The 72089-nt window shown below is 39.1% G+C and overlaps 1 protein-coding gene across 2 annotated transcripts; it reads left to right on the top strand.

Annotated features, from left to right (window-relative positions):
• The first annotated feature begins 31538 nt into the window (after window positions 1-31538).
• Window positions 31539-56780, top strand: LOC148025374 (diacylglycerol O-acyltransferase 2D-like). Of its 2 annotated transcripts, XM_087692450.1 has the most exons (11): window positions 31539-31685; window positions 31861-32202; window positions 32282-32356; window positions 33824-33909; window positions 51575-51679; window positions 55210-55316; window positions 55478-55633; window positions 55750-55836; window positions 55906-56003; window positions 56117-56204; window positions 56291-56780. In XM_087692450.1, exons 2-11 carry the CDS (start codon window positions 32036-32038, stop codon window positions 56390-56392), a joined length of 1071 nt encoding a protein of 356 aa, XP_087548576.1. In that variant the 5' UTR covers window positions 31539-31685; window positions 31861-32035; the 3' UTR covers window positions 56393-56780. The 2 variants fall into 2 exon arrangements, with proteins under 2 accessions (XP_087548576.1, XP_087548577.1); XM_087692451.1 differs by lacking the exons at window positions 31539-31685; window positions 51575-51679 and having other exon boundaries at window positions 31698-32202; window positions 56291-56777.
• The last annotated feature ends 15309 nt before the right edge of the window (window positions 56781-72089 follow it).

Raw genomic sequence — 72089 nt, forward strand, 5'->3', positions numbered from 1 at the left:
CAAATTTTCTGCTCTCAAATGCATTGACACCATGCTCCTGTACCAAAACTGCTCCCAAACCTCTACCACTGGCATCTGCATAAATGGTAAAAGTCTTGGAGAAGTCAGGGCAAACTAGTATGGGTGCTGAAACAAGCAATTGCTTCAGCTCATTAAAGCTCTTGTCAGCGATCTCATCCCAAAAGAAGGCTTCTTTTTTCAGCCGATCGGTAAGAGGAGCTGCAACATGAGCATAGTTCTTCATAAACCGTCGGTAAAAAGAAGACAAACCAAGGAAACCTCTTAATGAAGTGGCATTGGTTGGTATAGGCCATTCTTTAACGCACTGAACCTTCTTAGGATCCACTTTGATTCCATCTTCTCCCACTATATGACCCAAGTATTCAACTTCTTTTGTCATAAAAGAGCATTTAGTGGCCTTGGCAAACAATTTGTGTATCCTCAATATGTCAAAGACCTCTTTTACATGCTGCAAATGGTCTTCTTTATTCTTGCTATAGATTAAAATGTCATCAAAGAATACCAAAACTGTTTTAAAGAGCAATGGCTGAAGTATCTTATTCATGAGAGACTGGAATGTGGCTGGAGCATTTGATAACCCAAAAGGCATAACCATAAACTGATAAAGTCCCCTCTCCGTCCTGAAGGCTGTTTTGAATTCATCCCCTTCCTTCATGCGTATTTGATGATATCCCGATCTCAAGTCAATTTTTGAGAACACCTTGGCATCCTTCAATTCATCTAAGAGATCATCTATTCTAGGTATTGGATACCTATTCTTGATAGTGACCTTGTTGAGATCGCGGTAATCAATGCACATTCGAAAGGAGCCATCTTTCTTCTTCACAAGAAGGACTGGAGAAGCAAAAGGTGATTGGCTTGCCTTAATGAGACCCATTTCCAAAAGCTCTTTGACTTGGTGTTCTACCTCTTCTCTTTCCACTTTGGAGAGGCGATATGGTGGTTTGTTGATGGGCTTTGTATTGGGCAACAAGTCAATGGGATGATCCACTTCTCTTTTGGGAGGAAGAGAGGTAGGTGGCTGAAAAATATCATCATATTCTTTTAGCAATTTACAAAGACGTGGGTCCATATTTTTGGTAGGAGAAGAGGGCTAATCCTCTTCAATCTTGGGAAGAAGAATGGTGAACATACATGCCTTTGCATTTATCTCTTTCTTAACCTTCTTGGGATTGATCATCTCCATTCTTTTCTTTTCAGCTCCATGTAGTGTTACTTGTTGTCCACACCATTTAAACTCCATTTCCATGTTGTTGAGATCCATGGTAAATCTGCCCAAAGATTTCAGCCAGTTGCAGCCAAGTATTATATCAATGGGACCCATTTCTAATGCAATTAGGCTCACTGATGTAGTGCACAATCGGGAAAGGGTGATAGGTACATTTGGACAGCATTGCTTGCTCTTCTCAAAATTTCCATTTGCCACTTGGATTTTGAGTGATGTAGGCATTTCATGCGTTTTCAATTTCAGTCCATTGAGTGACTTAGCATTAATGAAACTATGTGTACTTCCCGTATCTATCAGTATATGAGCGGTCCTTCCCTTGATTTGACCTTTAAGGCGTAGGGTATTATCCCCTCTTGAACCACTCCATGCATCACTTGATATGGCACATAGCGATGGATGTAAATCAGTCCATGAATCATCCAAATAATGACCACCCAGGTCGAAAGGAAACCCATCCATCGGATCATAGAACTCATCATGGCCATTCTCTTCATTTTCATGCGCCTCTTCTTGAGTTGTTGTGACATCAAGCTGAGCCAAGCTTCCTTCAATAGATTCAACATCGGAATCATCCTCGATGATCATGCTAATCTTCATATTTTTGGCCTTGCATTTGGACTTATGATCGGGTGACCATTTCTCTCCACATTTGTAGCATAGACCTTTAGCATACATATCTTTGAGCTTGTCATTCGATACATGTTTGCCTTGAGTAGGGGCTGAAGTTTTGGCATTTATATCAGTCCTCTTTCCATCAAATCTATTTTCAGCATTAGGTCTGAAATTACTTCTTTGTTTTGACCCAAAAACAGTAGGAAAAGTGGGTATCTTGCTGTAGGTATTGCTGAAAGTATTTGATGGCTTCCCAATATGCTGAAAATCAGTTTTAGCATGCCCATAATGGCCTGATGTCCTTGGGAACTGCGTAGGCTGAAAAGAATGCCCTGTTTTTGTGGCTGAAAACCCTTGTATTTCTGTCCATAACTTTCAGCCAATTGAATGGCAGCTTGTAGGGATGTAGGATTCATGGCTCCAACTTCAGAAGAAAGAATAGGTTCCAAACCAAATATGTATTTATTCAACTTGGCACTATCGGAGACCCCATGAACATACATCGAGAGGTTCAAAGACTGATTTGAGTACTCTCTAACCGAGAGACCACGTTGCTCAAGTGCATACCATTTTTTCTCTAACCGCTCTTTTTCAATAGGGGAAACAAAGACTTCAATCATAGCATTTTTCAATGCATTCCAAGACAAGAAGTCATGTCCCATCCTCGCCATATATCTCCACCAAGTGTGAGCATAGCCTTCTAGATGAAGGGCTGCAAATTTTACTTTGGCATTCTCGGGCCTTGGGTAAAGGGAAAAATACATCTCTAACTTGTCAAACCACTCCTCCAACTCCGTGGGTGAAGGGTTCTCTCCCTTGAAGTTTGAGATAATTATTTTCTCCTTGTACTCTCTCTCATATTGAGGAGGTTGTCCATTAGGGTGCTGCTGCCCACTATGGTATTGTGGCCCAAAAGAATTGCCAAAAGGTCCTTGCCTAGGATATTCATTATTTCCATGCCCTTGCGCATAAGGAGTTTGCTATCCATAATGCATACCATGACTTTGTGGCTGGAAACAATGTCCTTGAGGCTGAAAGTATGTGTTGCTCACATTGGGAGGTTGTCCATGCATAGGTGAGTTGAAAGGTGGTTGCTGCCCATTATTTTGCTGATTCCAACCATGATTTAATATGGGACTTGGCCTATTGGGCTGCACTTGAGTAGAGAAATTATGTTGTGGCTGTCCAAAAGCATTTGGGGCTGAATTCACATGTCCATGTGGCTGCCCATAAGAGTTTGGGGCTGAATTAACATGCCCTTGCTCATAGCCACCAACATTTGCTTGGGGGTAAAATTGCTTGTAGAATGAGTTGCACCCTTGGATGTCTTCATCATGCTTTGAGTTTGTTTGCACTCTTTCTTGAAGATCCTGCCCATGTGGCTGAAAGTGACCCTTTTGTTGATGAAATTGTGGCTGAAGTGAAGTAGGTTGAACAAAATCCTTAGCTTTAGATGACTCTCCAACTTCAAATTGACCTACCACCTTAGGAGTAAGTGGTTTAGTTGGTTCTTCATCCCTATGAGGATGTGGGATATTAAGACCAGCTATAGGCAACATTTTCTCACCAAGAAGTGCTACAAGCTTGTCAATACCCAACCTCATACCCTCGAAACCTGATTTCATATCCTTTATGTCATTTGACAATTGTTGAAAACTGTTTGAATTCATTGAGATATGAGACGTCTCTATGGGTTGATTGGTAGGGGAGTGGGTGGAACTTGCATCGACCTCATCGTTCTCATAATGCATTCGGTAAATGGCATCTTGAGAAGTGTCATGTTCACCCCTTTCCTGTTGATGTTCATGAGTACCATACATTTGCCAATATCTCAAGAACTCACTGCCCATAACTCATGCTGTAGGCTGATTTCAAGTGCCTTTGAGATTTGTACCTGCACGTAAACTTGAAAATGCGTGGGATCCGAGACCCGAGGGGTTTGCAAAGTTCCCTCTCGGGCCGGGTTGCGCTCCCCTTCAGGGTCCTCGTCGGTAGGGGAGGGTCACCTCTCTTTTGTCCTACCGACTCGCCCGGCATCCACTTTTCCTCGTGGGCAAGTACATGGCAAGTGAATTCTAGCTCTAAAAATCAATATGATATGCATGGAATAGGAAGGAAATACAATTGCCTTTCATTTGCCCTTTTCATGATATGCAAGATTGGAATTGAAAAGGCTGAAATGTAAATGAGAAATGGAGAGGTATTTACCTCAGCAGTGACTCACTGCTTACAAAGCTTTTCTCACTTACCAATTGGGTAATGATTTTCTTATGATCAAGAGGCAAAATAGGTAATCAATTTCATGTCAGGGTTAGGCAAAAAAGATTGAGTAATGAAGCTTAAGAAATTACTGATTTCAGTGAATGAAAGTAGATGGGTAATGCTCATTCATTATGGAAGAGTTTGAGACATTTAGAGATGGCCATTTCAGTAAATTGAAGAGGTTTAGTAAAGACAATGACTGACATAACCTATAGGCTTCATGTAATGCATTAGGCTATGAATGAAAGCTTCATTAATCCTCTTATTTCTCTTCAGCAATTGGAAATGAGATCAGCAATTGGATGTAAAGAGAAATTAAGAGTGATTAGAGTACCTCATTTAATTGATTGGAGAAGAGCATTGTTGATGGAATGACCTTCAATCCATAATGCTTGACATAGGTGAGTTGAGCTTGATAATCCTTCTAAAATTAGTCCAAGAGATCTTCAATATTCAAGAATAATCCCTTCCTTGATAAACTTCAGCTTCATTAATTCCATGAAAGCTCCATGACTCCATGAATGCTCCAAATGAGGGTTGATGAAGACCGATTACCTTCTCTACTTGAAGTAGGTTGCAATAGGTAATAGAGAGGGCTTCAATGTGTCCAAGAGATCCCGAAATTTGAGAGGGAATGCCAAAATTTAATGGCATAAAAGCTTCATGCTGTCCATTGAACACCTAGACCACCATTGGCTTCAATCACTTCAATGTTGGTCCAATGTTGATGGATTCTTGAGGGGAAATGGTTGAGGGAGCTTCAGAGATGCTTTGCCCACAAAAGCCCCATGAATTGCTAAAAAAAATTTCAGGAATCTTTAATGCTGTCCCAAACTGTTATACATAGAGTTTGCAATCTCCATATCCAAGCTCCATCAAAGCTTCAAGCTTCAAGATCAATCAATGTTGGTACTAGGATGTATGTAGAAGCCTCAGGGAGTATAATAGAGCAAAAACCCTTTGATCTTGATGAAGAAATCTGAGAAATATGAGTGCTGTCCAAAACTGTCATAAAACTCCATACCTAGGTTTTGAGAAAGCTCCCATCTTCCAAAAGGAGTGAAAGATCAAGTAGAAGATGATGTAGACTCATAGTTGCACTCCATTTGATCCTCTCATGAAGAGTGCAAGCTCAGATTACCTCATGTTTGCTGATCACGAAGGGGGGGGGCTGTAAAAAACAGCGCAAACTGCTGTTGTACATCCTCTTGCATCACGTGATGAAAACGTGGTAGATATGAGGCATGTAGGTAATCCATAGGTAGCTTAAGACCCATACTACACTCTTGCATAAGCCATTTGAGGATTAGAGGTCATGGGAAGAAGATCTGAGAAGAAATGTCCATGGCAGTTTGTATGGCAGCTTGAAGGAATAAGGAAAGGGAAGAAGAAACCCTTCCTTCTCAAAAGTAACCACAGTTAAAGTGTCCTGTAACCATTAGTTTGTACACTTACCCCAATTTTTTGCTCAAATCTTGATCACGTCCTGCTATTTTGGCTGGAGCCCTCCATTTCTTCCATTATTAATGCCAAGAATCACCATCTTCATCCCTGTTTGTAGCAGTCTTTCACAAGTAACTCCGGTTTGAATCCTTCATGTCCTGTCAAGTCCTGTCACTCAAATTTCTAACTATGGTTTGCTCTCTCTAGCCTAGGAAATTGAATCTAGTACTTGAAAATGACTTCTGCAAGGATCTAACCTACATCTCTGATACCAATGTAATGAAAGCAATCAACCATGGAATGAAATCTAACTGAAATTGAAAATTAACTAAGCTACAACAAAGAATTAACAAATCTATTGCACCAAGACATCCTCATCATGTATTAATGGTTGGGGATTCAAGAATACATGACGGCCATGGCTGAGTGCTTCAAAGCTAAGAAGAAGCTAACTCCAAGAAAATGGTAAAGCCAAGATTATTGAATGATCAAAAGATGTCTTGCCTTTGGCCTCTAGTCCCTTTTATTCTAACCCTCTTCCAAACTTAAGGGCTGTTCACACATGTACACATAGGCTAAAGCTAAATTTACAAAGGCTGGAATTAATCCAAGGTGCAAATATTAATGTTGTATTTTTCCTTCATGACAGCCACACCTTTTACCTTTTTTGTGGAACATCAAGCCCTGCTCTATCTAGTAAACAAACCTTGCACCATAGGACTCATAGCTCGATGGCTCCTTCTACTCTTGGAATTCGACTTCTCCGTGGTTGTACGAAAAGGAAAGCAACACTACATGGTTGACCATATGTCACGCATCCCCACGGGAGAAGCCGCTGGACAAGGCATTGTTGACGAATTACCCGATGCCCATCTCTTTAACCTGTCCAGTGAGAGAGATTTATTCAAAGCTGATCTAACGCCATATTGGGCGGATGACATAGTCCAAGTGCTTAAACACGGACTGCCTGATCGATCGATGGAAAAAGCCCGACTTAGGCAATTAATCCTTAAGTTCGAGCCCTATCAGTTGATCGCAGGCCAACTCTATAGGCTGGGGCAAGACAGATTGCTGCGTAGATGCATATGCGAACGTGAGATACACGATGTGCTCTCAGAGGCACACAGCGGCATTGCTAAAGGGCACTTTAGCGGAGACATGACAGCACGAAAAGTGTTGCAATTATAACTGTGATGGCCCACGCTTTTCCGCAATGCAGCACGATTCGTCGAGCATTGTGACAAGTGCCACAATGGACAAAAGTCCCGATTCACAAGGATCAGATGGAGTTGACCCCAGTTATCGCATGACAACCCTTCGAAAAATGGGGAGTTGACTTCATATGACCCATCAATCCTACGGCCCAATATTCACAGGCCAAGTATATCATTGTGGCCACGAACTACCTCAAGAAATGGGCAGAGGCAAGAGCGACATGAAAAAATGATGCTAGGACGACTGCCAAGTTCTTATGGGAGCAGTTGATCTCGCGATTTGGTTGCCCCATCGAACTGGTCAGTGGACCAAGGCACGCACTTCATCAACGAAGTGATAGCGCATCTCCTGTCCACCTTTCTCATCATCCATCATAAATCCTCGCCATACTACCCTCAGGCAAACGGTCAGGCAGAATCCACGAATAAGATTCTTATCAATGTCCTGACTAAGGTGGTCTCAGCCTCACGCAGCGACTGGGACAACAAGCTAATGGCAGCTCTGTGGGCTTACCGCATAGCTTATAAAACGGCTGTCGTGATCAAACCCCCTTCAGGCTGACCTGTGGAATTGAAGTGGTTCTACCATTAGAATTCTTCGTTCCTAGCTTGAGAATAGCACTTCAAGAACGATGGGAAGGGAAGGAGGCATGGATGCAACGCTTGGTCAAACTCGAGCGTCTCTCAGAGACTCACCTTCTAGCCACCCATGCGCTTATATGTGAGAAGGCCCGATGCAAGAGTTGGTTTGACAAGCATGTCAAGCAGCACGACTTTGAACATGGCGACTTAGTGCTCCTCTACTCAGTTAAGGGGCATAAGCAGAAAATGAAATTTAGAGGTCTTGGACCTTTCGAAGTTTGTGCACGCACAGGCAATGTCGAGCTCAAGACCTTAGACGGTGAGGGCATAGGCTTCTTCAATGGCAGTCATATCAAGAAGTACTACCCTCCCACCCATCCTTTGCACGAGTCCCCTGATGTTAGAACAACCTGTAAGAGTACGATTTTTGAGAACTTTCTCTCTCTTTCCAATAATGCTTTCAAGTTCATATATGATCAGTCCTGCCTCATCCAATGGTGGTAACTCTTCCAATACTTGTACATCAGGCCCAACATACTTCTTCAGCTGTGAAATATGGAATACATCATGTATTCTAGTGGAAGATGGTAGCTGAAGTTTATAAGCAAGCTCTCCAATTTTGTCCAAAATCAAGTATGGCCCATAAAACCTATGAGCAAGCTTGTTGTTCCCACCCTTTAATGAAGCATAATGCGTCTTGGGCACTTTGAGAAATACCCAATCTCCAACCTTGAAGTCTAAATGTCTTCTTTTCTCATCAGCATAGACCTTCATTACGTATTGTGCTTTCCTTATGCTGTCCTTGCATTGCCTCATGAGCAACTCCATTCTTTCCAACTCTTCCTTTGCTTGTGGGTTGATGTCTTCATGGAATAAAACTGATGGAAGTTGGACTTTATACCCATAAAGAGCTTCAAACGGAGACATCCCAATGCTCATGTGATGCGTGTTATTATAGCAAAATTCAGCAAGGTGGATCCAACGATCCCATGAAGCTTGTGTGTCATGACAATAATGCCTAAGGTATACTTCCACCCAATGATTGACTCTCTCCGTTTGCCCATCAGTCTGAGGGTGATAGGCCGTGCTAGGAGTGAGGAAAGTACCCATAGAGGAGAATAGACTTTTCCAGAAGTTGCCCATAAACTTCGAATCACGGTCTGATACTATTCTCATAGGCATACCATGTAGTTTGAACACACCTTCCATAAATTGCTCGGCGACTTGCCTTGCTGAATATTGGACTTTAGTTGGGATAAAGAAGGCTGATTTGGTCAATCTATCAACTACCACATAGATACTGTTCCATCCATGACTGGTAGTAGGCAATCCCGTTATGAAATCCATGGAAATATCTGTCCATTTGCCCATAGGTATGGGTAAAGGCTGAAGTAAGCCAGCTGGTAATAGAGTGGAATCCTTATTTTGCTAACACTCCAAGCATTGAGATACATACTCTTTAATATCTTTCCATAGACCTTTCCAATAGAAGCTTTGATGAACTCTATCAAACGTCTTGAAAAGGCCCAAGTGACCAACCATTGGCGATGAATGCATCTCTTGAAGCACCTTCAGCTTGAATTTACTGCTTGGAATCAAGTACACTTTACCCTTAAACCATAAGAGGCCATTATGCACTTTAAAATTAGGAAATTCAGCATCACACCCTTGCTGTAATTTCTGAAAAATATGGGCATCATGCTCATCAGGCACATATTCCTCTTGAATGTCTTCAATCCAATCCTTATAGATGGTAGACACAGTAGATAGACTGCATGCCCACATTCTTGATAACGCATCAGCCACCACATTATCCTTGCCAGCCATGTATGATAAGCAAGTGTTGGTTCGCTTAACCCCCACCTTGGTGGAAAAGGCGCTGGGACTAGAACCAAAAATGGAAAAGAAGCAAAAGAGAGATGTGTACACCATGCTGGGGATGAGAAAGGAGGATATGCTGACAAACGATGGCATCAGCATCCAAGATATCCTCGATGCAGAAACCAGATTGCAGGCAAAACTAATACATGCGCTCTTTTCCAGCAGCGCTACAACGCATTGATGCACCGAATCAGTGTGTTGGTACTGAAGAATGTGACAGCTCATACCCTGCATGAAGTCGATTGGAACGGCTATGTGTGCAAAACCATCGACCAGGCAGCTAAAGCGTTGGCTTTAGGAAGCATGCCCGCAGGAGGAGGATCCCTAGCGTCTAAGGCCACAGAAAGAAAGGAAGGCCTCCTCCAAAGCCTCATTCATCACCTATGGAAGCATCTTAACAGCACTCATCCAGGAGGCCGTGAAAGAGACGCAGGATGCAGAAGAGGGGGAAGGGGAAACGCTTGACAAGTCACCCCCTCATAAGTACCATGAGAGATCAAGCGATAGGACTGAGACCGATAAGGAAGGACGGGGGCGAGAAGAGCAATCAAGCAAAAAGCAGGTCAAGGAAACCAAGAAGAAGGAAGCGCAGAAGAAAAAGAAACTGGATGAAGGCCGCACGAAGGAAAAGGAAGATTTGGAAAAAGCAAAAAGACAATCCCTCAGGGAGGCCGAGGAGAGAGAGAGGAAGAGGAAGCAGGAAGAAGAAGAAACAATAGAGCAAGTCAAGCGGGCTAAAAAGGCATCAAAGCAAGAGACTGAAAGGAGAAGAAGAGAAGAGCAGGAAGAAAAAGAGAAACTAGAGGAAGAATACAAAAAGACCGAAAAAGAAAGGCAAAGAAGAGCTACGGAGGAAGAAGAGGAGTTAAGAAGAAAGGAAGAGGAGGACTTGGCCGAGGCCACACGCCGATCCATTGAGCAACAATGTAGGGCGGATGATCCAGGAGCCTGGAACCAGTTGAGGGAAGAAGGGCCTAGCTCTAGCGCACTGGCACTAGAAGCCATGCCGCCTGCAGTCCTAGAAGGCAAAGGCAAAGCACCCCTCCATCCTATCCCCACCCTCATGGCACCCTCCTCTGAACCCATTATGCTCACCCCTTCCAATTTTGTGGCTTGGATGCGATACTTCATCAGTAAAGAAATGGCCCAAGGGAAGAGCACAGAAACCATGACCACGGGGCCAAAAAGGCCAGCCGCCGCGGATGCAGAATCGAGGCAGGACCAGAAGCGTCCGCGTGTGGAGGCCTCAACCACCCCCACCCATGCAACAATGATGCCACACCAGCGAGTTACAACGAATACATCGTCGAGCTGCTCTCCCAATTGGAGAGGGCGAAGGAGGAAAAGAGAGTGGCGGTGGCTGAGTTGGTGGTAGAGAAAGAGTCAGTGGCCGCCTTCCAAGTGGAGAAAACTTGCATCATAGCCATGCAACAGCGGCAAATATTTGACCTCAAGCAAGAATTGAAAGCAAAAGAAGACATGGAAGAAAGCTACAAACAATGGCTTGAGGACGAAAATCAAGAACTTGTGCAAATGCAACGAGAATACAAGCTCCTCCTGATGCAACATGGGGAACTGGAGGTAAAAACCACCGCCATTGAGCGAATGATGGAGAAACTAAGCGCCAAAGAAGAGGAGAGAAGACAAAAGAGGGAGCAACAACGAAAAGAGATCGAGTCCATGACCAATCAACTACACCTCGGAAGGAAAGAACACGAGAATATGAGCAAATAACTCAGAGCCCAGGAGCAGAAGCTCATAACCCTAGCACAAAAGCAGGGGGAGAGCATGGAAGGAATGAGTAAAAGGGCCGAGAAATGGGCCATGCAGAATGAGAAACGGGTGAAGGCACTGGTGCAATGCCTCGCCTTGGTGGAGAAAGAAAAAATCTTGGCAGAAAGCAAAGCGGACGCCGCCCAGATAGCCTTCACTGCCCAACAATAGGCCTTCATCAACACATTACTAGACACAACCCGGCCGAAGGAAAAGGAGTCGTTAGAGGTGGTGCATAAGAAACTGAGCATCGCACGCAGAGCTCTGCATGCGGGGCTACAGATGCCACCCCAACTTGCGGAGGTTAGGCTAGGCTTAGAAGAACAATGAAAGTACCTGCTATTGGCTGGCCTAACCCCTAGGAGGCAGATGCACTCGGCTTTGAGGAAGGGGCGCAGCTAGACGACCGGCAGGGGGAGGACACAGACATTGAATTTTTCATAAGAAGAACCAGCGAAGAAATAATCCCACAACCCCCTCACCGCACGATCAGGAACAACAACAACTCGACCCGTCCCTGGACAGACAAACCACGCTCAAGGAGCGACGAAGAAAATTAGTGGAAGAAGCCAAAAGGCAGTTGCAAGCCAAACCAGTCGTGCAGCCATCCGCATCCCTCCCACCATGCCCCGATGACCTCCCAATGCAATTTCACGCAGAGCTGGTAATCTGGGAACGGCAAGAAATCGAAAATGACCCTTTTACTTTTAGTTTCCTCATGCCTAACAACCTGAAAAGGGTCCTGCCAATTAAGGTAATGGAGGAGGTGATCGCGGCTGGCGGCCGACTGAGCCAAAAATGGCTGGAAGACAGGGCAAAGACCCCCACTCTATGGGGCACGGAGAAATCAGAGTTTTGGCAAGACAAGGTATTCGAGGTACCACACATACATAATCGGAGTGATAAGGGATAGATTGGTAGGTACCACACACTGTAAGGGGCTACAACTGCCAACCTCTCTAGAGAAGGCAAATATGCCATATTAACATGCTCACCTGGATAGCATTTTGCAACACCCTACCCTACGAGAGGAACGACCCCACATTCATGGCGTATCCTCGTAGGGTAGGCGTGGATTTTGTTTCCACCCTCCACGGGCAGCATGACTTCCCCATCATTTACAACTCCAATGCCAACTCCTTCGAGCGTGCCCTCCTTTTTTATTTAGGAAGCCTAAGTGACTCCATGACGAGCTTTCTCGCAGACTTCTCCTCCTATCCAAATCCCGCCTTTATAACTACATGTAATTACCTTAGGCTTCTTAAGCTATTACTCAAGCAAGATCCGACACCACAACAGAATGGCTTGCCCCCCCTCTTTTTTGATCCCAATGCTATTGATAGCTGCGTTATGGCATGCCTAATGATGAGAGCTAGCCTACTCCCCTTCTTTTGCCTAGCCCTCCTAGAGGACATGAATGATAGTCAGTTTACTAGGTGCAATCACCCCTTCCTCTCCACCACCTCTCTCCACGTCTGCATGAATCTGAAAGGATACATGCAAAGCCACCAATTTTTGCACAAATCCATACGGCGCCCTTCTCCTCCTCATTCAGATGAAGAGAATTAGGCCCTGGCTGTCATTCATTCCACTACTGTAACAAAAAAAAAACAGAGAAAAAAAAAACATCGGAGAAAAGAACAGCACGAAAAACACTGACTGGACAACATCGCCCACTTGCAGAAGCACTTACCACCACATAAAGCACGATCACTGTACCTAGGGGTTCTTAAGTTAGGCGTGTCTGGTGGCTTCAGTCGGTCGGCTCCACTCCCAATCCCCTAGCCCTTTTGCTCCCCCACTTCACACTTAGGGCACATCAAGGGCAGGACATACCTAGGGAGGTAACACTCGCCTATGGTTAGACCTGTCACCCTAAGCCACTTGCATCGCACCTCCCTTGGCACAAATGGGGTCCTCAAGTGTGGGACATCACCCACCCAAGCTCGCCTGCGGTTAGACCCACCTCCCCATTCCACTAGCACAAGCACAATGCACTAACACAATGAGGTAAGCACTCCCCTTAGGAACATCACCGCACCTTCTCCTTTCAAACATCACAGAAAGCAACAAACCACCGACTTCGGAGGCACCATCAACCACGCAATACCCATTTGGCTCCTCCGATAAAAATTTCACAGGTCCTACAAGCACCTAAGTCTCCAAGTGGCCCTCACCATTGCACCACTTGGCCAATTGCTTGCCAACCTACAACACAGAAGTGCCATGGGACTGGCACCCGTCTAGGAGGGAGGTAATGTTAACCCCAAGTTGAGATGGCTGAAAAAGGAAGGAAAAAGCAAAAAAAACATGGAAAAAGAGCAAAGACACGTAGGCAACCTCCAAAGCTAAGCTGGGGAAAAAAGCGCAATTTTAAATGAAGGGCGCCTCAAAAAACTCAAAAAACTCTTGTAAAAGAGCGCCAGGCTCCCTCCTGTGCCAATTGTAAAATTCTAAACAGTGTAGGCTAGAGGCATAAGGCTAGAAGAGGGAAATGGAAAAAAGGCCTTGCCACAAGGGCCGGTCATGTAAAAAAGGGATGGGTGCCCATGGGATTTTAGGGTTTGTATATATAAAGTTCAAAAAGTAAATGAGAGCTCATTCTTTTGGTGTGTGGCTAACAAGAGCTCTCTTCTTCTTCTCTTCTCCTCATCTTCTTGCTTGTGTGTGCTCTTGAGAGAGGGAGTGTGAGAGTATGAGTGAGTGAGTGTGTGAGAGTGAGGGATTAAGAGGGTGAAGCTCTTCACCATCTCCTCTTCTCTTCTTCTCTTCTCTTCTCTTTTCTTGCACGTGCGGCTATGGAGGATGGAGCTTGGAGATGGAGGAGGCTTGAGGATGCTTGAGCTCCCATCTAGGATCGTGGAGCTACCGAGGAGTGTGAGAGAGGAGGCAACTCGTATCGGCATCAAGGTAAGCTCACTACACTCATAGGATCGACGGCGCATCGGCTAGGTGAGAGATAGCCATTAGAGCTCGCTTGAAACGCTTGAAGCAATAAGCGGTCCGTGGATCTTGGCGGTTGAGCGAAGGCTCCCACACCGAGCCATGTACACTTGCAAATCGGATGGTCACACAATCATGGCCCTTATACACATACTTATATAAATATTTGACAACTGAAATTATAGAGGAAACCTCAACATTTATATGAGCACTATACTTGGAACTTAAGTAAGGATTGTATGGCACCACCCATTAACTATCCAATTTGTTACCATTTACATTGTGTGTTCTTTCATCGTGTCTACATCTATACAAAGGATAATCAATTTTATCAATGTAGTTGCATGTATAAACTTTTTTGAATAGCTCTTTATACATTGCCCATCCATCATACAAGAACTTCTTTGATTGAATACACCACATGGACCATGTACATTAGATTTAGTGACAATTTGACAAAGATCTAGAAATCTCTCCTTATCGAGTATAAAAATACACACCAGGTAATCATAATATTGTGGTTCCAATGGCTTAAAGCATGTGACATTAATATTAAGAGTGTGTGCGAATGAGGGAAGCCTCTCTTTTGGAACTCTACGATGATGGATACATATCCAACAACTTTACCAAACAGTTCTTTTTTTACTATCATATGCATCCTATCCTTGTTTTTAAAGTGAAAAACTCTAAAAGTCAAATCTGGCCAATCATATGCAAATTGCCCAAGCAACCAGTTAGGATTACATGTCATGGTCATAAATAAATCAGGTTTCCCTTTACTACACACAATTTCCATAGCATCCAGATATAATTGGTACATGAATCTTGGTATGCCTGTGAAGCTAGATGGTAACACTATTCTCCTTCCCACATCAATCCTAACAATGTTGTTATCTATTGCATCTGAACCATTGACCATATCAGCCAATCCCCTAAACATTTCAACTCACAAAGTCACTTAGTTATGATGATACCAAGCTAATATACATTACTTAATGCTACAATAAGCATCCATAATGTATTGTTGCAACAAGCAACCACCACGCAATAAACATGCTCTAGTATCATCATGAATTTGAAGTCTGAAGGCATAATATTGCATTTGAGAGACATAGTCCTTGTTTGCAAGATTGTTGGTAGTAATATGAGAATCCATATATGCATACAGAACTCTAGTATGCCATCCATCCTCTCCATTTGGAAAGAGAATAACATATAACAATGGGATATAAGCCTTGTGCAAGTTAGAAACAAAAATTCGTTGGCCTTGTTGAGTGCTCGAATATTACAATGATCAAGTGTGCCATCATCACCTTTTCCAAGCATGATTGCAGCAACCTCACTTACAATTGGAATCAAATATTGTCTAGATGTGGATTAATTTTGAAAAATTGACATTCTTATTTCCATTGATGGATTGAGTTGCAAGCTTACACCTATAAAGGCCTCTGCATAAACATTGTAATCATGCATCATTTGTTGAAGCTCCTCTAGTAAGTTTGGTAAAATCCCAGGAACAATCACCATGTGATTCAATAACTCGTGCTCAATATCATAAATGTAAAGTTGTGCAAATTTTGGTACTTTTTGTCCATCCTTAGGCGGTAATATGAGACCTATGCGATGATATATTGATCCATGGACTCGAATGGTATATTTGTTCCCATTTTGAGGGAAAAGCTCATCAAACTTTGCACCCATCGAAACAAAAGCCAACATGCTATTGGAAGCACATATTTTTATTTATTTTTAACTCTCTACTATGTGGATGCAAGCCATCCAACAAATTACATAGAGATGTGGTGGTTGCTATAGAAGTGGTAAAATTACATTTTCTTCTCTACAATGATGCTTTCCAACCAAAGTTGAATGCATTCTTTTAGTTTCAGGCTGCCACATCTTAGCCATGCAATGCTTGCAAACCTTAGAAAGTGTACCAACTATATGTAACTCAAGTTTTTAGAAGAGCAATATTGTTGTAGATGGATGAATATCCAAATCAGGTGGCATGTCATGGAGAATTGAACAAAATCCACCATTTTGAAGAAGAAATACAGGTGCTAAAATCCTACATTGGTGATTGAATATCTTTGAATGTACAACTACAATATGGAGAGTTGTGTTGCCTTTGTGAGCAAGGCCACGTGGTTGAACTTCAAAGGGCAAAAATGTTGTACCTAGCATTTGAGCACTTGCAACACTCAAAATTGGATCTTGAATGGCATATCCATATCTACTTGCTGTATTGTGATGTAAGGGTTGTAATTGTGTTCAAGCTCTTACTCTCTATCTACGTTCAACCCTAGTAGCGTCAAGTATTTGTCTATGCACATTCAATCCAACATTTGAAATTTAGGCTTTGATTGTACTGTCGAGTTGTGGTAGGTTTCTACACTCGAAAGGATATCAATTCATGAACACCAATGGTAGATGCAACATGATTATCCAACATTTGAATTTCTATATTGTGGATAATTGTCTTTCCTTGTTTATCAATAGCAATTTGTTGAAGTTCCAAAGGTAACAATGGTGCACCTAGTATGTGGACACTTGTATCACTTGCAATTGGATATTGAATGGCACCATATCTATTTCTAGTTGTTGTAATCCGATGTGATTGTCATAATCCCATTCTAACCCTTGCCATGTGCCTATGTTTTGCTCTATTAACATCAAGCATTTGCATACACATACTAAATCCCCCATTTGTAGTATTTACGCTTTGATTGCAATGTTGAGTTATAATAGGCATCTGCACTTGAAAGGATAGCAATATAGGAACAATAGCACAAGATGTAGCATTAAATTGATTATCTTGGCATAGCACATCTAACATTTGAATTTCAACATTGACTACATTAGTAACATATTGTTCATGCATATCTTTTGTATGGCTATGAGCATGTAATCCAATCCTAATTCTTGCGGCTTGCCTACATTTATCTCTAGTAATGTCTAGTGTTTACTTATGTACACATAATGCATGATCTTCATGCATAGAATGTGTTGGGAGCACCATTGTCGAGGACATTCGAAGATGAGAAGAAGCAAAAAAGAGTATTGTGATAATAATTTTCACAAATGCCAAGTTATCTAAACATTATTTAGATATTATTACACTTTTCAACACATAAATTTTAGTATTTTAATTTTTCCGAAGCAATAATGCAATCTCACATAGGCAATATTTCAAATTGAAAAAGCATATTATGTCATTGTCATCATGAGAAATACATAAGTCCAAATCTTTTGGAATTTCTCTAGTCCAACAATAGAATGAACATTTCCATTGGAAGTTTTGTGAAAAAATTCTTGAAAAAAGCACATATGCTGATTGAATTATGCATTTGATGATGAGGCTATGCAACGATTCATTTGGTTTAACATCGCAAAGAACCTATTGAGCCAAACTTTCAAAAATGTGACTTGAAGAACATCAAGGGCAATGTTGTTAGGTGCAAGCAAGTTGTCATTCTTCTAAGCCAATAACTCAAACACTCCATCCTCTATACGATTGCTACTTTTAGCAAGGTCTTACAGTCTATCTTCACAATTTTCCAAAGCCCATGTTTCCCAATATTTGTGAATAAACTCATATATTTCTTAGCTAACAATTGATCGCTCTAAGTGTTTTTACAAATTAACACATATATCAATGTTCACTCTTCATATAAGAGTACAAACAAGGATGCCATATCTATTTTGCTAATCCTATACTGTGTGCCTAACAATTTATATGTGCTTCAAACTTGACAATAATAAGATATGGTTCACTGTGTGTGAAAGGATGTGCATTGCCTGCTAGCTTTACGTTTTATAAGATGGAAATATTGTTTCATGATGACTACTAGTGTTAAGGTACATGATGTCACAGAAGCATAGTCCTTATGATATTGTGAGGCAATCAAAGAATCCATAATGGATCTTTCAAATTACCTAATTTCATTGCTTCAACTTTGGTGCAAGTAGGAGAGAGGTCAATGTTCTAACTTTTCTAATTAAAACCAACCAATGATTCTACAAATTGGCATTTTCAAGCTTGCAAGAATATTGTCTCACCAACCATGTGACAACAACTTGCATGTAGGCATCTCATGACTTGCTTAGGTGAGTGACCAAAGTGAAAAAGTAGCTTATTCATTTTAACTATGCTTTACACTATTACACATACAAAATGAATGAAATTGTCTTACATGGATGTGCGCATACATACATACATACATACATGAGTGCATGCACACACAAACACACACACATGCATATGGGCATGTTTGTTTAGGAAGCCATAGTGAATTCATATGGAGAATTACTATGTAAGTAATGATTTGGTAGCATCTACACTCCACTTTTTGATTTAAACAAGTTCAAAAATTAGGCTCATTAGTGGTACCAAGGAAGCTTAAAGTAGGTGGATGGGGGAATGTGCGTTCTAAGCATGTGAAGAAAATTAGATATAGTTTGGTGGTGTGATTATTGGTCTAGATGGTTATGTTGAAGAATGTCCTATCTTAAAAACAATGCCTACTATGGAAATGTGGGATAACACCAAAAGGGTACAAAACCTTTTGTTTGCACTATGAAATTGGCAAGCATGGTATTGTACACTAAAAGTAGAGGCTTTATGTTATTCAAGCTAGAAACTTAAATGGTGTCCTAAGTAGGTGATTCTATAGTCATATAAGTAGTCCACATTAGTGGATGGTTAGCAAAACATTAACCCCACGTATTTGTTTCTCCAAAAGAATTGACTTCTTGTGCTTGATAAGGGTTGCTCAATACCCTTAATTCAATAAATATTTTAATGTGTTTCACATTCATGGTATCTAGCTCCTTTAGAACATGTAGTTATTGAGTGTATGGGTGAAAAACGTTGTGTGGGTGCATTGATGGCTATGGATAGTGTACTTCATTAGTTTAACTTTTTGCTCATAATATCATTGCCTTGATATATTGAATATCATGGATGGTTCCATATTATTCCCTATACTTTCTTATGATCCTTTATTTTAGCATCATCTAAGTATTATGATAATTTATTTCGATATTTCATTGGTTTTATTAGGAACATTTTCACTATATTGTTACTCATCATTTTCAAGTTTTTGCATTGTCCATATCCCTTCTATTCCAACTCCTCCAAATTCCCTCAATGCACCATCCAATCTAGCACTACTCCACAAATCATGCTACTCCCAATTGTAACATGGGTCTAGTGGTCATTTAGAAAGTTCACTATGTGAAGGATAAGGTAGATATTATCATAGTCATCAATTTGATAAAGCTCATGCTTTGACTTGTCTAGGTCAAGTGGATGTGGTTGAGAAGGGGTGGCGTTTGAGTTTATGCTTCAAGGAGAGGTAGAGATACGGTTTGCAAAGTATCCCAAAATCCATTTCCTACTTATGATATAGTTAAAATATCCCTATTGCAAATTTGTTAAGAGAGGAAGAAAACAATACCACAAATGGTGGAGTGGATGCACACTATGGAGTAAGGTCACATGGATGTGGAGAGCTACGTGGCTTCTTTTTAGACTCGGTTGTAGTGGATCCCAAAGTTGAATGACATGTTGTGAAGTCATTTTTTGGCAGATTGAAACTACCTACACAAAACTTTGGCTATTCAAATTGGTAATTACTATCATGAAGAATCTTATGGCCCAACCCATAAGCATTATCACTCTTTAGATGGATCAAATAAGAAAAAGACCACAAATCTTCAAAGAAATTTGGGAAAAGCAAGCAATTAGAGAGAATTGATGATGAGGATTATACATTTTTAATGTAAAATTTTCCAAAAATGAAAGTGAGAACTTAGAGGCAACATGGTTCAAAAGACTAGGAAGTCCAAGAGGAAGGGGAAGGTTCATTATTTTGCGGCCCACTCACAACAAGTAGACAACAACTGTGTGGTGCATCAAGTGTAATAATCTTCGTCATCTAGCTCCTAATTGCATTCTAAGAAGAGTGGTGCAAGGTTTAACAAACCTCATCACAAAATACAAGTGTTTGCAACTATAATAGGCACACCAAAAAGCCATGAGTTTGCATGGTGGTGAGGCATTAGTTTTACTAAAGCCATAATATTATTTGCATAGGAGTCGTCGTCTTTGAGAGGTTTTGCTTACAAGTGCAATGTTTGTGAGGGCTAAGAGCAAGATAGAGTGGCTAAGATATGGCCTAGCCAAAAACTTACATGTTCTACTTCGATAAAGGCCATTGGCACTTGAAGGAGCCACTTAGCATGCCTAAAAGGACTAAAAATAGGCTAAGAAAGGAAAATCTTCCATGCCAACCATGAGTATGGTCCTATTGGTGAAAGTGGAGGAGCCATTGGGTTTCTCATTGCTCATTTTGGTGTTTTGGCTAATCAGCCTCAAGATAAGTAGAAGGGTCAATCTTTACAAATAGCATTATTGCTCCTATGGGTTGAGCAAAGTGGATTTTTCCAAACATGGTTTCTCTAAATAAGAACAACTAGCGTTCCGTGTGCACTTCGCGTGCATAGAACGCTAGGCCGCTTCACGGCAGCTTCGCTGCCTCGAAGTGACAAGTGAAGTTGCCATGCTATCGCACGACAACTTTGCTCAACAATCCATTTCTCATCTTTCTCTCTCTCTCTCTCCCCCCCAAATTCCCTATGTCTAATTCTCTCTTTCTATCTCTCTCTCTCTCTCTCTCTTTGCCTTCTATTTTTGTTTATTTTTTTCCTCTCATGGTTCTCTCTCTCTCCTTTTTTTCTCTCCTTGCTTTTCTTCTCTCACACACACTCTCTCTCTCCTTTTATTCTCCCCCCTCTCTCCTCTCTTTTCCTTCTCTCTCCCTCTCCTCTTTTTTCCTTTTTTTTCTTCTTCTCTCTCTCTCTCTTCATTCTCTTTTCTCTCTCTCTCCCCTCTCTTTTCCTTCTCTCTTTCTTCTCTATTTTTTATTCTCTCTCTCTTTTTAACTTTTATATGTTCTCTCTCTATAATTCTCTCTACATGTTCTCTCTCTCTCTCTCTCTCTCTCTCTCTCTCTCTCTCTCTCTCCCCTTCTTCTTTCACTTTCTTTCCCCCCTCAGTCTCTCTTAAAGTATGTAAATTTTATATTTTTATTATATATAATTCTCTCTTTATGTTTATATTCTCTCTCTTCTTCTCTCTCTCCATCCCCTTTTCTTCTTCTCCTCTTTCTCCTAATTTTCCTTTTTTTCTTCTCCCCCTCTCTCTCTTTCAAATTTTATCTTTTTCTTCTCTCCTTCTCTCTCCCTTCCTCTCTCTCTCTCAAAAAATTATTATTCTCTTTTCTCTTTTCTCTTTTCTCTTTTTCCCTTTTTCCCCATCTCTTTTCTCTTTTCTCTTTTTCCCCATCTCTCTTCCTCTTTTCCTCTCTCTTCTTCTTATTCTTCTTCTCTCTCTCTCCCACTCTTCTCTCCTTTCCTTCTCTCTCCTCTTTTTTCTTTTTTCTTCTCTCTTTAAATTTTTTTCTTTTCTCTTTCTTTTAAATGTTATCTTTTCTCTCTCTGTAATTCTCTATGTGTTCAAATTCTCTCTCTTCTTATTTTCTCTCCCTCATTTTCTTCTCTCTGTCTCTGTCCCCCCTCTCTCCTCTCTTTCCTCTCTCTCTCTCTCTCTCTCTCTCTCTCTCTCTCTCTCAAATTTTATATTTCCTCTCTCTATAATTTTCTTTCTCTCTGTTTCCTCCCTCTCCTCTTCTTTCTTTTTTGCTCTTTGTATATTTCTATCTCTCTCTCTCTCAAATTTCATATTTTCTCTCTCTATAATTCTCTTTCTTTCTTTTAAATTTTATCTTTCCTCTCTCTATAATTCTCTCATTGTGTTCAAATTCTTTCTCTTCTTATTTCCTCTCTCTCATTTTCTTCTATCAGTCTCTCTCTCCCCCTCTTTCCTCTCTTTTTCTTTTTTCTTTTCCTCTCTCTCTCTCTCTTAAAATTTATATTTCCTCTCTCTATAATTCTCCTTCTCTCTGTTCCCCCTCTCTCTCTCTCCCTCCCTCTCCTCTTCTTTCTTTTTTGCTCTCTCTCTCTCTCTCTCTCTCTCTCTCTCTCTCTCTCTCTCTCTCTCTCTCCTTATTTTAATTAAACAAAAAGTTTACATTAAAAAGTTTAATGAGAGAGAGAGAGAGAGAGAGACAAAAAGTTTACATTAAAAAGTTTAATTTGAGAGAGAGAGAGAGAGAGACCTAAGCCCTACACATGAGAGAGAGGGAGGGGAGGGGGAGAAATTTAATTAAAAAGGGGATGGGGAAAAGAATGAGAGAGATTATAAGTGAGAGAGAGGGGAGGGGGTTTTAATTTAAAAAAGGGAGGTGAGGGGGGAGGCTTTAATGAAAAAAGGAAAGGGGAAGCGAAAATGAGATATTACATGTGAGAAAGAGAGGAGGGGAGGGGGTTTTGATTAAAGAAATGAGGTTTGGAAAAGGGGGTAGGTTCGGGAAACCCTTTGGAGGTTCGGGGCTTTCCGAACCTATAGCTAAAATAATATAGTAGTAAGATAAGCTTTTGTGTAGTGTGTATGAATGCAAGTTAAATGAAGCTACTATACGAAAAGTAACTTCATTATTGTAGATGATATGGTAGGACACTAGATGTTCTCCTTTCTAAATGAATTTTGGGGCTATGATAAGTATAGATGAATCTATAAGAACAAAATAAAACCACCTTGATAATTACATGGGGAAACTTATTTGTACTATTGCATAGTTTAGTTTGAAGAATGCCATTCTTCCTTGATGTGACATGTAGGAGATTTTTGGCCTAAATTTTTGGTCGTTGCATTTCTTGATTATTTTAGTGTGTTTGGAAATAGTTTTTTTATTAGCAATAACTTATTTGTTCCTCATAGGCTAACCTAGTGAGAGTTTGCCCACTATTTAAGATTATATATTGTGTCATTATTTCTCAAGATGGGATTGCACTAATCTTAATAAGATTGTTGCTCTTATGCAAGCCTCTATTTCTAAGAACTCAATCTTATTATCGTAATTTTTAGGACAAATGCAATGGCTTGGTCATGATGTGCGCTTCCTTACTTGTGTGGTGATCCTATTGAATAAGATGGATTAGTAATATAATAATATTTTTAATGGTATGATGATTATAATGCGGCTTATCTCTAGTTCCAACTTCCACTTTCCCATGCACCAATCAAGATTCCTCTTCATTGGAACATGGAATTTTTTGTTCTATTTATAATTTTGACATGCCCATTATAATTATTGTAATGCAAGAGGCAATAACATGATGATATCAACCTATTTTTTATGCCTTTTAAATATTGTATTCCCCTAAAAGAATTTATTCGATCTCATAGACTATGAATATCTCAACACAATTTATTTTTGTAAGAAAAATCATGGTTATTTATCGGGAATGATTTTTTACCCATACAGATCATTCATCTCTTTTGTATATGGTTTAATAGAGAAGCATGTTTGGACAACTCTCCAAATGGATCTAATTACTCTAGGATCTTAATTTTAAGGCCATTGGCCTAGTACTTAATACATGCTTGCACTAATTTTTTGTATAGTTTGAATACTAGAGAACCTACATGAGGATGACCGTTAAGCCTACATGTCCATACGACGAGCATATCCTAACATCCCTTGGACTTGATGTAGTTCCTCGCCATGGGAGAATACAAATAGACCAAATACTTGCTCACTTGAGTTTTTATCTAGCAAAGTTGTTTAGCTCTTTTACATCACGAATTTTGATGATTCTAGGAAATTCATATTATAAAGATATTATACAAGTGTTGCAACATGTAGCTTTACCTCGTGGAATAGGGGGTCATGTTCATGGAAGCTTTCGAGGGTCTTGCCAATCGTCACTTTGTGGTTTTTCTAAAGCTAAACTGGGCTAGTTTTTCTAAAGCTTAACTTGGCTAACAATTGCCTATGTTCCATAAAATATGTGTAGCAGTAGTGTAGTGTTTTGGGTCTTAACACTTCTCACCATTTACTTTGATTTAGCCTTTGGAGTCTCCTTATAAATTGACTTCAAATAAAATTTGGAACAATCAAGCTAATGACTTCATGGATTACAAATCGACACTCCTAAAGGCTACATGTTGCATTAAGTGGATGGAAGGCTAGTAGTATTTTTGGGATAACACTAACAATAATAGTTTGCTTCTATAAGAATCAAGATTCCTATGAAAGGAAGTAATCGACAATTGCAACATGCAAACTAGGCACTAAAAATTCGAAAGGAGACATTGCCTCCAAACCAAATAAGTGAGACCATTGGCCACCTTCAAGGAAGTTTGATAGGCCCATAGAGTAGCTTCCAACTTATTTTCTTGATCTTTTAAATGAATGGCCACCAATTTAGCAATAGTCTTACATAGAGTAGTGTTATTATACCAATTTATTAGGTTGAAGGTATATAATGAACACTTTATGTACTAATGAGAAAAAAACCTAGTATGTCAAAGAATGAACCTTATTAGAAAAACAAATACCACGCATTGCTAATCTCCACTTGACAATCCTTGATTAGGAGTGGGTTTGTATTCTTTTCCATCTTTTCAAGATGAAGTTGTGGAAGAAGAAGCAAGCCCACTAGTTCTCAAAGCTTACATTTTTTAGCATAACCAATGATGCTAACATTTAGTGCGCGTATGGGCAAATAGGCGAGCAAGTTAAAGTTCTAAATTTCTAATGGAGTGGTCTATTCTAGGTTTTCTGCTATGACTCTAGTGCTTTCTATATAACCAACTTGTAGGGTTGCCTTCTTCCTCACATAGTAAATGGGTCTTACTTTGATTGCACCAATTAACAATTCTTCAATTCCCCTCTTTATTTGACACTGTTAGTTAAGATGTATGTTTCAATAATTAGAAAAATAATGGTAGTAAAACAATATTCTGTTTCTATGCCTTACTTGTGGACTTCCTTATTGAAAATTGTGTTGATTAAGTGCATACAATTTACATGTTTGCAACATAGTGAAAAAACAAGAATAAGTGAGAAGTTTGAACAAGTGTAGAGCCTTGCTATGGAAAGCAAGGTGACATTTTTCTTGTTAGTTATGATAGAACCACATGTAGATATATATTTGGATGGACTTAATTCCTTTAGAGGTAGTGTTATACTTCCATATGATAGCACATGGTCTATAATGCATTTTCTTCCATACCCTTAACTTAAGCACATCAACATAGTACCATAGCTTGACTTCTTTTCTTTTAAGGTGTGGATACTCATTCCCCTTGCATGAACATGTTTCAAAAATTCTAACCAATAGATCTAGATATGATGTGTATTTGGTTGGATAATTTAGTGAATGGTTGGTTCCACATACTAGCCAATCTCATGTTTGGCCGGCCTTCAACTTGAAGATCTTAATAGCTGGACAACAACATGCCATCAAGGACAACAGGAATGGGATGGTCATGTATGAGAAGGTTGTGCCTAAGCTCACTGCCCTACTTTCCACATAAAGCCATTGCTCCTAGCTCTTGAACATGTTAATACACTACCTCACTTCTATTATCGTCCCCTCCAAATGCATAGAGTGCCAAAAGAATGAAGGGCTTAAAGAAAAACTATGAGCTAAGCACTCAAATTAATAATAGCACAATTCAACAATACTTAGATATGTGAGAAAACACATGTAAGAATTGATACTTCCACTCACAATGAAGAAAACTACTTATCGACTAGTATATCTCCTTTCTCTCAAATATTGCAAGTATTAGCCCCTTCATGTGCTCAAGTTCATTGTTTACTAGAGGCCTAAATAATTTTGACAATGCATAGAGAAGCCATTCAAACTAAGGAAAAGGCTACAATGATTATATCGAATCGAGTTAAACTTTGTAAAGCACAACAAGATGCTTAGGTAATTGATGCACAAATCCAAAAACAACAAGCAATCAATAAGAAAATAGTTGATGGACTAGAGTGTTTGGGCAATTAAGGGTAAAATCAAAATTATATGGTGCATGGCTTGGTTCAATAACTCTAAGAAGAGCTTAGCCAATGAGAAGTTAATCAATGAAAGTAGAAAGAAAAAGAATCTTGATGACATGATCAACAAACAAACAATATGTTTATTCACAAACATCCAACGCCATATATTTACTCCTAGTATACTTGAGAAGTTAGACCCAACATGTCCTTGGAAGTACCAACTCCCTCAAAAGGGTCTTACATATTCAAACATGGTAATAAAAATTCTAATAACAAGATCATGTGAGTTCATTGGGTCTTGTGCCTTGGAGTCACTAATAAAATCTTGAATCTCTTTTTCAGGAAAGCTAGTAAATTTTGCTTGTCTCAAATAGCTAACTCTATTTCATCCTAAAGATCTCTTAGCACGTAAGTATCTACATCCACTATATTATGTACCTATTAATCGTCCTAAAATATTCATCTACCATCATGCTTCTCACAATACCCCTCCATGTCCAAATAGTAAATTTTCCTAGTAACTCCTCTCTCCACTCCCAACACTTATCTCACTCTTAAAACCAATGTCTTCTTTTGCTGACTCTAATAATCATCCTAAAATATTCATCTACCATCATGCTTCTCACAATTCCTCTCCATGTCCAAATAGTAAATTTTCCTAGTAACTCCTCTCTCCACTCCCAACACTTATCTTACTCTTAAAACCAATGTCTTCTTTTGCTTACTCTTTTTATAATGCATCCACAAAAACAATTCTTTGTAGTCTAAAATTTGTCTCTCTAGTAAATCTAGTGCATGATTTTGACGAGGAATCTTCACTCTTTTGCCAAAAGAACTAGCTTTGCATGATGATGGCAATAAGAACGGTCACTGTGATGATGCCATTGATGATGTAATGGTAAGAGATGGTCAAAGTAATCCTCTAGATCTAACATGCGCATTTCATTATTAACCAATCCGCCAAGTCCTCTTAAAATAGGAGCCTCCATCTCTTAATGAACACAAGGTCAAACAATGGGTCTGACATATCTAACAACACCAAAGCAAACTACACTTGGGGATCTCTCAACCACACCTATTAGGGTTTTGCCATCACTATCATCTACATCTTCTCAAAGATGAAGGTAGTTTAATGATTTTGACACATCCATCAAAGAAAGTTGTCAATTCTAATACATCACAATTGCCTCACAACATTGATATACTTGCAATCACACATTTGATCATGATCTAACCTAGTGTGGCAAGTGCTAGTGAAGGAGGAGATGATATTTGATGTGAGCTGAAAATAAACTTTAAGCTTCTCAAACACACAAGACTTTATACATTCAAGAATAAAATATGGTGTCTTTTTTAAAGTTTTGCAGCTGTAAGTTCATATATTATGTTTACTATGGTGCACCCATACTACTCTTGCAATATTAGAAATTTTAAGGCTCTTTGTCACTATGTAAGAGTAGCCAACTTGATATATTGTAGGTAGTCCAAATCTTGTCATTGAAGTGGCCACCAACATTGCCTATATAGATATCTTTCACATTGAGAACTAATCCATTCTATGTGTCTTTATAAAGGCAAGTAGAGGGTACTAAAATCTTGCAAGTAAATGGTAGCATAATAAGATTATCTAATGTTAAACTTATTGTAATAATATTCATGGCTATCTAGTTATTGATCTAGACTTGTATATCCAATATTTTTTGAGTATTCAAAGAAACCAAAGCTAACATTCACGTTTCACATGGAGAGCCGATTTGCTATACATGCCTTTACATGCATAGGCATTTTAAGGAGCTCTTTGACTTATAATAGAACTAGTATCTATATGATGAACAATGAATTTGATATGACCATGCCACAATAGCGAGTTTTTGCTTCCAAGGATATCATAGCCATTGTTTGAGGGATATTAGACCCATCCGTTAATTTTTGCTTTCTTGCTTGAGATTCTCCATGAGCAAACCCATATATATTGAAAGCAATTTCCCACCACATTATATGGCCTAAAAGTGTATTGAACATTATTGTGTAGTTCTCTACATTGGTTCAAATCCGTTTTGTCTTCATGCATAAAGCATGTCTTAAGCAAGGCTATAGCTACCACCAATGGGACATTACTAGGTTCCTTGTAGTACATCCTTGAATTAAGAACCAATTAATCTCAACAAGCTACCTATCTAAAAAAGGTAGAAGATTGCATGTGAAAGTCATTCGAAAGGTTGTGGAATTTTGATACAATACTAAAGTGCGAAGAAGGACAATTGGGTCACTTGCGAATGCCAAGCTTACAAAAAACCTTGTGTGTGTGTGTACAAAAAGCATCCATTATCTTAAATTTCAATATTTTTGCATTTATATAATTTAGCCTACTATAAGAAATGTATGTGCATGTATTGTGGATGCACTCGAGCCTAGCAAGATATCTCAATGAAGCACCAACTCCAATGTAAACACATTGTGCTCTACTACATATAAAGTTTAGAGTGTTGGGTATTGATCATTCATTCCCTACCATTATCTATATTAATAGCCAAAGTGCTTTGGGTGTTCAAACAAATCTAATATTCCATGCTCACACAAAGCATGTTGAGGTGCATTATCATTACACATGTTAGGGACTCTTGATAAGTGATATCAGTTTGAACCATGTGCCTACACATGATAATTTAGCATATTATTTGAGACGTCTCTCATTTGTCGAAAATTTGGATGTTTCCACAAGGATTTACAAATCTCATATTGTTCACATCATCTCTCTCAAGCAAGTTTGTAGCATATACTATGTGTCATCACTATCGCTAGCCACCACCAATACCCTATGGACCACTTATCAAGTCAACTGTTTCATGAGTGGCAATGGCCACCTCTCACATAGTCGCCATTGAGTCCGATCATTGTAGTCCTCTTCCTCGAATCATTCGATCGCTCCACAATTCAAGGCACTTGCTCAAGCAAGCTCCATCTCCAAGCTCCATAGCCACATGTGCGAGAAAAGAGAATGGAAGAAGGAGAGCAAAGAAGAAGATCTTCTCTAGGGTCCCTCACTCTCACACACTCACACTCCCTCTCTCATGCACGAGAAGGAAGCAAGAGCAAGAACAAGAAGCGAGCTAGTTTGCACACACACACACACACATGCGCACACAAAGAATGAGCTGATCCATTCACTTTTTGAGTTTTATACATGCCTTTCTCCCCTTGGGCACCCAACCCATTTCCACGAAGATATCAAATGATAGCCATACATGAGTCTCATCATGATCAACTCCCTTTACTTGTAAGCATAGCCCTTTGCAATATGATGGGCCTTGTAATAACTAATGCTATTATCTACTTTTTACTTCAACTTGTAGGCCCCGTTGGTGTTAATGTCCTTTTTCCCCCTTTGAAAAGTCAACCAAATGTGAGAAATCACTACAATTGCCAAACCTTGATCTTTATTATTCTTCTCCTTTTCATGCAACTTCTAATAGTCCTTAACAAGGCAATCTTCATACTAGCAATAATGTCAAAGCAAACTTATTCATCTTATCACATTGATAATAATTTAAACCATAATCAAACTTATGTTTTGAGCCACAACAAAAAAGGGCTTTCATTTTCCTTTATGATGACTTGTGACAAATGCATGATCACATGTACACAACATAAAATGATTCTACATAGATTGCCATAGAATGATTCACATGTGCGAATCATAGAGACATTCTACCTAAACTGTCATGTATGTTATCATCTAATTTATGTTTATATATCACAATGATGTGTAGCCAAATCAAACAATGTTTTTCCTACGATGTGTTGAGGTCAACCCATCAAACATGAAGGCATTGGGATTTGCCTTCATCAAAAGTAAAGTGCTCATGCAATCTCTTGATAATAGTATGCAAATAGTGTTCAAAACAATGGTAGTAAGGAGCCATTTGGCATGATTCATCAATTGCACCAAGTTGCTCTTTGAGATCCTTGACATTCGTGAGAGATGTATCCATGTAGCCACCCTTGTTTATATGTTAGTATCCACTTGTTGTGAATGTAGGTAACATATGTCTCACTTGATAGCTTGTAGAGCCTTGCAAGTGCGTCTCAAGCCTATTTGGTAGCTTTACTTGGGCAAATATGAGGTATTATTTCTATTTAAATAGATAGAGCCACTAGTGCATGAGTTTATGCATCATTTCCATCACATGCAGATTCTTCTTTGACATCACATCTGGCACAATAGCACTAGGACTTGCCTCATCCTTCATTACATCTTTAGAAGTAATAACTACAAACTCAAGCCACTTATAAATACATATAGTAACATTTCAAAGCTCCCTTGGCCACTAGCACATGTGCCGGATCATATAGGATCATAGTGGATAGTTAGTCCCATCAAGCCTCTCACAAAAAAAATATTAAATATTGTGCTACTTCTAAATATTTAGATAACTCAAATGCACCAGTAAATTTCTCAAGTCACAATTGCAAAGTGTTCCTACATCAACAAAAGCAATATGCATGCTTGAAACACAATAATGATTGTTGAGTACTTGTTGCACTTGTAGCACAAAATAAAAAATTGACATATAATATTGGAAACACTATAATGATAGTAATCAAGGGGAATTTGTTGAAGCTAGAAGTTGTAGGCAAGAATTGATGCAAGATTTGGTCACTACAATGTAGCAACAACTTTGATCCATTCAACAACTATAATCGATGTAACAGGCAAGTTCTCAAATGCGACTTCTTCTCAAACATTAAAAAAAAAACTAACAATATCAACTTTTCTTGTAGAAATGTAGATAGAAGTAAACCAAGACGAAACTAGACTTTTGCTGTATTGCCAAACTTGCAGCCTCAACCAATGCAAGTCTTGCCACCAGCTCAAGTACTTCCATATCATTTGGCATCGTTTGCAACCAATCTAGAAGCACCAATATAGAGACACAAAAGCAAGTACTTCATCTACAACATAAGATGTAAGAAAAACAACAAGAAGTATGTAGGACAGACGACCAACATTGAGAAAAGAATCCAACAACATCGAAGAAATCCTGTCAAGAACATGAAGAAAGACATAGAAACATTCCAGCCATTTGAGGATAACTTCGAGGTTAACATATAAGCAATAGTTGATAGCATAGACAAGGCTAGGAATTTTGAGAAGGCCACCGTTCATAAGAAAAGTGCAACCATATGACAGGGTACAACCACCTATATACACATCAAAAGTATTGTTTTTTGAAGAGAAGAAACCTCATTTAACATAGGAACAAAAAAAAGTGAATGTTCAAACTCACGATTATTGACTCGAACTATATAAGTATACATATTCTCCTTTCGAGATTCTCCATGTATTTAGACAATGCTAAATCTTATCTACAAATATACTTCTCTTTAAAATACGTCACATGTTTGAACACCATCAATAAAATTGTTACATAACAAACACGTAAGAATTGCATATGGAACTTCATACTCCTTTACTTAGCTGAAAGTATGAACCTAGTTAATTATAACAGTAGCTATGAGAGTCTAGCATGGCACATTGGGTCCAAGGCTCATGTGGGCAAGGGCATAGTCCTTACCACACGACAGTACTTACCAGGGTGGCCTTCTTGGGAGGACGATAGATACCTCATGCGCGCGGGCTAAAGTGCGTGGGTTAGTGAATGAATGAATGCATGGATGGTTGAGAATGGCAAGAGAGTCGGCATCCTCGCGAGACATCTTTTATCGGCGTTCATCCTGCCATGCTTTTTGGCTTCATCTCCTCGCCGGTTCTCTTGGTTTTCCCTCCCGAACGAGAAAGAGAAGAAGGTTCTCTCCTCCCTCTCTCTCTCTCTCTCTCTCAACCTATATATATTACACAATCAGCTCCACTTTTCGCCTAAATTACTGGAACGACTTATGATTCGGCCATAACCTGTTGTGCGTGCGCGAGAGAGAGAGAGAGAGAGAGAGAGAATGTTTTGAACGGCGCTTGGCGTGGCAGGTGCCACAGCAGCAGCAAGCTGCCTTTCTTTCTATCCGGCACCTGTTCCAAGCTCATGGCTTCGCAATTTACGGCGCATGAAGCTTAAACGAACGGCCCGACAGCTTGCTTTAGATCGGAAGGTAGAGTTCCAGCAGAGACGGTTACTTCTGCCTTCTAGATTCCCTTGGAAGCAATGGCCGGTGACACGAAGGAAGAAGCCCGGCCAACCGTTTTACATAGCTCCGAGACCAGCAGGTGGAAAAGCACCTTGGCGGTTATTCTGTGGCTCAGCCCCATCCATTTGACGGTCCTACTCCTTATTCTCGTCCTGTTTGTGCTCCCATATCGATGGAGCTGCACGTAAGTTGCATTGCTTCTCCAAATTAGATTCTTCAAGTTGCTTCTGTGCAGCCCACAGCTCATGTCTATATTTTTGTAGGTTGGCAGCAGTCATGATTGCACTTATGTTTGCTCCTCTATATGAGAAGAGTGCTGTTGCAACACAAGTAGCAAAGTATTTTCTCCACCCACATACCTTTTCTTTCAATTTATGGCTCCTTGCACTTTTATTTGCAAGGGTAGATCTAATGCAATTTTGGTGTTTGATCTCAATGGACCTTCTGATCGTGTAGTTTATTGTATTGAGGTAAATTCATTTGGTTTAGAGGTTTAAGACATAGTTAAAGTTTTGGGAGTTTTAATAATAGGTTTGGTAACTACCAAGTGCGATAAGGATATTATAGTGGATGACGAGCCTTCTGTGTACAAAGTGAAACAATGGCATTATGACAGATGGCTTTTTCTGAGACATTGGAACAAGCATTGAACTTTATCGATTGCCATTGTCCCTGTTGAGGTTATCTACAGTTTTAATGGAAGCATACAGATGCACGTGTAAAACTGTAGAGGAACCTGTATTGTCATTGATAAAGCTTGTAATGTAGGTATTCAGTCTATCATGATTAAAAAAGAATTGAACTGCCATAGACTGAGTGAAGACCGGGTCAAGAGTATTTTGAGCTGCCAGTTTGACAGAAAAATATAGATCAGAGGGAATGTGCACATTAGTTCAAACTTCCTGCTAATCTGTTAGCCATCTTGTCACATAAAGCACATTATGGCGCTCTTAGATTGTTATTTGGGCATAAGACACAAAAGTCAGCTTAAAAGTTTTTGGGTTTGACCTGAATCAGCTGGCAGGTGTACTTGCTTGTTGGTCTGTTACTAGGTAGTAATGTGGGTTGATCTTGCAGACAGTTTTGGAAGCAAATTTGCTAAACAAACCAATTGTAACTTAAGGTGGATAAGTTTTTGGCAGGCACAGTGTCACTTGGCTTCCCAAAAGGAAGCACTTAGTTTTACTGATGATCAGGCGCCTGAAAGATCACATGATAGAACATTTTGATGGAAAGAGGGTTTTGTCAGTGTGTCTTTTTATTGCATGCTCGATTAGTTGATGGACTCGCATTTTGTCAATGGAGCTTAACTAAATGACATTTGAAACTGACTTGAATTTCTTGTAGGCTAGTATGTGTGTTTGACATTGTGAAATCTAGAAGTTGCTGCAGAAATGCTTGGTTCTTCAATTGAGATTATAGAAATCATAGACGTAAAGCAGGGTGTCAGTGTTTTTCTCATTTTGCAGTATTAATCTTCTGCTGATGCAAGGGTAGAACATCAAATGAGTTGAATATGGGAAAGGTTCATTGGAGACCTGTTTCTATCACTCCTTTTGCTTATAGCTCTAATCTGAAAGAAACAATCCACAGCTCATTCTTATCCTATTGTCCTTGCACAGAGGCACCTCACTAGATTGGCCTCTCATTGCACATGCAGTATGATAAAGCTGTCTTAAGAAATTTAATTCAACAAGTCTGTTTTGTCATTTGCTTTCTGTTAGAAGGCAAACAATCATTTCCTATATATTCTGTGTTGTGACACTTTGATGTCACAGCTTAATTCCATATATATGATGATGCAGCTTTGTATGCAAACACGGGCCTAGTCATTTTCCAATTACCACAATAATAGAGGACATAGAAGCTTTGGACCCCAAGCGAGCTTACCGTAAGATGTTCTTTGGCATTATACTGCTTCTGTTCTCTGCTTTATGTCATTGCTCTATTGTAGTTGTTCTCAATAGCATTGTAGCAGTTAATCTTATTTTGAGAGAAAGGATCTTTGGTGACAGAAGTAGACAAGCAGCATGCATGTTAAATCTTAATTGCAGTTATCAAAGTATAGGTTACAGTTTTTGCTATTTTGTATGCTTCTGATATGTGTTACATATATGATTTATGGTTAGTAGTGCGATGCATTCAGGCACTTCAGCTTTTACTGCAAGCAGCATGATTTTGCTTTCAGTAGTACATGTCAGCCTGGTTTGCATCATGGTTGTGGTCTCGGCCCTTGGGTGTCATGAAGAGTTGATAGCCATGTGCCTATTGGTAGCAGCCATTTTACATTTGGTGCAACAAAACTTTTAGTGTTGGCGCTTTGTGTGCCATGAATTCCAATCTGCATCCTTTCAATGACTGCAATGAACGACACTAGTTAATGCCCATGCTCATTCTACCTATGTGTCTGGCTTTTCAGATTAACGTAGCTTATAGATGGAACATATTCTTTGCTTTCATGGGTTTTGCATATGGAACATTTTTATGGCTTTAAGGGTTTACTTGGTTTCATAGGATTTTTATGCCACAGTAATAGTTGTTTCTTAGATGCTCATCTTTATTTTAAGGTGTCAGAGCTTAGTGTGTAAACTATCACCTAACTAGAGAATATTTGAAGTGAACAAGAGTAGACATCGTGTTGTGCATTGGAGCATTGTCTTGTTTCGGAGAAAAAGAGAGGGTAATTTACTTCTCAAAACCAGACTAGACCCCCCATACTATTTTAGCATGCCTTTATGAGAAATGCTAACAAATCATAAGAAAGTGTTTGAAGGAAATAAATAAGGAGTCCAAGAAGTAGCATTGAGTAGGGAATAGGTGAACTTTAACAAAGTGTGTATATTTGGACTTAATTGCTCTAGTACAGACTGTTTATACCTTGCTTAAGTTCAATGAATAGTCTCTATCTTGTTTATTGCTCAAGGTTATAGATTAGGCAAAGTCACAAAGATGAAGTGATTTATTTTGTGACTTGATTTATTTTGTTTGTGAATCACCATTGACTGCCTACCCACGAAATCGTTGTAGCAATTTATGGCCCAACATCAACTCACAAAATAAATCTATCTTGGTTCATATAAAAGTAAGGCTCAAATTTCAATAGTACACAACCACACTCAAGGCTTTCAATTGGAGATTGGCTCTCTCTCTCTCTCTCTCTCTCTCTCTCTCTCTCTCTCTCGATTGGAGATTGGCTCCTTGGTTCATACAAAGGTAAGGCTCAAATTTCAATAGTACACAACCGCACTCCAGGCTATCAGTGTAGAGCTATAGAAGAAGTAAATGGTGATAGTAGAGGTAATAAGGGTGGTAGTTGCTCAATAACTTGGGTGAGCGAGCTAGATGAGGTGAAAGGGAATCATGCTATGTAATGCATGGATTTTTTGTTGGTGGAGGGCTTGCTTTTGTAAGTTCACTCAACCAAGGCGCCCAACTTATACACACAATGTGAATGTAAAGGAGTAATGCATAAGGGATATGCTCATGTAGCAAGGCACCACTTTAACAATACCCTCATGGAGGAATGGCTGCGTCTACCCTTTTGCATTGCGTACATGATATTTATGATAGGTAGGCTATGGGTTTGACTTGAATGGCCTAAAAAGCTAAGAATGGAAGTGAATGTGACTAACCTAACGATATATTAGTGTAATGCACCCAAAGGAAACTAGAAAATGCTAGCCTAATGGTGTGGTCACCATTATGCATGTTCTTCAGTAGGCCTTTTTGCGAAGGAAAATCATGGCACGGGGAAGAAATGGATATGACTATGGTTGCATCAGAATCCCTTGTAAGAGTGGATAGTTGAGCCCTTGGTGAGAAGTCTAATGTGTTTGGTGTGCAAAACCAATAAGCCTTACGAAAGGTGCTGATTGAGGAGGTTGTTCATATGCCATATGTCTAGTTGGTGTCATGAGGATGTGTATTTTTCATGCTTTGCTTTATCATTACTAAGTTGTGCGCATGTGAAATGCAAGTCAATTAAGTCACAACCCAAGTGAACAATGAGTGACATTGGCAAAAGTTATGTAAAGTTATGCTATACAAGTACTTGTGGTGCTTGGTTCAGTTTGGGTCTAGACGATTGATTGGGCCATTGAAATGTCTAATAGCGGCATTGGGGACAAAGCATTAATTAATTAATCAATGCTAGTCTTAGGCCAATTCATGTGTGGAACAATTATATGTTCCATGGGGGTTAGTATATTAAATGTGCATTGACACTAGCTAGTCCCTGGGTAGGGGCTAATCAATGGTTGATTTATTTTTAGAAACCAAAATTTAAAAATTAATTAATTAAAGCGAGAGAGAGAGAGAGAGAGAGAGAGAGAGAGAGAGAGAGAGAGAGAGAGAGAGAGAGAGAGAGAGAGAGAGAGACTATTGCTATTATGAAAAAAGAAAGAGTGTTATTGTTCCATTTTTCTAGCCATTGGTGATGATTAGCCTAGCCATCGAAGACTATCGAAAATTAATTAATTAAAGCTAGAGAGAGAGAGAGAGAGAGAGAGAGAGAGAGAGAGAGGGAGAGAGAGAGAGAGAGAGAGAGAGAGAGCTAGCTAGCTATTGCTGTTATGAAAAAAAAAAGAGTGCTATTGTTGCATTTTTCTAGCCATTGGTGATGATCCTAGCCATCAAAGACTATCGAAAATTAATTAATTAAAGCTAGAGAGAGAGAGAGAGAGAGAGAGAGAGAGAGAGAGAGAGAGAGAGAGAGAGAGAGAGAGAGAGAGAGAACTGTTGTGACATTTTTCTAGCCATTGGTGATGATTAGCCTAGCCATTGGAGACTGCAAGAGTCGTTGCTAGCTGATTAGGAGGCTATAGAAGGTAGGTGACAGCCTCGAAAGGTCGTCTATGGTTTGGTGATTGTAGGTTTGGGCCCCACAGGGGCATGCAATTGCATATAGGGCTCTTGTTGATGGTGGGTCTAGTTAAGCAACCATTTTCAGCACGGCAGTATTAGATTTGAGCACTTTCTTGTGATAAAAATTCGAGATTTCTCTCCTCTTAGCTTCCTCATTCTCAATTTCTTCTCTCATCTATTGATCATCCCTTAGCAATTGTCATCCATTTCCAACTTGGGATTTCTTATCTATTGATAATCCCTTAGCAAATTTTAGCCATTTTCAGAAATTGCTATTGAAATCCTGATTTATAGTAGAAGCAAGGTTTTCTTAGTCACCTCGAGAGCATTGTCTGGTTATTGAAGACCTTGCACTTGGTGTAGCAGGCGAATACAAAAAATATGCAGCTAATCCAAGGGGTGAGCCTTTTCTCCATTTATTGTGGTGTGTATGGAAGAGCTTGAAGACCCAATTGTGCTTGGATTATGAGACAATTAAGGGGCAAATGGATTGCAAGAGATGCCAATCATTTATGACAGCCATTATATTGAAGATCAAAGGAAATCAGTCCATTCATTGTACTTCAGCCTTTGGCAATACGAATTGAAAAAAAATTACTGCAAAGGGCGCCAATTCTTTGGGCCAATTGAGCATCACCCGTCCAAGATTAAGTGGGAAAGTGTTCATTTTCATATCTGTGTATTTTTTGCTTGCTGTAATTTGTGATAAGTCGGGTCATTCACCATATGGGGCACACGGGGTACTTTGTGGTGGATTGATTTTTCCTAATATGGCTGGTTGAGGACCCTCTATGGGAATGTATGGCACAAATCCTTATGGTACACAGCAACCAACAGAGCATGGTGATGGCGCATCCCTTGGTGTGTTGGGGGGTTCAAGGAATGAATGTTGGTCATGCAAATTCTTCGCATGGTGCTGATCATAATGCTAATACAACAAATATACCCTTTTTGTAGCCGTTAATTTATGATAACTTGACACCGAAGGGGGAAGCTAAGGACTATGATGAGGGTGGCAAAGGGGCGATGTTTTAGACTTTTAGTGGTGCGCAATATAGATTGAAAGCATCGACTTGGGTAACTTCACCATATCCTCTAAGATCTGAAAAGTAGTTACATTTTTGAAAGGGGAATCGATTGTAGTGATTGCCCACACTTGTGATGTAAGGGAGAGCACTGTCAATTGGGATGTAGTTTAAGCAATTATTTGCTTCCACTTGGTAGACAAGTACCTTTAAAGTAGACGTCATGTCTGCTTGGCATAAGTTGGATACAACGCAATGCAAGAATTTGTAGTAGTACAATAAGAAGTTCTAGGAGACATTGCTGCCCTTCACTTCTTATCGTGGTGCCCCCCTCGTTGAGCTAAAAATGCATTAGCTTTATTAAACATCCCCCAAACTTAGTTAGTTAATGAATTAAACCTTTTATTAAAAAGAAATGCATTCCCAGAGAGTGTATGTGTCCCATAAACACATGCCGTAATTGGGAGGACCCAAACTTTCTATAGGTATGCTTCCCTCCATCCAATATTAATCTTGTTTTTGTAGCTTTGGAGTGCTAGAGCTTTCTTGTCCACACCTTGTATGTGGAGGATATTTCAGCTGAAGCTGTCCACCGTTGCTGTCCATCAATTGGCACCTGCTATCTAGCCTCCTACTGCAGATTGCTCTTGTTTTCAGTCATTGGACTGACTGTTGCTGGGCAGATGATTATTGCGAGCCATTGAACACTATAACTCCAAATTGAGCGCTCTATCGCTCAATAGATTCCATTTTTCAAGCTCTTTCCAATGATAGGTCACATCATATGGTTTTGAGAAACTTATGGGCATGTTATCCGAGTGCTACCTTTTTAGTATTCAAAAAATGGGAATTTGGAGATTCCCAAACTCATTTATATTGTGTTCTGGGGGGTGGGGATGGCCAATAGCAGGTACTTTCATTGCTCTTCTAGGCTTAGCCTAACCTCCACAAGTTGGGGTGGCATCTACAGTCCTACGTGCAGAGCTCTACGTGTGATGTTGAGTTATTTGTGTACCACCTCCAATGACTCCTTTCCCCTGCGTTTGCAGTCTGTCGCTGCTGCCCAGCCTGCCATGTGTCTAGACAGCTTGTGTTTATTGTCTTTTGCTGCTGCCTTAGCCTACAACATCATCAGCCAGTTGTGTTTTTCTGTTCTAGGTCCATTGCTAGCTGCCACGTCATCATCAGCTGCTGTATTTGCAGTTTTCTCTCTCTTCTCTGCACATCTAACTGTGATCTAGCTTCAATTTGCTATGCTTGCTGTTGCTAGACATCTTTGGAGGCTGCCTTACTATGGCTTGGGATCTATCAAAGCACGACACACTCGGCAGCTCATAGTCTCTGCCTTGGTCCTCGAGATACAAGTCAATATTCTTCAGCGTTGTATTCTATTCAATATGTTCATTGTCTTTGCGTTACCCTAACCCTAACTATGTTTTGTATTAGTTTGTGCGTTTGTCATACAATTGTTTCGATGTTTTTTGTGGTAGAGCATTTCTTTACATCCCTTTTAGAGCAAATTGAGAAGTATTGTTGTGGGCTGCTCAAGAAAATAGGGATTATTGCATAAAGACTACTATGACCAACATGCCATTACTCAGAGATAGCTAGATGTTAATACACCTCTCTCTCTTTCTCGGCAGCATGAGGGCAGCACCATCATAGTGTAAGAAGGGGCATTGTGGATGTTACACGGGGTGGGGGGGTTATTTTAGGAGGGGGTGGGTCTATTTTAGGCTAGCCTCCTCTTCCATTTTTATTGCATATAGGCATAGCAACTAGAAATGTTAGAAACGTTTAGAAACAAAACGTCAGAAACGTTTTTTGTAAGTTTCTTTCAAGAGGGGTATAATAAGAAAGGTAGGTTTTATTATATAGGGATTTTTAATAGTTTTGACTAGGGAAAAATGTTCTAAACCTTTATGGAACTTTCTCTTAACAAAGAATGGCCAATTGAGCTTGAGTGATAATAATTAGTCTCTCGTTCAAAATCTTGAGCCCTCACGAGTCACTACACATCATCATCATCATGTGTAACATCGCCCAATAGTTTTTGTTAAAAAAACCATGTTTTGGGTTCCAACTCACCCAAAAAAAAAAGCCTACGTTTTTTACTCTCATAAACATTTTGACATTTCGTAAGCTTCAAATTCAAAGAAACGTGTTTCTTAGCTACTATGCATATAGGCATAATGGCTCGGCTCTTGGTGGGTTGTTTGTGCTTTCATGGATCATGGTGGCAAGGAATTTGATTGATGATGCTTTAACATGTTTGAAAAAGATTTAAGCCTTAACTTATAAGGCAAGATGGCAATGGCAATGCTTGAGTGCTTCTTGTCACATGTTCTAGGCTACATAATTTGTTAGAATGAGAGACACATAGAAAGATGAGACTTTGGTCCTAGAACATCTTCTAGGATCGTCGGGTTTAGTGGAAGAATCCTTGAATCTTGCATGGTTTGTGGATATCAACAAGGTAACATGTCTTGAGGAGATGGTCTAGGAGTAGAAGTCTCTATGGGTGGGTCAAGAGTAAATTATGGACTTACAGAGGTGTTTACTTTTTGACCATAGGCACTCTGGCAATTTAGTTGCAAAGAGCGTACAATGTACCATATTCATCATTGTTTGGTTTGTGTTCAACCGTCTTGTTTTGGGATGGGGAGTTGAGTCGGTGTCAGATTGCTATGCGAGCAAACAATGTGCCTTGTTTATCATTGTTTGGTTGTGCTTAGCCATTTTATTTTGGGATCAGGAGTTGGTTGAGGTTAGTTGGTGTTGGATTTCAAAGCTCACACAAGCAACTTGTAAAACTGGTGGGAGACATAAGAAAATGCTTTTAATTCTACTTTTAGGAAGGAGACCCATTGAAACCAGCCTTACTTCCTCCAAAAAGGTGGTAGATGACTTGATTAAGCTCTAATTACAACAAGCAATGAATTCACATAAATTGAAATTCAAGTGTTACAAATTAGTCTTAAGAAGTAGACTCACGATTGGCCCCAAAAATTATCGCCCCTTGTGGTATTTCTCTGACATATTATAGTTGGAAGAAGTACACTAAGATTGCTCTAATTTCCTTTGCAATCCAATGCTACTTGCTATAAAATATGATTAGTAAGTCTTCAATCTGATTTGCCCATTGATCAGATTCAATTGTGATTGGACAATGTCTTGAATTCTTCTTGAAATTCCTAAAATTTTGGAATTGAATTCTAGGCCTTCGTCTTTTGAACACAAGACCTGATGGGTGGCTGGTAAACCCAGATTTATGCTGTAAGTTATGGTTTACAGCAGCAAATGCTTCTATTGTCCACTTTTAAAGGCTGAATTTTACTGAGAATGGCTGAGATCTGCTGAGAATGGAATTGGTTGGAGATTGATAGAGAATACTGGGGAGAGAGAAAATTCTGATGGCCGAGACCAAAATTGGTTGAAATCTGTTGTTGCCTTGATGAGAGTCATTAATGTTGTTGCCTGTTGCATTGGGACCAGAAATTCCTATCAGCATCTGTTGACAGCTGTGTGGCCCTCCTGATCAAGTTGTCTGCTGTTCCAAGGTGCTTGCAATTTGCTTCGGATTGGTTGGGAACAACAGTTGACTAGCTCTCCTCCTCTCCCACATAGCCCAGAATGGTCTCTGTAGCCTCCCACCAGCCTCTTCTCGCTTGCATGGGAAGGTTTTGCCATAGGAAATTTCAGTTTATTAATTAACTTTCAGAATTGATAATTCAGAAAATTAATTCAGCCCTTTATTCCTACCCAGAAAGTTCAAAGTGCCTAATCCACTATTAAATTGGCTTGGCCATTTTGACCCCAAGTGGTTCTTAGCATTAATTAGTCCTTGAATTGACATTAGTTAATGAATTAATGCTTGGTTCCTAATGCCACCACTTATATTTAATGGCTTTTTAAATACCTAGGCACAAACTAACACCAAGCACCCACCAGTACTTGACAAATATTACTTGTTACAACTTTTGCCTTTGACATCTATTGTTAACTTAGGGTCCTTGGCTTGTCATTGTGACTTTATTGACTTACATATCACATGTGCTCCTCACATGTGTGCACAATTAAGCCAAATGTCCGAGAAGTGGATTCAGCAATGGTCGTGTAGAAGATTGCTATAAAAGATTGCACTACACGAGAGGTTGCGAGAAAATAAAGAAACATAAGAACTCAAGAACACTGCCAAGGGTTGATGTTGGAAGTGCACCAGCTATGGAAGAGAGAGAAATGAGAGTGAGAGTAGACAATGTGAGTTGAAAAAGACAGATTGTTGTACTGAAAGTGATAGTATGGAAGTACAACCTTAGATCTAAGGTAGACCAAACCCTCAACTATTGAAGTTAAGTAACCTTAGAACTAACTCTAAATGTGGTGACACAACTTATTAACTTAGTTGTGTTCACATTGTAAACTATTGCTTAAAAACATTGGGCACTATCCATAGAATTGGCAAATTTTAACACACCCTAGTGTCAATGTGATGAAAGTACAGGAAGATCGATCACCAAAGGATAGTAAGTTCAAGGACTTTCGAAAAGCCTCAAACTTCTCATGAGGTAGTGCTTTGGTGAAAATGATGGCAATGTTTTCCTGTGTAGGAACATACATCAAACTGATCTCTCCTGCATGCATAGAATCTCTCTAACATAATGATAATGTATCTCAATGTGTTTCGTGCGACCATGAAGTGTAGGATTCAGTGTCACTGTAATAGCACTTTGACTATTTGAAAGAATGGGTGTAGGACCCTCCAATGAATCTGTAGATCAACCAACAATCTACACATCCATACACATTCCATTGTTGCTATGAAGGTTGCCCTATACTCATCCTTACAAGATGAGGTAGCCATTGTAGGTTGTTTTTTACTTAGCTATGAAATGCATGACGACGGAGAAATAAATAGTATCCACTAGCAGACTGTCTAGTGGGTGAATCACCAGCTCAATTTGAATTGTTGTAAGCTTGTTAGCGCAAGGCTTCTTCTTGAGAAATAATAAAGCATATGACTAAGTAGAGTACCTTGCAAATGTTTGAAGATCTACTTGACAACTTGCCAATGTATTGTCCGTGGGTTGTGCGTAACCTGTTCACCTAGGATATTGCAAATTGTATATTAGGATGTGTGTTGCAAATTTAAATAAGATAGCCAACAACTTGGTTGTAAATTGCAACATTAGACATTGCTTAACCATCATGCATGGACAGCTTGAGCCTCGGCTTTATAGGAGTGCACATAGGTTTGTAATCTTGCATATTAAACCTATGCAAAAGCTTATCTACATATTGTGATTGCGGCATGATGATGCTATTATGATTTTGGGTGAATTGAATCCCCAAATAGTAGTGTAAATAGCTCAAATTTGAGATAGCAAAAGCACGTTTCAGTTTAGTCTTGAAATCTTCAATGTTATGCTCTTTTGCTTCGGTGAGTAGTATATCATCAACATATAGAATGATAACCAGCAGGTTTTCCTCTTCATTCTTAATGTAGAGAGTTGGTGTAGTTGGACTACTTGTGAAACCAATGCTGGCCAAATAAGCAACAATCATAGCATACCAGCTTGTTTTAAGCCATAAAGAGATTTTTGCAATTTGCAAACCATGTGCTTTTTGTCTTTCACCACAAACCTTGGAGGTTGTGACATATAAACATACTCATGTAGGTTACCATTTAAGAATGCCGTCTTGATGTCCAACTGATGTACTTTTCAACGGTAGTTTGCAGCCATAGTAATGACACACGTGGCTGTACTCATACGGGATGTAGGAGCAAATGTCTCCTCATAATCTATGCACTTTTTTTGTGCATAGCCTTTGGCTACCTAACATGCCTTGCATTTGTCTATAATACCATCAACCTTGTGCTTAGTTTATAGACACATTTGGCACTAATGGATTTCATGCTAAGTGGCAACTCAACAAAATGCCAAGTCTTGTTGGTGGCAATGGAATTCAATTCTTTTTGCATGGCTTGCATCTGATGTACATTCTGATGGGTTTCTTCCAAGGAAGCAAGCTCATTATCATCTAATAGTGGGCTCATAAATGCATATTCATCACAAGAATCATCTACTTTCGAAAGATTAGCCAACTGAGCCCCCCTTGCATGATGTGTTGTTTGTCTAGCAGCCCTTCTAGTGCATTGAGGTAAGGGAGCATGTATTTTACTCTCTTGGAGAGTTTGTAATGGCCATCTTGGGTCGAGTTATCAACATCTAACAGACGGATCAACTTGTCCAATCCATCTTGTCCAGTACGACATGTGCGATGGCATTCTATCCACACTGTCTGATTGTTTAAAAAGCTTGTTTGTGACCATTTGAGGTTACTTTTTTGGGGTAGTTGTAGGTGTAATTGAGGCTTCTCCTCCTACAACACATGTCTATATACTCTCTATCTACTCTACTCCCAATCTCTCTTTTCCCCTTTTCCCCCCGCCCCTAAAAAAAAAAAGCGGCTGCTTCTTAGGGGTTCTAGCAATATATTCTCTCCCTCTCTAATTTCAAACTAAAATTCAAACTCTCTACTCTCAAACTCTATCCTCTATCTCAAGCTCTCCAACCCCTTACTCCCTCAAGCTCTCCTTTACTCCATCTTGGCCGTACCTCCACCCTTAGGCTCTCTATCCTCTATTCGCAAGCTCTCAATATGTTAACTCTTGGTATAAAGACTCTAAATGTTTGACGTGTATTATTTTAAGTCCCAACATTAAGTACATGCCTTAAAATTATATGTATAATTTTGTCTCATTGCACATAGGTCCAAGATTTATTAGTTTGATTAGTACTATACTAGTAATGGACGATACTAATCAGGCACCATTGGATGTGGCAACCTTAATCTTGGGACTGTTTTTGCTGCATTTACAACAACCCTTTTTTGCTGCATTGTATGTTCCATTGCTAGAGGTAAAGCATCACCAAGTACTTGTTGTTCGAAAGCATGTGGTGTAGCAACAACTTACTGTAATAAATCCGTTTGGCCATTTACAATAGGCTTGGACCCTAAATAAAGTGGCAAGACGCCTTCAAGTACATCACTCAAAGTCATAGGTGGTTGGCATATCAAATTGATCATGCAAAAAGGCTGCATTTTCAGCAAAAATTACATTGCTATTGATAGACACTTTCTTTGTATGTGGGATTATACAACTGACAGCCTTTACTTTCCGAATTGTAGCCAATAAAAATGCATTTTATAGCCTTGTCATCAAGATTGCTATGAAGCTCCTCTGGCATATGCATATAAGCTATGCATCCAAATACTTGAAAGTAATCAACCTTTGGTTTCTTTCCATGCCAAGCCCCAAAATGTGTGATAGTCTTTAGTGCCTTTGTTGGTGCATGATTCAAGACATGATTAGCACATTGAAGTTTTTACAATCCCAATGTGGGGTTAATCATGGTGTATGACTAACATAGCATATAATCACGATGGATTATAATATACCAACAAGAAAGACATGGTGACAAAATGAGATTGCACACCCAACAATGATAAGTCATATTCCACACACATATCCACAAATATCGAGCTCACATTCTCAACACCCCCTCTTAAGTGAGGTGCTTGCTTTGCCTTGTCACCCATCCAATGTAGCATTGCACAATCGCAATTGCTACTTCTCAACACTCCCCCTTAATGCTATTTTGGAGTGCTACCACATGGCTAGACACATCTAGTTCTCGTATGCATGCTTCATGTGTGTTTACCAATGCTTGTTTGGGCTCCACTTGCTCGGGCGAATCCACCCCGCCCTTTTTAAACTACTGCAATGTTTGGGAAAGGCCTGACAAAGCCACTCCTGCATCTAACATTGCATGCCTCACATTCCATGCATTTACAAAGTCCTTTTGAGATCTCAATCTTGGGCAAAGAACTTACCACAAGCCGATTTTTGTGCAACATTTTCTCGAATACACGTCGAGATTTACATACATATCTATACATTCATTTTGAGCCTCTAGGTGGGCTCAGGCAAAGGATCCTCCTACCATTGGGTGAAATACAATTCTTAGTCTTGAGCACTAGGCTTTGGTACAATTACCCTTAATGCACAAGGTTATGCAAACATACATCATAGCACTTTGTAGGTGTGGACAAGGTTTTAATTAATTTAAAATTATTGAATTTGAGAGCTATTTGTCGTTATCATATTTTATCGCCTCATCCTTCTACTTTTTCTTCCTCCTCTTACCTTTAAAGTCCTTATCCTTTTAGGAGGGAGGAAGAAAACTCTCTCTCTTTCTCTCTCACACACACACACACACACACACACACATACAAATACACATGTGCACACATATGGGAATGGGTCTTTTTATTATTCACAAGTCCTTTCCTTATCCGTAGACAAGCAATAATCGTACATGAGAAATAGGTCACCTTGCCTTACTGGTTGCGTCACCGAGTCAAGGTACCACTATTTTCTCTTGTAGCAACATCAGATTTTTCAATTGTAGAATCATTATCAATGTTGCCAAAACAAGAGAAGATAAGTAGTTATTGGTAGTAGGAAAAGAAAGGCCTTTACCACCACAAGAGAGCAACCCACTTATCATTGATGGCACTCATTCTATTGCTATGTTTGCTGCTAGAGAGATTCATGACCTCTCGCATTGGCTTTTGCAGTACACTATCTTGACCTAAATCATGACTTGTAGTTTGTTGCTACAATCCGCCACTCTTAGAGATATTGCAGGTCAACATGACTAGTTGACATAGTACCACACATAAGTCTCATTTGAGCTAACTTTGCACCCTTAGTCATTTTGAACAAGCACACTCGTCTCATTGCTTGGCTCGCATACTTGAGCTCCAAATCTGGGTGTCCTTCTCTCCCTGAGAAGCCTCAAAGGTGCCAACTATGCGAAAGTCTTTTCGTCTCCACATGCTCATCCTTGAGCATACATACGAGACATGTCTCAATTGACATGCTCCAACTTGGGCTGAAATTGGCCCAACTCTATTTGCCATTCCCATGATAGCAAGCATATGCAGGTGTTTGGTTTGTCTTGTCACCCATCCAATGTAGCATTGCACAACCGCAATCGCTCTCTCTCAACATGAAGACCCTCTAACCAAAACTTATGTGGCAGCCCTTAGCTCTTAAGTGTACATTTGGTCATTTTCGGAAGAGTTTGATGTTTTATTTTAGCAATGCCATTCTTTTGAGGAGTCATACTCACATTGGATTGATTTATGATACCTAATCAAGTAGAAATGTCTCAAGAGCACAAGACATATATTCCCCTCTATCTGTGTGAAGTGTGTGCACTTTTAAACTAGTTTTTGCCTTAGCAACCATATGTTTAAAGTTCATAGAGATGACCCCCAAGTGCTTGTGTCCTCATGGGACCATATACATTTGAGATGTATATAGAGGCTGAATGCAAAGATATGGATGTCCCACTATTATATGTTGTGTTTCAGCAGCATTAAATGCAGAATCATCCATGGAAGTGTCATAATTGTATGTCAAGAATGCATAGTCCTTCTCTACAAAAATGGTTGTAGCATCTCCATTCAAAGATCGAGTGGCGGATGTCTCTTGGACAGCCAAAGCGGAGTCTTTCTTCTTCTCTTTGCCCAACCTTTTCCTACATTCATCAATGTAATGTTCAAGTTTTTTACAGTAGTGGCATTTCCCCTTTTTCTTTGTCTTTTTTTGTGTCTTGGGAAGCCTTGTTAGATGGCTGTCAATCAGCCTTTGGTTGATTTTTTACATATTGCTTTGGTTACCCTTGCCTTAATATTTAGAGATCATGGCTACATCACCTGAATGCACGGTAACATTTTTCTGAGTTTGTTTCTCTTGTAATAAGAGGCCTTCCAATTCCACAAAGTAAGGGGTTGTTCACACACACACACACACACACACACACACACACACACACACACACACACACACACACACACACACACACACACACACACACACACACACACACACACACACACTCCCCCCCCTCCCCACAAAAAAAAGGACAGATTTAGCAAGGTGTGGAACCTAGGATAAGACTTTGGAAGTGAATTCAGCGTAACATTCATCCCTCCTGTATCCAAAATAACCTCATTAATATTTAGTAGTTGTTCATATAAGGCTTGCAGGTGTGTAAGTAATCAATAATGATGTCACCCTCATCCATATATGCATTAGTCAATTCTCTTTGTACGTAAAAGATCTTGGCTTCATTATGAGCTGCAAACATGCGTTCCTAGATATTGCAAGGTGCTTTAGAGGTCCTACATGATTGAATATGAGGTATAATAGCTCTCTTAACTGAGGAAGGCAATCAATGACAAAGCTTATGTATCCTTTGAATCTGGTCTTCTCTTATTTGTTGTAGGAGGAGCAAGAACGATAGTAGAATCAGCTACTTGTTTTCTAGCACCGTACTGAGGTGTTTGAGGTACAAGCTCATCCTGAGATAGGCTTCATACCAATGAGGTCCCGAAGACCTTGAGATTCAAGCACTTTTTGCATGAACTTCAACCAGGTGGTGAAATTAGACCTGTTAAAATGAGTCTTATTCGTGAAACCATTCTTGGCTGTCGCAACAGGAGTGGTAGTGCTAGGAGATGGAGAAGTTGTGTAATGGAGGTAGGGTGGATAAGGGGGATAGAGTGGAGTGGAGTACATTGGAGAAGTAATTCCAGAGTGCCTACCATGCATACAAGAAGTGTGCACAATGGTTCCAACTGTGGGCATGGGGGATTGGGCATGGATATAGTAGTTTTATGAGGAGCCCATGGTGGAGGGATAGGGACATGTGTAGCAGAGGATGGAAATTCTTGGGTAGGAGTGACCCAAGGGATGTGGAATGATAGTCCATAAGTAGAGGATGGATATCTGTGGGTTTGAAAGGTCATGTGGGGGGGGGGGGTTTGCGAGTGTGTGGGGATAGGGAGAGGGATACCCATCGCAACCATCCTAGAGTGTAAGGATGTGGTAAAGTGGGAATATATGGAAGGTACAATGTTAAAGGGTGGCATTCCCCCTAATGATGCACAAAGAGGTGGAGTGAACAGAGGGTAGGTAGATGGTGGGATGGGAAATGCGAAAGTGCTAGGAGTTGAGATGGAAGATTCAACCCCTAGTGTACTTTGAGCAGAAATGGAGTGTAATCCTAGGTTTTGGAATGAAGATATAAGTAGATTAGAGTGTGGAGAAGATAGTGGTAGAATAGGGGGGAGTTGAGAAGTGTGGTTTACTTGCTCAAATAAAATAGATGGCATAGATATACTTGATGAAGGGTATTTGCTTCAAGAGCCTTCTCTATTAAAGTTAACATATTAAAAATCATCGGATTGTGCACAATAAAAGAAAAAATAAGAGAGAGTTTGGTTCATATGACTCAAAAGGATTATACGAACTTGACATAAGGCCTATTTGAGATGAATGAGATGGATCGCTAGATGCTTCGAACGTCATGGTCCCTCCAAGGTTAGAGAGATGGCTATCTCACTAATCGGTTGAGATGGAGCAGTAGCACTTGTTGGAGGGGTATAAACCGAACTGTACTTGATACACAAGTACTCCTTAAACTTTTCCTTTATAAGATGACCAAAACGTGAATAAGAGGACGGTAAAGGTGAAGGTGTGTCTACTTTCTCCTCGAGACCATAATGTCTTCTCAGAGCCTGCAATGATGGAAAAGCTTGATAGAGCATCATAGGATTCTTGGAAGAAGTTGCTTGAGACATTATGAGTTAGAATTGAGTCATATGTGAGTCTCGCACAAAGACTAGCTTCCACAATCACCACAGGATACTCTTTAGAAGAGCATAAGCTTTGATACCATGTGAAGATATACTAGGGTTTACATTGAGGAAATACAACATATACGACCAAGACTGAAACACAAAGTCTCAGAGAGAGACCACTCAAACCCTAAACACAAAATGCCAAACGTAAACAGAAAACTCAAAACTCAAATATAGAGAGAAGAGTGTCAAAAGATGACGTACCAACGAGACAATAAGGTTTGTAGGGAGGAACACAGAGTGAACTCGACAAACATGGAGAAGAGAAAAGATGGGAGAAGAAACTCAGATGAATGGAATGATGAAGACCTGAGTCATGGAGTGAATGTGATACAAGGGAACAAGGGTGTTGTAGCACAAGGAAGATGATGAAGACAGCCACGAACCACGAACAGCCATGTCCACCTGGAGGGGTGTGAGGGCGGTGGAGAGGTTGGAGAGAAGAGGTGACGGACTGAATGAATCAGTCGTGAGGAATGAATGAGAGAGGGGCCTATAAATAGGCATAGTCAGTCTAGGATGGCTCCCCTTTTGGGGGCTTCAAACCCTAAACGCAAAAGCAGAAATGCAAAAACGCAAACTGCGGGTGAAGGGTTTCTCAACAAAGAGACTTTGAAGTGAATGAATGCTGTAAATGAATGTAAGAGTTTACAAAATGCCCAAGGGCAAAGCAATGAAGTGTTGGAGAGCAACGTCCATTGGAGACGAATCCCAAGTGTTGTGACCACCAATCGGAGTGATAGAATAAAACACACCAAACACTAATCATTGGAGGGTCATAAGATTGAGGTGACAGCAAGGATGATGCTAGAGGCAGTTGGCGGTAGCAAGAAGTTGGAAACGCAGCTATAGGGGGGTTGCCAGCAGGTAGGAGATGGTTGCTAGTTGCCGCTTGGGGTAGAAAAGGCCAAACATAGGCTGCATATTGATGCCTGATGAAGAGGGAGAGCTGCCACTTGTCGTGTGGCTGATGGAGAGTTGAATACATGCAATAGGAGGCAATTTGAGGGTTGGCGATGGCAGATGGAGCAAACACAGTACAGGAGTGAGAACTTGCACAAATGGGATGAGGTTGAATGTTGGGTGGCTTGTCTATTTATAAATGTTGTAGGGTGTCCTAAAAAATTAGGGTTGTGATGGACCTTTGAAACTCTCTTGGACTGCACACCATTTTTACATTTTTCATTAATTAAACGTGTTTTGGGGCTGTTTAAAAGTGCTAATCAGTTGTAAAGCGTGTTTTAGCTCAATAAGATCTTCGAGTATTTCCCACTTCTATGTAGTAATCGGGGGACAAAATAGACATTGTCTACCTACAAAAGCTAGATTCAAGTTTTTATCAGTGCCAAATTGAACTATCCCAAGACTTCGAATGTTTTGGGGCTGTTTAAAAGTGCTAATCAGTTGTAAAGCGTGTTTTAGCTCAATAAGATCTTCGAGTATTTCCCACTTCTATTTAGTAATCGGGGGACAAAATAGACATTGTCTACCTACAAAAGCTAGATTCAAGTTTTTATCAGTGCCAAATTGAACTATCCCAAGACTTTGAATCTTGGCCAACGAGTGGAGACCACAATGGACACTCCAATTGTGTCCAATGGGAGAAAGGGGAGACATGCGATGAGTAGCTCCATTGTCCATGATCCACTTGAAAGTCAATAGCATGGTTGCATGGAAGAGTGGGAAGTTTTTGGAAGATGTAGACTAAGCTCTCGTTTTGTTGGGTCTTTGAGGATGCAAGAGGGGCTTGTGGACATCCGTGGTTGAGTAAACCTGCCATATGTTCCTTTTGGTGCCTTTTTTTCCCTAGTATGTGATAGATGGGGCAAGATAATTCCTAGTATGTGCTTGGCTAATTTTCTTTCTTTTTTTTAACTTGTATGATAGGTGTGGCAAGACGATTCCGTAACTACTTACAGAAAGATCCTCGTGAGATTGATGCGGAATACAAAAATATGAGATGTTCATCAAAAGAGTTCTTCTACACTTTTGGTATATCGATTGAGTCTCAAGTAGATAGATGACTTTTCCCCTTATTCGAGATCTAGACTTTGGTCAAGATGTTGAATATATAAATATAAATGAATGAATGAATGAATAAATAAATAAAGAGATAGATATAGATATAAATGGTGTTCATCTTTCCTTTCAGTCCTTGAAGGTGACTTAGGATACCACTCCCTTCAAGCCTGCAGGATGTTGGTTTGGTGGGGTGGGGTTGGCTTTGGCACAGGGACAGTGACACCAGCAGCAAACAAAGCAGTAATCATGCCATAACAGCAGCCTGATGTGTCACCCAGCTGGAGGATGAGTTGTCTGCAACAGATCCGGTTTCTAGGTGGAGGAGGATGTTGCTGATGTATCTAGATTTGATGCAGATGTGGCAGAGTACAGCAAGATGATGATGGTGATGGCAGTGGATAAGCAGTGATGGTGAGTTGGTAGGCTGGAATTACAATCAAGGTGATGGCAAAAAGCAAGAAGGATGAGTGGTATGTCAAGCTAAAAAGATGCTTTACACATTAAAACTTCATTAGCTCTTTAAAACAGTTCCAAAACTCAAATATTACCAAAGTTTCTATGTTGCAAAAGCAAAACACCCAAACTTTGGAAGGATCCACATCTATAAACAGGGGGCTGCCCAGCCACTCTGTTCATCCCTCGTTTTGCAAGTCCACACCATCAGCTCTCTTGCTGCCCTGTCCTCTCCAACACTTGATGCTTGATACCAGCTGTCGTAGCCATTTGGTGCCCTCTTTTAGGCTGCGTTTGCTGCACACTATTGACATCATCAGTTATTGCCTGCTGCTGTCCTTACAGCCTGCATTTTCTGTATCAGCAGGGTGCTCTGCATCAGACCTTAGTCCTACAGCTGTCGCCTAGCTCCAGCTTGCTGTTGGTGATCAGCTACCATCATCTTCAGGCGGTTACATTGCTGCGTTTACTAGATCCAGCTCTAGAGACTGCTAGGTTTTGGTTTCCAGCTTTCTGCCCTTTCACTTTCAGCCTCATCTTAGCATCGGTTGGTGATTATACCACTCCGGATCTATCTCCAATGGATGTCACACTTCGATTGCTCCCCTAGCCCGCTTCCATGATAGTGATTGCCTGTTGGACAGCTCGACCTTTGAGCATCTTGTACACTCTTTTCTTCATTAATAGCATTCATCCTTTCACTTCAGATTTCGTTTTCTTCTTTCTTCTTTGTTTGTGGTTTGCGTTTTGTGTTTTGTGTTTTGCATTTTTGCATTTGTGTTTGATTTCTGTGTGTTTCAGTTGTTGTACACTTAGTGTTTTCTTTTGCAAACCCTAGCACATCTCCACATGGTAATGCCCTCAACATATCCTTTTATAGGAGATTTTTGCGCAATTGTCCTACTATTAAAGTTTTTAAAAAATTTTCTTTTTCTTTAGTAAGTCTTTGGGCCTATCTTTGAGGTGGTAACTAGGTCAAAACATATGATAATTTTTTTGTAATTGAGGCCTTTAATTTGAGTTGCTCAACAATTGTTGCCTTTTCTTGTGAACTTGGATATTTGTTATAGTAACTTGTAATGTCTCCACATCAACTGCAATGGTAGCTATTGCAATCTTTGAAACAAAGTCAATCTCAGAGAGGAAATAAATTCATGAACAATAACCTAGCGCATTGGGTGAAAAAGTCCTTAGTATCTTTTATTTGAAAAGAATCCCTGTTGTTGCTTTTCAATTACGATCCACAATAGAGCTGCTCCATTTCATAAACTTTTGTTTGCCATACCGAAGACAAATTCATTGTCTACCTCTCTCATCCAAGTGTCAATAAACTTGCTATTGCATTGCCCTAGAATTTCTAGTTGCTTTAGTGCAATATTGAGCGTATAAGCCAAGTGCAGTGTGTGGACTTTTGTGGTGGTAGAGTGCAAGAATGATTATTAAGATTGGCTCAGCAATCTTAAAGGTTCTTTGATCAGCCAATGGAGAAGGCAATATGGGACTCATCTATATGAGCGCATACATTGGATGGCCAAGAAACCTTGGTCCATGATGATGTTGTTTTAGGGAAGCTTTGATGAACTTGAGGGTTTTGCATTGACTGTTTGGGATGCAATGCATTTACTTGCATGTAGTGGGCTTTGTTTGTATCCCTTATGAAGAGGAAAGGGCCAAGAGAGTGTTAAGCTTTAAAAAAATGCATTACACATTTAGTCTTCATTAGCTCATTGAAACAGCCCCAAAGCTCAAAGATTACCAAAGTTTTTTGTCCCATAAGCCAAAACCTTAATTTTGGGAGGATCCACATCGATAAGTAGAGGCTTCCCAGCCATCATGTTCATCCCTTTTTTGTAGGTTGCATCAGTTTTCCATGTCCTTTCCAGCTGTTAGCACCCTGTTTCTAGCCTTCAGCCCTCTTGTAGTGCCTGTACAGCCACCCATGGTTGTCACTCACCTTCTAACCCTTGGTGGCCTGCCCATTGCTGCTGCCTTTTGCTTCTTGCTGCCAGGAAACAACCTAAAGCTCTCAGACAGCTGTGTTTGCAGACTAGGCAGGCCGCATTGTTGATCAGCCACTTATAGAGGTTGCTGCAACTTGTGTTTACTGCAGTGCAGGCCCCATGTCATCATCTTCTTTACCTCCAGCAGCTGTCGCCCAGTCTCCTACTATTGCTGATGATCAGCTGATGCCATATTTGGTTTGTTACACTGCTGCATTTACCGGTTTTAGCCCTCCAGACTATTGCATTTTGGTTTCCAGTGTGTTGCCACTTTTAGCATCATCTGAGCTCTGAATGGTGGTTACAAACCTCGGCATTCATTTCCGGTGGACATCACATTTCGACTAATCCACTTGCTTTGCCTTTGAGCATTCTATATATTCTATCATTCATTTACAGCATTGACTAGATTAGAATTTTCCTTGTAAACCTTAGGTATCTATTTTTTTTGTTTAACTTGTATTTTTGGAATGCCCAAGGTGTCAAACCTGTTGATTGATTGCCTACAACTACAACTTGTTCCTTCAACAATGAAAAAAATTCAGGGCCATCTATGGTAGCCAGTGGAACCTTTTCCATACTTGCAGATTATGGAAAATTGTATGTAAAAATGATGATGTGAATGTATGAGACATGTTTGGTCCATTTGCTTTTGCCTTGCTTAATACTCCATGTGTTGCCAATGTGGAACATGTATATATATAGCCACTTTAAGCTGATTTAATGGACCTTAGCCTAGTTTTCTTGAAAACTTTGGTTCTGAGTCTAAAATCTAGAGAATAGCATCAGTGAGTAACTGGCCATGAGAAATCTTCCAATTCTAGTGATGGTCTAGAAAGTTAGGCAAAGTGCTTGGTGCTCTAGGCTTGCTGTAATTGAAATGTGAAGTTACCTCTGCATATAATGTTGTGTGAAATGATCTCCTTTTTCCATGTGGTTGGAAATATCTGCATTCTGCACATGCTTGAACACAATGTTTTGGAAACTTGCAAAACTTTAAGCTAAATAAATATATTTTTAGTAACGTGTGGATTTGGTTTGTAGCAGTTTTTGCTGTAGAGCCTCATTCTGTTATACCAATGGGCGTTGTGGCTCTGTGCCATCAGACGGGAAATTTGCCATTACAAAGAATAAAGTGTCTGGCAAGCAGTGCGGTAAGCTTCAAACAGACTCAGAGAATAGCCAGGACTTGAAAGCTTCAGCATGGCTGAATATATTTCTTAACTGTCAGTTTAGAATACAATTTGCCTGAGAATTGTTGTGGTCATCTTTTCTACATCTGATCACATGTGCAATTGTGGTGGCTTTTTCTCAGGTTTTCAGGACTCCTATTTTAAGGCACATTTGGACTTGGTTGGGACTAGTGTCTGCCTCAAGAAAGGTTCTGACTGATTTTTTAAAGGATGGTTGTAGCTGTGCTCTGATTCCTGGAGGTGTTAGAGAGATGCTCTTTATGGAACATGACCGTGAGGTACTCTCAAAGTAGCTCTTTCTCAGGCTTGGAATTGTGTTGGCTTTGAGAATTGCTATGGGCATGTTCTTCTCTAGAAAGCGTGCTGACCAACTTAAATTGGTTTGTTTGTGCAGGTAGTTTATCTGAAGCAGAGAGTTAGTTTCATACGTGTAGCAATTGAGACAGGAGCGCCTTTAGTGCCTTGTTTTGTATTTGGGCAGGTAATCTTTTTGGAACATTGTCAGTATGTTTGAGTTTACCTCCGAATGACTCGACTGTTTCTCTTACAGACCCATGTTTACAAGTGGTGGAAACCCAAGGGCAGGGTATACAATCAGATCTGTCGTCTGCTTCGCTTTGCACCACTTGTGTTTTGGGGCATGTTTGGGTATGATGTGCTTAATATCAGCTCCCTCATTGGCCTGTTCCAGTGACCTACTATTATTAGTTTATACAGTAGTATGAAACTGTCATTAGTATATGATGATATCAATTGTGCAGGTCCCCTATTCCTTTTCGTCGTCCAATGCACGTTATTGTTGGGAAGCCCATTGAAGTGAAGAAAAATCCAAGGCCATCTGCTGAAGAGGTCAATATTCACAAGCTCCAATGCTAAGGGCTGATATGATAGCCACATGATATGCTTGACGTTCATTTGTCTTATTTGTATTTCAGGTTTCTGAAGTGCAATCAAGCTTTATCTTTGCCCTCCAGGAACTTTATGAGAAGTACAAAGCAGATGCAGGATACACTGGTGTTCCACTGTATGTCTACTGAGGTTGATATGGGTTTAATGGACCAATGACTTGCACAAATCTTCTTGTCATGTGAAGCTTTGAAGTTCTTGCTTTGTGCCCTATGGCAGCTGAAATGTTTAGTGTGTCATTGGGGTATCTGAGGTTATGCAGGATCTAATATGTCAAGGCCGTTCCAGGTAGTAATTCAAACCCATAACAATGGTGTGTATATTTTCCCTCGTATCCTACCCTATTGGAACTTCTCAGTGATTGAGCTTTATGAAACTAGGCTTGTTTTTTAAAGAGAGTTGCTCAGATGCTAAGCATTTGAGACTCAAAAAGAAGAGAGTGTTTCAGATTTAGCAATTCAAAAGCTCATGTTAGACAGTTTGGCTGGTCTTACATATTATTAAATCAAGTATTCCTAGTCTGTCTGAATGTGCATGCTGTTTTTGTCTTCCTTTTGATGATTTGGGTGTAATCTGGTCACAGAGAGTTCCTGGTTGTAGTTGTGGGTGTTTGTTTTCTGTTGCTTTCTTAGATCCTTAATTTTCATATGAACGTGGACGATCAGCATTGAGCATTCATCATGTTTTACTGGCAGTATAGCAGCAAACTGCCTGTGTTGCACAAAAGAAATTTAGTAAATGTATGATAGTTTTCGCCAACATGACAAGTGAAGCCTCAACAGCATTGGATGAAATATGAATATTTCAATCATGAAGTTGTGAATTGGAAACAAATGCAAGTGTGCATTTGCTTTGCCAATGTGTTCCTGCATTAAATTGTCCTTGTTATAACAATACTATGTTAGTCCCCTGCAGCTCAGTTGGGAGGTCACGTAGTTTTCTCCACACCATACACCAACTTGGAAGGGAACAATGAGCATTAAGAGGAGCCTAGCTTGCATGTAGGCTTGATGAGTATTCACTTTCGGAGTAACATTGACCACATCATATACATGGTAGATTTTTCTAGAAGATATGGAAGATGCACAACATAGCTGCATATTGGAAGTAGGATTAGGGAGCTTCTTGCTTGTGGTAGGCATAACATCAGAAAGTTTCTCGGTTCACAAAACAGCTACGAGCTTAGTCTTGCTCCTTGTTGGTACTCGTGTTCTTGCTTTACCTTCTTACCATTGTTTCCAACAATTGATCTCCGGACCTCCATTCCATCCTCTTTACAAGCTGCCTCCATATATATAAACTTCAGATTGTTGTATGATTTAGGGTGATCTTAGGTCTTGTTGAGGTGTAACCTGTCGAATAGATTGAGATCTTACAGTTTGCTTTTACAAAAAGTATGCTTTGGGCACATGTTGAGCTTTGCAAGCAAATATCAGGTGGTTTGTACAATCTTGCAGTAACTGCTATTCACTTTTTTTGGGCGTTCTCTTGCATTGTGGCCAACCCCTACACCATAACCTTAGTCTCAATCTTTAATACACTGCTCTAAATATTGACAATGCGATCTTGTTTGTACTGTGCTTCATTTCAAAGAAATTCCACCATACATGCATAATAGATACAATTAGGCAGTTGCTTGTTATGGGGATACCCTCTAGTTGTAGCATGAGTAATTTGGTGGTGCATCCTACAAATGAAGATGACTGAAAGTAATAATATTTTCAACGATGGGGCCAATTATGCATGGTGGTGATGAGTAACATGCAATTGCTAGTTGCTAAAGGGTTGCTCTATGGTATTGTAAGTATTGGAAAGTGATGAGTCACATGCAATTGCCTTTAAAGCACAATGGAGGTTGAGGCTACCCTTGCAACAATTGAGTCTGTTGTAGTTGCCTTTGAATGCACAAGGAAGGATGAGGTAGGTCTTTTTGTTGGCAAAGTGATATCTACAACAATTGCCCCCAATTGAAGAATAGTCTAATGGGATGCAAATGAGGCACATACTCATGCGTTACTAACTCTATTCATAACAAAAGCAACTATATTTCCTATTTGCTCATGCAAAGCTTGTACCGTATTGTCTCATGCATTATTGAACTTGTTGATAAGAAGACAAAATTCTTTTCATATTAGCTTGTGTAAAACTAGCAGCGAGGCTTTGGATGCACTTGCTAATCTTTGTATGGTGCCTATTGAGCACAAGCAAGGCTTGGGATGCACTTACTAATCTTTGTAAGGTATCCATTGAGGCATGAGTAGCTTGTTTATGTTAATGGTTGGATTCTGTGCATATGACTGAGGGTGATTACTAATCTTTGTAAGGTATCCATTGAGACATGAGTAGCTTGTTTATGTTAATGGTTGGATTCTGTGCATATGACTGAGGGTGATTACTAATCTTTGTAAGGTATCCATTGAGGCATGAGTAGCTTGTTTATGTTAATGGTTGGATTCTGTGCATATGACTGAGGGTGATTCAATGGATGGATTCTCATAAAAATCATTGATCTTCAAACTAGCCACATATTCTAGTTGAAATCACTTTAGATGTCACTTTGGTTACCAATGTTCTAAATGTTCTACAAGACTCTAGTAACTAAAGTTTTTAAATGCCTGCAAGTTTGACTTTTAGTATAGTTGTAAAAATAATCTAGACAAGCTTTGACTTTCATGCACATAGTTGATTAGGTATTTGAAGTAGTTTGTTTACAAGCAATGGAAGGCTCTTTTGCTAGTGGCTCATATCTCAAGGTTGATAAGTTTGGTAATAATTGTAAATATGTTAGAAGAACTTTCTATTCCTATTGCAAATTTTTGGAGGTTACATCATCATTGGCCCACGTAAAGTTTTGGGCCAAGGAAAAGAAGAAGAAAGAGTACGTTAGTAAGAGAATTTTGCATATTATGTGTAAGAATACTTTGATTTCCTATACTATATAGTTATAATTCTTTTGTGCATGACTTGTGTATTGGAGTTTTTGATCGCAAACATTTTGCATTTAATTAGTGGGCTTATTTATAATTTGCTTGTCTTGCTCTTTTGTAATGCTTATCCAAAGGGATTGGTTCAATGTGCCAAAAATAAGAAAATCATAGTAGTACAATTGTTGTATTATGTATTGAGTATAAAAAGGAACTTACTAATAGTGTTTACAACTATAGAGTTAGTTTTATTGTTATTTATGTAGATGACAAATATATATGATGGACTTTTATGAGAAGTAGTATGTATGGGCTCTCGTTATTGCCAATTTTGTAGATGGTAAATTGTGGAATGTATGTTTTGGATAGTTGAATTATGGTTCCCTTGTCTTGTTAGGAAAAATATGGTGTCTAGTTGGCCACATTCACATGCTCAAGCATACCATGTATGTGAGGGTTATATTCTTGGAAAAATGTAGCGAATTTTCCTCCTCAAGGATGTTTCAAATAATGTAGTAAAGAGATTATGTATACATAGTGGTCCTAGGAGGACACCTTTGATTGATGTGTACTTGTATTTTTGAGTCATTAATGACTACATTAGATCGTCATGCCCATCCTCTTAAGTAGGTATTATCTATGGTGGTTGAGAAATAGGCTGCACTTAGTGTATCGCATATAGATTGTGGGATATACATATCCAAAGAGCTTCATGGATTTATGGTTGAAATAAGTATCAAACAATGTTGTGTAGTGCTTTTCACTCCATTGAGAAGATGGAGTAGACAAGAGGAAAAATATGCTTATGGATATGTTGCAAAGCATGAAAGAAGTGTAGACTTTGCATCACTATTTCTAGACGGAGGCTAGTAGGTGGGCTAATTGCATGGCAAATAAGTATCCACCAAGTAAGATTGTATGGATAATGTCTCATAATCTTGTAGTTGTTGTTAGGTGATACAAGTCAAAAGATATGTAATTTGGGACACGATTTTTATAGTCTAAAGTAGGCATACTGAGTATATTATTGCAATATGATTGTATGCATTGACTTGTGGCTTTTGCAAGAGTTCGTGTATATCTCTATGTCAGGAGACATAGAAGGCTCTATGTTTATCAATTTATATGTGGACGATTTGTTATTGATTGGGTTGGGCAAGCCAAGTAATTCGATTCTCAAAGCTAATTTTTGAGATGGTAACTTGGGATTGCACTACCATGTAACCATTTATTTTATGTTGCAACATGATGTTATCATAATGTGCAAAAATACATTAAACAATTTATTGAAAATGTTTGGTTTTAACGACATGCATATTGCATGCAACACTTGGTTTATGTCTTAGTCTTCAAGGTCCAAGTGGTCTTGTTGATATGTTTTGATATCAGTAGGCTATTGGGTATCTTCTTAATAGTTGTTTGACTAGGTGCAATATGTAGTTTGCATTGTCACATATGAGTAATGTTATGATAGTCGGTCTAACTTGTGGTAAGTTGTGAAGTAGATCTTTCATTACTCGGGCACATAGATTTATGCTTTACTACATCAATATGTTGTTAATATAAGGCTACCTTCTTTTTGTGATTTTGATTACCAAGATTTTTTTCACCTTAGTACTTCATGTACATCTTGGTTGAGTCTTTAAGAGTGAGGTTCAAATGACTCTTGTTGAATTAGGTGTAGATAAGTCATTTGTTGGTATTGCTATCTACATTGATAGTCAAAGTGCTTTGATAGTTGCAATATTCTATGCTTGTACCAAGCACACTCGTAGATCTACACATGAAGGCCCTCCCCCAAGTGAAGTTTGAAGCTTTTCTCAAAGCTTCAATCATATTTCTCTTTCTCATTTGATCTACCATATCCCTTGTATTTGTTCATGTTATCAATCCCCCATGGGGTTTTGAAGCATATACTGTGGTGGTGATGTGAAGACACTTAGATCCACCTGATCTATCTTTGGGTATGTGTAGTTGTACTTTATTATCCATGATACTAGGTTTGTGAGATTTGTCTTACTTTTCCATTCTTGGGAATTATGTTTTGGTTTTGCCGCTAGTTGTTGTTGTTTTACCCACGTGCATCTAGATAATTTAAAGATAACATGAATTTGTAAATTATAATCAATTCCTCTTTCAAATTGGTTGATTGTGATGCAAAACTATTGACTTTTCCAGCACATATTTAATCTCAAATTCCATCTTGCCACTCTCCATTTTAGTATACAATATCGACTACATAAAATGGTAATTGCTAGAATATTATGTCGTACATGTGTGTGTAGACATTGGGAATCCATATGCCAAGACTTCGATGTGAATTGTAACAAACCTATCGTTGGTGGTCTTAATAGTGTATACACATCTATATAGAGTTATTGTAAAGGCCTTTCATAGATAAGGTAGGGAAGCTTCTTTTAGTACGTCCATTGTAGGCCATGTTAGACATACATCATGTTGTATAGCATAATGAAATTGACGGATGCTATAACTATTATTGATGGCCCTACAAGGGTAGAATTGAAATAATATGTTTTCGATCTCCTTGCAACAAACTTTACTTGCCTAATTGTGAACTCCACTTGCACATATGACATGGTTTATTCTTTCTACACAACATAGTAACCTAGTCACCTCCACGCTTTATACTTGTATGTATATTGTAGTGGAAAAAGTGCTATATAATTTAAATTTAGTTTATAGGTGCAATAATAGATTTATTCACAAATTCATAAAGTTTTCATAAGATTTTTTTGGGTAATTTTACATTAAATCTTTTTTGCATGCTATAGGACACTTAAAAATTATTTCTAGAGTTCATAGAGCATGGAAATGAATCGTAGAACTCTATCTTTAGTAATGCCAAAGCTTGAAAAAATTTATATTGCTAGTTTTTGCTATCGTCTTGGTCATCTTTATCTATTTTTGGCACCCTAAACCTTAGACCCTATTTTTAGTAATTACCATTTTTAGTGATTACTATTATTGATAGCTTTTGAAAGTGGCACTTTTGGTAGTTTACGGTGATCTAATAAATTTCAAACCTTTTTAAAATTCACTTGCTATTTTTAATACCTACTTTATTAAGCAACTATTATTTTTAATAGTGGAGTTTTTTCTTTGCTTTTAATCCCATATTTTAGTAGTGATGTGTGTGAACATACTTAGGACAATAGGGAAAATTTTTTCCCTCTTTAGGAGGTTTTTTTCCTTGGCCTTGTACAAATGCCTATTCACTTTTAGGGTATACTTAGTCTTGTAAATCTTTAGTATTGATATCTCTCAATACACTTTGAGTTGTGGTCTCTCAAGCTTCTTCTCCAAGCTATGCATGTGCATTTTTGCAATCCTAAATCCAATAAGTGACATCATAGCAGGCTTTGACCTCTTGGGTAGAGTCGTCAATATTCTCCACAATTTTCTCAGATTATGACTAGATTTGATGATTGGTATCACATGTCAAGTATTGCAAGGATCCCTAATGGCTTGGTGTTATTAGAATTTTTATTGGGATTTATTTTGTCCTTCAATAGTAGTCAATTCTATAGGTAAGAATCCTTATGGTCTCATGTATATTGTGCTACATAGCACACATTGGTTCTGTGTATATTTTCCTCTATATGTGCAACTCTTGCATCAAGTATAGTTAATGGCTATGGCTAGCAACAATGATGTTTTTTGTATGTTTGTTGTTGAGAAGGACAAGTTGGATGGAACCAACCATCCATTGTAGACTTATATGATACATGAAGTATTGGTCGCAAAGGGGCTTTAGTGTATGTTGGGTGGTGGGGACAAGTTGGATGGAACTAACTCTCCACTATAGACTTATATGATATATCATGTATTGGTTGCAAAGGGGCTTTAGAACATTGCACATGAGATTAAAGATGTCGTGGTGGTGTTTTAGAAGCAGGTAGTGTTGCAGAAACAATAGAAACTGATACTATTGAGGATATTGCAAGTTCAAATCGTTCTCTAGGTAATGCTAGAGCATGACCACCACATACTCCTAATCAAACTCAATGGGATGGCAAAGATGCAAACACTTATGCTTTGATAGCATTGTCTATTAGACATACATGATTCCACATATTCGCTCATGTAAGATATCTAAGGATGCTTGGTATAGTCTTGCATGTTTGTATCAATAAAGAAATGAGGCACATGTCGGTTACTTGTGTAAGTAATTAGAGACTAAATGTATGAATGAAGGTGACTCCATGGATAGTTTTTTCACAAAGATAAAATTTTTAAAAGGAGTAATCGATTATTGCAAATGAGATTTTGCTAGACAGTTCACTTTTGCAAAGACTGTGCTCAATGCTCTTCCCGATTCTTATCAGAGTTTTGCATCTACTCTTCATTTGATGATGAAAGGTAATCTCCATGCTTTGTTATTTGATGAATTGGTTTCTATTTTACGGCAAGAAGAATAATCTAGGTAAAACATGTCCACATGTGTCTTGCACATCAAGGTTTTGTGGCTAGTTAGAAAGGCAAAGAAAAAGCTTCCTTTTCTACAAGTACATAAAAATCTACAAATGTGATTCAAACAAAGAAGGCAGATAAGGACATGAAGAAAAAAGAGAGCCGTACGTTTTGTATGTATTGTAATGCAAAAGTTAATGTCATTAAGGACTATTTTAAATTGGTTGTGAAAGAGGCTAAAGAAGAAAGAGTCTAGTATAGTTGTTGTAGATGTCTCTCCTTTTAAGCTAGAATCTCCAAATGTTATGTGAAATACGAAGGGTACATTTAGTGTATGATGTAGTTATGACCCTTCTTTACATGATTCTTTCATGTTTGTTGTGTATTCAAATATGTGGTACTTTTGCCAATGGTGCCACGAAGGATATTATTCTCTATGTAGTCTACTCACTTCTATTGAGCTTGGCCCTTAGAGCGATATTGTAATATGTGCCAAATAACTTCTCTTATCTTGTTAAAAGAGTTGATAAAATTGTGTTAAATGGTATTAATGGGTATGCTTTGTATATACCGGAGATCAAGAAGAATTTACTATCAATTTTTGCATTATTAAGATTGGCTTGATTGTGAAGTTTATTGATGAGACAAATATACAATTATGATCTCTATCATGGTGATATAATTATTGCATATGGTTCACTATGTTGTGGGATGTATAAGCTCAATAACTATGGAAAATGTATGGAATACATCACATATCTAGCTGCAAATTTGAAAGTAGTTTCAAATGTAAAACTTTGGCATGCACATTTTGATCATCAAAATTTTGCTAGGTTATGACACTTGTAGAAATATGATATGGTATATTCATTTCCAACTCTTGAGGTACTTGGAAAACACATTTGTAAAGGCTACATATTGGGTAACATGTAGCTTCATTACTAAAAGATGGTTCAAAACTAAAGCTTGCACACAGTAATACTGCGTAAAATGCAACATGCATCATTTTCAAAAGATAGTTTAGTGAGAGTTATTCGTAAACCATTGCTTGTATTATATAGTGATGCTTATGGTATTATGCAAACACCCTCTTTTAACAACTATTTGTACTTTGTGACTTTCATTGATAGCTACCCTAGGAATGCATCGGTATATGGTTTAAAAGCTAAGTTTGAAGTGTTTTTGCACTTCAAGAAGTTTATTAGTGTAGTTGAAAATTTGTCAGAATGTAAAGTATACAATCTCTATTTAGATTGAGGAGGGGAATATATGTCTAGGAATTTAATGCATATATGGCTAAACATGGGATAAAACACATATATATTTTGATGTATATACCACATCAAAATGATGCAATTGAGAGAAAAAGAGATCACTCATGGAGATGACACAATGTATGATTCAAGAGTAAAGCTTTGCCACATTGTTTCTCACTTAAGGATATTTTATGTGTAGCCTATGTACTTAACGTGTGTCCACTAAGGCTTTATAGTCTATCACTCCATATGAGGCTTGGCATGGCAAAAAGCCATATGTGGCTCACTTGCATGCTTTTAGTTGCTTAGCTCATGTATTGGTACTAGTGAAATAATGCAAGAAGTTGAATGACAAGGCTATATATGGATATTTGTTGGGTATTATAATGAAAGTAAAGGCTATAAGTTGTACCATGCACAAAGTAAGCATATCTTGGTCATCAGTGATATTGTCTTTATGAAAGATGTTATTTAATGTTTACTTTTATATACAAAGGATATTAATGTGTGCTCACAAGATATTTGTGATACCTTATTACCTCTTTTTAGTGGTGTGAAGCCATGTGTAGTGCCAAATGAAGTAGTTTTCAACATATACAAGTTTCTCATGATAACACACATGAACCTATTTTTGATAGAAATGTGAATGATGCACTTCTTGATGAGATCGGAGATTGAGTAGTCTAGGATTATACTAAAATGGTTGGTGCAAACATTTTGTGCCAATAATGTACAATTGGCTAGTCCTACTCATTTGAACTCTCATAGCTCCTGTTATGCATTGGTTATTTCTAATATGTGTTATGAGGATGAGCATGCGTCTGTTGAATGGGTATAAAATTTGAAAACTACATGCCTAGTGTATGCGATTTGAGTATGATGCTGTTGTAAAAAATAATATTTGGTTCTTATGTGATTTACTTTTGGCAAGGACACCATTGAAACCATGTGGGTTTACAAGTTAAAGATCTACAAGTTGGTAGTGTTGATTGCTACAAAGCTAGAATTGTGGCAAAGGACAAGTATTTTAAGGTGAAAAACATGGCTTTTTAGTTGCGTCAATACTTGTGAAGTAAGTCTTTCCCTTCTCACATAAATTTAGTCTAAAGGCTTGAGTCTTCTTGTCTTTTGATATCAAGATGTTTGGCTCATAGACTTATAGTGCACTCGTAGGTTGAATAGAAAAAGAATATGCTTTATTCATGAAAATTCCAAGGAGAAGGGTTTTTTAAATTAGGCCTTGATCACATGATTTATATGTACTAGACCCTTCGAGTTGAGATGACATCAAAGTGTTGTCATTGAATAAGATCACACTACATTTGTGGAATTGCCTACTCCTCTATTGTTACTTACAAGCTTTAGGATTCCATCCAACTTTTGTTTCTTTTCCCAAATAATGTCCTTATTTGACTTCAACATGGGACCTATGGTCTTGAGGGTAAGATTTTTGCAGGCTTCTAAGTTTTGTAACAGGGCTAATATTGGCTAATCAAATTTGCATGTGTCTTTTTTATGCACCTATTAAAAGGCTATTAGGACTTTCTTTTTTTCTTTGGATAATCCATTGGTGATGAAGTCCATGAAGGTCTACACCCCTACTTTTGGAGGGTTCATGGGTCAATTGAGTCTCTCATTCTCAGGGTCAAGTAATTGTTATATCCATTGGATGATCTTGTGGATAGAATTGCCTTTGGATTTAGGTTAGGATGGCTAAAACTAGAACATAAGCTAGAGGTCCTTGGGAATTTGATGGTGATACAATGGTTCCACTATCCAAGCACGTAGACCACTCCTAAGTTACATCCATCATTCAATCTTCTTTGAGCTCAGGTTTTTCTTCCTTGTGCTTCAACTCTTTTGGTAAGCATAAAACTAGTAGTTTGTTAGCCTAGGACCTTAGTCATAGTCTTGGATTGCTAGCTCAATTTGTCTTATCTTACTTGATCTAATTAAGACCTTCCTGCAACTCTAGTGGATGCATCTCTAGATTCTAGGTCTCGACCTTCTAGATTGGGTGTGATTTTCGTGTGATATCAATGCATGGGTTGTGGGATGCTAAGTTTGACACGACAATCTAGACAGCCTTGAGGTTTACATCTTACCTTCATAAACCAACTAGCTATGTCTTGGACTAAATAGAGTAGATTTTTCCTTGGGGTTGGCTCCTTAATATGTTCAGATACGAATGTCTAACCTATGCAAGGCTTGCACTAGTTGACCATATTAGCTAACTATGAGCTTGGATCAAGGAAAAGAACACTTTTAGCATAAAGTATTGATGTTTAAATTGAGTTTCACTTTAGACAAAGAAATGTGAAAAACTATAGAGACAAGTAGCGTTTAAGATGTAGACTAGGTTAGGTCTTTCGAGCACACAAGGTACTTTCAGGTGGGTCAGATATTGGAGGAATGGAGGGAAATATTCCTCAAGATGGAACCAAAACTACCTTTGAGGAAATGATGGATTAAAGATAATTACAATGCTAGCCGAGTTTTGAAACTCGAGTGTGCCGATTGAGCAAAAACTTGCCTAGTTGTAGTAACTACAGGACATGAGTTAAGGGGGATGGGCTTCTTATGCTACCTTATTTATGCTACAAGTCAAGTTAGAGTTGGAACTTTGCAATTATGTCCATGTAGAATTTCTTTATAGCTTTGTTCTAATTGTTGAAAGGACAAATTTTACCATATATTGAGTCCAAAGTTGAAACTTATGCAGGTTTTTGAGTGTAAGAATTTTCCTTAAAGACAAATACCTAAGGTAAACTACCACAAGCTCGAGGAGAACCACCATAAGCTTGAGATAAAAACTCGAAGTGAAATATGAAGGTTCCAAGTAAGGTTGAGCAATGCACTAAATTCTCATAGGTGATATCTCAGTTATCCAGGTCCTCTTTAGTTGCATTGTAATGCAAGAGTCTTGGGATGGGTTCCTTTTACTACCTTTTTCACCTTATAAGTCAAGTTAGAGATGGAAATTTGAGTTTTTACCTACGGAACACTTTTTAACCATACTTTTTTTGATTTTTTTGAGTAAAAGCTTGACCCTACTTAGAACTTGAGGTGAGAGGTATGCAAGTTTTTGAGTGCATGAATTTTTCTAGTAACCATTGCTTCAAGGTGCAGTATCCCATGCTTGAGGAGAACCACCATGGGCTCTATCAAGGGTGAAGAATTGCCAAAGGATCAAGGAAGACCCCTTTAGATGAGATATGAAGGGTCTAAAGAAGGTAGGGGTCAACTCTATAGTTCGTGCACAGATTGGATGCTATATGCGCTCATAGTGAGCACCAAAAGGTCCCCAAGAACAAAGGAACTCTACTTTTGCACAAAAAACAAGAGATAAGACTTGCACGACACGAAGCAAAAGACTAATTGGGTACAATCTCTCCCATGCCTTGTGTGAGCGCTCCACAAAGCATGTATTTGATATATTATTCATCTCCAAGCTCAAAAAAATAGCCCAATTTACAATTAGCATGCTTTAGCCTTTTGTGTTTGCTTTTGTCCCACCAAAGAATTAAAGCTATTGGGTGCCCAAGGAGTCGGGCGATGCCCAAATACAATGTCCAATACAAATATTTAAATCGTACACCCATGCGCATACAAAATAATAAATAAATATCAAGGACTTCAATAAATAAGCGCATCAAAATAAATATTGGTGCCACCCCTAAGATGTGTGCCCATCAAAGATGATAATAACTTGAATACACGCTATCGCCTAGTGCTTCTCAATGCCACCGCTGCCTGCTCTACACATCAACTGAAGTATTCATAATTGTTAGAAAATAATAAAATTAAATCGACAAAAGCGAATACCTAGTAGTCTTCAGCTACAAAATAAATAAATTGGTTAGAAATCAATCCTAACCTTAATTTATTACGAGTGCACACTCTAAACTCATAAACGTCTATTAATTTAATTATGTATTTTGCGGAATCACCCGCTATGGAATCACCCACTTGCACATTAAATTAACAAGATGCTTGAAAAGGACAGCCATCCCCATCGACTTTTCGCACAAGGAATCCACCTTGTGTATGAGCCCCGTCAATAAATAAAATTTTACGGAATCCACTGCAAAACCTCATGGAATCCCTCGTGGAATATGCCTCCTGGCATCATACCCCCGGGGTGGGATAGCAATTTTCCTCAATTGCTATTAGCTCAATGTGGAGCCAACAATGAGGGGTAAGCACTTAGGTCTCGAGCGTGCATCCATTGGGCCTCTTCAACAGGATGATTTTTAAACTTAACCAAATATTTAGAATATCTACGGCCAGTTCTAGTGGTCATAAAGTCAGTATCTAGAATAGTTTCAGGCTCAAGGATTTCAGTTTTTTCTTCTAGTAAAGGAGGGTTTTCATAAACAGAGTGTACATGTAATTGGCCTTTAAAAGGTCGTAATAAACTGATATGAAAAGTATTGTGGATTTTTCAGTGTTGTGGTAATTCTAGTTTAAATGCATTGTCATTGATTTTGTGAATGATCTTGAAAGGTCCATTAAATCTAGGGGCTAACTTTACAATAGGGTGTTTGTCAACACTTTGTAATCTTCGCTTTTCAATTTGTAACCAAACATGATCATCAACTTTGAAACTCATAGCTTTTCATTTCTTGTTGGCTTGTTTTGTGTATGATTGCTGGGCTTTGGCAATCATATCTTTAACTTCATAAAAAATAGTAGTATGCATGTTAGCAATATCATCAGCAGCTTGAACTTTGTTTGACAATGATGTAACATGTGTAGGTAATCTATATCCATAAATAATTTCAAATGGTGCTTTCTGTGTAGTTGTATGTGGTGTATTATTGTATGCAAACTGAAGTAAATGTAAATGTGTATCCCATGTTTGTGGTTTTGAAATTGTGTATGCACGCAAAAGATCTAAAATGGTACAGTTAGTAGCTTCAGTTTGCCCATTTGTTTCAGGATGAAATGCAGATGAAAAATCAATATTTGTTCCTAAACTAGCAAACAAAGTAATCCAAAAATTATTGTAGAATCTAGAATCACGGTCAGAAATAATAACTTTTGGCAAACCATGATTAGTGAAAACAATTTTCAAGAACAATTGAGCAACTTGAGATGCAATTAACGTTTCCTTGCATGGAATGAGATATGCTTGTTGCTAAACTTATCAACAATAGTTCAAATCATGTCATGATTTGCTTTAGTGTTAGGCAAACCAGTGATAAAATCCATTGAGATATGTTCCCATGGTCGTTCTAGAATTGGTAAAGACATTAATAAATCATATTGTTTACCATGGTGTCTTTTAACTCTTTGACAAATTAAGCATTCAGATACAAAGTTAGATATATCAGATTCCATGTGTGGCCAATAAAAATCTTCAATCAGTGTACGTAAAGTAGAAATAATTCCTCTATGGCCTTCGTATGGGGGACAATGAATTTCATGCTAAACAAATAATTGAAATGGAACAGTTATACATAATCTTTTTTCATAAAACATAAATCCATCAGTGTAAGACAATGAATCAATGGGAATCCAGTTATTTGCAACTAATTTATTCCAATCAGCTAGAAAAGTAGGACCTTGGTCATAAGTATCTTTCATAGGGAGAAGAGAGTCAAAAGATATTACATAAATATTATGAATAGTCAGTCTTCTACTTAAAGCATCAGCAACAACATTCTCTTTTCCAGGTTGATATTATATGAGTGGATGAAAACTTTGAATAAAAGCAGTCCATTTAATGTGTCGGTCAGATATTTGTGGTTGACTAAGGAGATGTTTAATGCTTTGTTGGTCAGTTTTGATCATGAATTTAGATCCCATTAAATAGTGTTTTCCATCGCGCGACCCATTGAAAGTACGAAATTTGAAATTTCTTTTACTTAACTTTGTTTCTTTCCAAATAGATTGCGCTTCAAGTGTTGCATCGATCATATGTTGTATAAGATCTTCAGATTGCGGTCCATCTTGGTCAGCGGTAGATCGTTGTAGATTGGCCAATTGAGCTTGCAAGGTTTGACGTGCTCTTCGTTTCTCTTGAAGCTACATCATAATCAAATCCAATTTTTGCTCCATCGTTGGTTCGGGTAGGTCACCTTCAGCCATAAAATCTTCCATGGTTTGATCGGACATCCTGCAAAATTCCAAAAGACCTCACATACTCGAAATCTTGTTAGAAGGATGAGCGTAGCTCAAAGTCGGGTTTACAAGGCTTATTTCTCTTTTTTCTTTTATGACTTTTTATAGTATTTCTCCTTTGCGGATGCAGAATTTGATATCATGGTCATCTTCCAAGAAGATAATCTTGCATGTAGACTGCATGTTGCAAATTGTTTGCTAGAATCTAGCTCTGTTAGTCCATAGGTGTGAACATGGGCTTCCAGAGAGTTGAAGATAGGTTCGTGTTTAGTCCGGTGGGAACTGTCGCTATGGAAGAGAGTTGAATCTTGACCTTTGTGACTTAGTAAGTTGGAACTTAATAGGCTTAAAGCTTCAAGCTTTAACTAGTCGTTTTTTTAAAACAACGTGTAAGGAGGGCCGTTTATTGACGCCGCCTTCTCTCACGACATCCTCTTGCCACGATTTGACAAATTGATTAAGCTTAAGCAAAGCTAAAATTTTCTTTAAGCTTAAAGCTAATATTAATGAAGTTTCTTACTGTTCTTTTGTGAGATAAAAAATGTCTTGATGAAGGAGCTTCCCGCATGGTCCTCCGCCTTTGCAGAGGTCAGTCGTTCGCGATCTGAGTGTGTAGCAGGGGGTTCTTGACTGCCAGGAACACACTGGTATTGATGGATTTCCACGAGACTGACTGTAGATCTCGATCGTTCTAGGAGCTCCGCCTTTGCACAAGATAGTAAGCGATTGGAAGCTCTCGATCTTAGCTTCGCTCTGATACCACTAGTGCACAGATCGGATGTTGTATGCGTGCGTAGTGAGCGCCGGAAGGTCACCAAGAACAAAAGAACTCTACTTTTGCACAAAAAAAAGAGAGAAGACTTGCACGACATGAAGCAAAAGACTGATTGGGTACAATCTCCCCCCATGTCTTGTGTGAGCGCTCCACAAAGCATGTATTTGATATATTATTCATCTCCACACTAAAAAAAATAGCCCAATTTACAATTAGCACGCTTTAGCTTTTGTGTTTGCTTTTGTCCCACTAAAGAATTAAAGCTATTGGGCGCCCAAGGAGTCGGGCGGTGCCCAAATACAATGTCCAATACAAA

The sequence above is a fragment of the Lygodium microphyllum genome, chromosome 14 (assembly GCF_053477565.2).
Source record: "Lygodium microphyllum isolate KBCC chromosome 14, Lygodium_microphyllum_v1.1.10, whole genome shotgun sequence".
In the NCBI taxonomy this organism is placed as follows: Eukaryota; Viridiplantae; Streptophyta; class Polypodiopsida; order Schizaeales; family Lygodiaceae; genus Lygodium; species Lygodium microphyllum.

Excerpts from the sequence above, each read along its gene's own strand:
- LOC148025374 (XM_087692450.1), top strand. The coding sequence starts at position 32,036 with ATGGCCGGTGACACGAAGGAAGAAGCCCGGCCAACCGTTTTACATAGC. Across the intron at positions 32,203-32,281 it reads CCATATCGATGGAGCTGCAC|GTTGGCAGCAGTCATGATTG; the intron begins GTAAGTTGCATT and ends ATATTTTTGTAG. Across the intron at positions 51,680-55,209 it reads AGAGTTCTTCTACACTTTTG|TTTTTGCTGTAGAGCCTCAT; the intron begins GTATATCGATTG and ends GGTTTGTAGCAG.